At 41.7% G+C, this 72,089-nt stretch overlaps 2 protein-coding genes across 2 annotated transcripts; both read left to right on the top strand.

Moving 5' to 3' along the window:
• Positions 1-39,897: 39,897 nt before the first annotated feature.
• On the top strand, positions 39,898-41,334 carry CGCA056_v014967 (uncharacterized protein; the record flags this gene model as incomplete). Its single annotated transcript, XM_037330209.1, has 3 exons — positions 39,898-40,272; positions 40,459-40,819; positions 41,060-41,334. The coding sequence occupies 3 exons, from the start codon at positions 39,898-39,900 to the stop codon at positions 41,332-41,334; spliced, it is 1,011 nt and encodes a 336-aa protein (XP_037171397.1).
• Positions 41,335-44,869: 3,535 nt separating this feature from the next.
• CGCA056_v014966 (uncharacterized protein) lies at positions 44,870-45,337 on the top strand (the record flags this gene model as incomplete). The annotated part of the gene is made up of 1 exon (XM_037330208.1): positions 44,870-45,337. The coding sequence occupies one exon, from the start codon at positions 44,870-44,872 to the stop codon at positions 45,335-45,337; it is 468 nt and encodes a 155-aa protein (XP_037171420.1).
• Between the last annotated feature and the right edge of the window lie 26,752 nt (positions 45,338-72,089).

The following is a 72,089-nucleotide window of genomic DNA, read 5'->3' as shown; positions in this document are numbered from 1 at the left end:
TTTTTTAGTAATTTTCTAAACTTAATATTCGGATATTTAAAAATACTTTTCTTAGATACATTTTGGAAATTTTAAGTAATAAAAGTTTTAAAATTAATAATATCATCATTATTTAAATTTTTTAAAAACAGCTAGAATCTATTAATAAAATAGAGTTTTTATTAAAAATATATAAAAGGTTTTAAATTAATAGATATAAATAGCTTTTGTAAAATTTTACTTTTTCTTAAAACTTAATTTAACCCTAAAAGTATATAAAAAACCCTTTTAAACTAAAATAAAAATATTTATATATATAAGACCTTATTTTAGACTTATTGTTTTAAAAAAAAGTAATTTCTAAAATATACTAAAAAATATTTTAACTATGTATATTAATAATATTATTAATATAGAAAATAAAAACCTAATATTTAATAAATAGAAATAAAATAACTTCTTTACAGTTTTCATATTATAGAAATAGAAACCTATGGAAGAAAATAAAACATTTTATTACATATTTTATAAAATAATAAAACTAAATTTAATAAACTTTTAAAAAATAATAATTATAAAGAATGAATATTAAAACTTTTTTTTAATTTTGTTTAATAATTCTATAAAATATGTTATATTTAATTATCATTAATTTTTAAAACTTGAAAAAATTAAAAAGCTACTTGAATAGCTTTAGAAGTTATTTTTATTATTTATTATAAAGAACTTAAAAAAACTATTGACTTTAAAATATTAAAAGTTTTAAATTGTTGAAAAATATTTTTAAAACCTCTTTTTCTAAAATAGATACTTATTTATAAATTTAATATAAATAGAAATTTTATAAATATAACAACGCTGCTGCTATTAGCCTCACGCTGCGCAGCTAGCGCTATTACTATTCTGCTAGTCTATTCAGCTAAAGCGTGCGTTCAACTTTATATAGTGATATTTAGAAGGATTACCTGCTAGTAGGAACATATAAAGTTTCTATACTATTTTCCTTAATTAGTAGAAGATATAAGTTAAAATACTTATATAGTATTTCTAGAATTATACCTACATATAGAGTGAATTTTGCTATAGTCTTTTTATAGAGAGGCTGCGTTATAACTATAAACTTAATACATAAAACTTAGAGAAACACTACTTATAAACCTAAAATATCTCTTATAAAACTAGAATTATATAGCTTTTAAGCTAAAATAAACAAGTTACTGAAGCTATTCTTATAAAAAAATTTATATTTTTTAGCATAAAATGTTAAAAATATAAATAGTTTTTATAAAATCCTCCTTAGATAATTAAGTAGTATTTATGAATCTTTTAATATCTTTAATAATTATATTGTATTTATTAGAAATTAAAATATAACTTTTTAAGAGGCTTTCTAATTATTTATAAGTACCTACTGTATTTTATTTAAATAAGTTATCATATTTAAAAATTTAACATAATATATGAATAGATCTCTGGAGAGTAATAACTTTAAAAGTAAATTAAAAATTTATAAAACTAAAAATAATAGAAGTATTATGTTAAAAAACTAAGCATAAAGTATTAACTTAAGAAGTAGTTAAAATAAACTATTAAAACGTAGAGAGAGTATTTCTAGTAACAGAGATTGAAAATATATAAATAAGTTTATAAAAAGCTTAATATTCTTAAAAAGAACTTATGTAAACTTTTTAATAGATATTATAAAAATTAAAATGTATTTTTAAACATATTTAAAAACTTTCCACTGACTAGAAATAAATAATAAGAGAAATATTTATAAACAATAACTCTAAACAAATATTGAATATATTTACTAAAACAAGTTCTACAATATATAATACAAAAGAAATATATTTTATTATTAAATAAATTATTAAAAGAAAAAGTCTTCTAAAAAAGCTAAAAAGTATAATATTTATAAAATAACTTAATATTAAGAAAGTTTAAAAAAAAGGAATAACTCTATTAAATATTAATAAAAAAGACTCTTTATAAATATATAACTTAAAAGATCTATTTTAACTTTTATAAAAAATAGACCTTAAAACTTTATAGATTTAAGAAACTTATAAAAAATAGTAGTTTTAGAAGTTTAATTTTTTTCTTATTAAATAACTTCTTTTTAACCAAATCATTTATAGTATAATACTATATAATAAAATATTTATAAATGATAAAATAAGTTTAGATTTTTTTATTTTTATAACATTTAAAAATAGATAAATAAAACTTATATTCCTATTAAATATGTTCCTAAATATTATAAATACTTAAGAGATATTATTATTTATTAATTAAAATATATTTGTACAAACAAATATGGAAAAATATATCTTAAAGCTTTATTAACCTTAATATTAATATATATAGAACTATATTTTGTAATAATAATATTTAATTTATTTCATTCTTAAGATATCTTAAATAGAATAATTATATATTTAATATAATTAAAAAAGAAATATGAATTATTGTATTCTAAATTAGAAAAAGTATTTATAGAGATAAGAATTATGATTATAAAAATTATGAAAATTATACCTAAAATTTTTCACTTCATTCTTCTCATTAATCTTATTATTATATCTATTATTATTAAAAATAGTAATTTAAATTTCTAAGAGATATTAGTTTATAAAACAAAATAGAGAACTAAAGAGGTATACTTTTTCTTATTATACTAAATTAAGTTTATATTACTATTGTTATTTTAGTAAAACTTATATTTGATAGAAGTATAAAAAATAGATTCTAAAGTAATCTTAATTAAATATCTTAATAGAAATAGAAAAAACTATATTTCTAGTATTTATAAAAAGCTTATTATATTATTTTTTAACACATTATTATTCTATTAACGTTTAATTGGTTTATTTTAGTTTATAAATAAAAGCTTTGGCTTATATGTTTACTTAATAAAAAATAAGATATTAATTCTAGATTATTTATAAACCTTAAAAATCATAGAAATATCTAAATCCTCAGTTATAAAAAATTTAATACTATTAAAAAAATATTCTTTCATTTTTATACTTCTTAATAATAAAAATAGGTTATTTAAAAAGAACTTCTATATATTTTTTCTGTTCATAAATAAAATCTATAATAATAAAATCCTTAGGAATAAAAATACAAATCTTTTAATAAGCTTATTGAAAATAATATTAAAAGTATATTAGTAAGAATACTATCATAAATAAATAGATATAAAATAATTCTTATAAACCTCTTCATTAAGATTAAAAACTATAATAAAACTAATTGGTAATAATTTTAAAAAATAAAAAATAAAATACTTATTAAGCTTATTAAGAGATTTTTAAATATTATTAATAGTATAAATAGCTTAGTCTCTTAAGAAGGTATTTTATTTTATTGATAGTTAGAGATAATACTTATAAATAGAAAAATAAACTACTATAAATAATAACTTTTAAAATATTATTTAATATAAGATATGAGATTATAAAAGTTATTATAGTATTATAAGTAAAAATATAAAATTTTATATAAAGAAACGAAAAATCTTATATATATTTTAAAAAGAATATTCTATTTTATTTATTTTTTAATTAGTTAACAACCTTTACTTATCAACATCAATATATAAGTTAATATAATTTATATATTTATGAAGCTCATTAAATATATTATAAATTAAGAGAGTTTATTAAAATCTTTTTAGTTATATTATAGAAAGTAAATTCTTAAGCCATTTTTTCATAAAAAACATTTCTAGTTTTATATATATAATTAGTCTTTATATAATATATTTAGTTTATAAGCATTTTTTATATATATATGAAATATTTTTAGCTATTCTTATAGTTAAGAGGGTATATAATAGTTTATTTTATAATGTATCTTCTACTTTATATAGCTCCTTTAGTAAGCTTTACTAACAGAGTAAGTTATCTAACTAATATAAGCCTTATAAGCTTATGATTCAAGGATATTTAAGAGGGTAACTTCCTCTTAAGCAATACACGCTTTTTTATAAACTCTTTAGTTTTTTCTAACTGCTAGGTCTTAGCAAATTATTATATCTCTATTTAAACTAGGTATTTATTAGTTTACTAAAAGCTTATTAATAGTTTTATAGTATTTATAAATTACTTTGTAGGTATTATTTTTATTTTATTCTCCTCTACTAAACTTTAAATATCAAAATAAGCTAAGTTAATTATTTACCTCTAGCTATTTCTATTAGTCTCTTTTATTTCCTATATTATATATATTCTATAATTATTTTCTATTAAAGTCTCTTCTACTATTTAAATTTCTATGCTACTCTACTAAATATACAGGCTTTAAAGCTTTTATGTTATTATACTATTAGAATAATATCTTCTACTCTACTATATAGTTCTACTATAAAGCTTTATTACTATTAACTATACTCTAGATATCTTTATTCTTTCTAATTTATTAGTAAAGTTTTAAGTTATTTTAAATATTTTGGAGAAGTTTATAAAGTATATATAGGTATTCAAATTATTCTTAATAGCTTTAATTATCTATATATTAACTTTAAAGCTATGTAACTATAGTATTTTATACTTATTAGCTATTTTAATTAAATATTTCTAAATAGATTTAAATAGAGTTTTCTTATTATTATATAGAACATTACTATATTTAAAGCTTTTAATTTTATTAACTTTATTTTTATAAATTATATTATTTAACATAGCTTTACTTAGTTTATATATAAACATAATAAGAGGGAAAGAAATTATATAAAGTTACTATGTATATAAAACAATATAGAGAATAAGCTTAAAGCTTTATTTAATTAGCAAAGTTATTACGTGAAGAGTTATATTATTAAGTTTATATTTTTAAGTATAGGTTTAAGCTATTATTAAGCATCTATAATATTATAAATAATGCTTCTATAACTAATAGTATTATAAATAACGCTTTTACTAATACATTTTATTATTTGATCACCTATGTATTTATTTTATTCTACATAGCTAGATTTAAGTTAAGTTAAGTGTTAATAACCAGTTATATTAAGATTTATTTGTTTATTTTAATATGATTGAATATAAATTAAAATGCTCTTATTAGGCTAAAATTATTAAGAAAAAACGTATTAAGTAAATTATAATATATATTTATATAAGTTAACTAAAGTACTAAAATATGTATTAGGGTCTTTTAATATTTTACTTCTATATTTGTAAAAGCGTGTATAATAGAGGTAATTATTAAGAGTAGGGGTAGTATTTAATATAATAAAAGGGGGAAACTTTTTGTTTTGTTGATTATTATAATAGAATTCCTCGTATTCAATAATAACCATTTATAACCAGTATAAATAGTTATTACTAATGTAAAAGAAATAATACTAATAATAGAAGTGAATAATAGTAATAGGTAGTAGTAGTTGAATAGATAAAACTGTTGAATTGCTTGCTTCCTCAAAATCTGTTCTAAGTGGAAAAATCCATCGTATATATAATACATTTTTTCCTCGCAAACCTTTACTTAGTTTGGTAATTACTTAATTAAGTAATTACTATAATAGGTAATTAACTGTAAAAACCTTATTATAAAGTTAATTATTACGGCTTTATTTAATCCGATTCGGGTATTCTAGATCCGTAGTATTATTATAGTTATAGTTTATAGATTTGTTACGGATTATTCGTTTCCGTTGTTTTGGTTTCAAATCTTAACTTAATATTAACTTTAGTCAATAATAACTGTATTATTAACTTTTGGGGAATTGTTATTCCGTTGATATGTACTTTTTATGGTAACTAACCTAATATACAGTTTTTATTCGTTTTGGCTAATCGTAGGAATTACTATAATAGGTAATTTATACGAGTGTGCTTTTTGTTTTAATTAGATAACGTTATGGTTACTTTATTCCTTTTCGTTATATTAATATGTGATTAATAGTTATAAGAATGATTGTTTGACTATGAGGTATAGCTTTACTAGTTACGCTAGTATTAGTAATCTTAGGTTTACATCTTTTTTATAGCGCTAGTAATATTTAGTTTTACTTAAATTCTCCTTTTAGGTGGTACTTAGTTAGGTCTTGGTAGTTTCTAGAGTTTTAATAACTATTATATGTTTTTTATTATAAATAGGTAGTTAAGTTTTAGTTTATAAAGTTTATAAAAGAAGAAAGTATAAAAGTATAGCTATCTTTTTAAAAAATTTTTAGAAAATTTATATTTTAAAGGTATAGTTTGAGGAGTTAGGTTTTATTTTAAACTGTTTAACAAGATTTAAGATAATTAGGATTACTTTACTAATAATAAAATCTTTCATCTTTTAAAAAGCTATTTATTATAATTCTTTTTACATAAAAGAGACATCTTTATAGCTAAACTTAATAAAAGCTATATTTTTCTTACTATAGTTTTTAAATGAATTTATAGTATAAATTAATAAAACTGAAAATTCTTTAAACTCCTTTAAGGTTATTAAATATTAGTTTGTTCTTAATAGCTTTAATTTTATTTTTTTCATACATAGACTTTTCTAAAAATAATAATAAACTTAAGGTATTTTATCTCTTATATATAGAAGTTATTTCTTTAAGTTTAAATAAAAGCTTAGTTTCTTATAAAGTTTACAAGATATAATATATATCTTCTTTATATTTTTCTAATATTAATAAAAAATCAAGAGATTATTAAGATTAACTACTATATCGATATCTATATATTTATATAAAACTTAGTTAATTATATTTTAAAATATAGCTAGAATAATAATAAAACTAAAAGGTATAAAAAGATATTTAAAATATCCTTTTTTATATCTAAAAAGTAGCTATTCATTTTTCTCTTTATTTTATTCTAATTAAGTTATATATGCTTTTAATATATAAAGCTATAAACTAATTTACTCTATAGAAAAATTATCTTATTTTATTAATAAGAGGTAATAAATAGTAGTTTTTAATTATTATTTTATTACATATATAGTAGTTAAAATATAATTATGGTTTTCAATTTCTTTAGTGTAAATAAAATTAAGTTTTTTACTAAGAATATTAATAATTTAATATAACTTTTCTTAAAGTTTTTATTGAAATACTTACTCAAGGCTTCCATTTTTATTTAATTAAATCTATAGATCTTATGAAATCATAGTTTTTTCTCTTTTTTAAGGGGGATTTTATAATTAAAACTAATATGTTTAAGCAGTTTAGTTTTTAGTTTAGCTTTAAATAGTTTCTTATTAACTTTATATTTTTCTGATATAAATAGAAATAGATTATTCTTTTAGTAGAGATCTATTATCATTGATAGTTATAATATAGCTTCTTTTTTTTTAAAGTAGTAGAAATACTATTTTACTACTTCTTAATACATTAATTTATTTAAGGTTTAAGTTTAATAGCACTATTTAAAAACTAAATTGTTATAATTCTAATAAAGTTAGTTTTTATTTTGATCTATTTAGAGGTTATTTATTTATAGTTAAAGTAGTTGTAAGATTATATTATATATTTCTATATTAGTAATATTAAATTAGCTTCCTTTTTTCTAATTTTAATAGCTTATTTTAGGAAGTATAGTCTTAGTACAGATAATACCTCTTTTATATTTAAATCCTTCTCTTTTTACTATATATAGCTAATATAATTATTTTCTTTTTCTCTATTATACTTTCAGTTTATTAAAAGCACAAAGGGTAATATAATTAGCCTAAGTTTTATTATTAATTAGTACAAACATTATTTACTAATTAATAATAACTTTAACTATAATATCACTTTTATATTTTTATAATATTTAGTAAATAGATTTTATATTTATTACTTATTATAATCATTTTTTAGTAAATAAGTTTAGTTTTTCTAACTATCTTATTTATTTAAATTAATAAATCTATTTCTTTTATTAATACTTTAGTTAAGCTGTTTTCATAGATTTTAACCTCTAAAAGATTAAATCTATTTTTAGTAATTCTCTAAGTATATACATTTTCTCAGTAGTATATTTAGTATTTATTTCATTAATACTTATCTTATTTTGTATCATTATTGTACTAACATCTCATAAGAAACTATAAGGTAAATCTAAAAACTATAAAGTTATTTTTAATAGTATTATAGTTCATCTAATTATAGTAGAGGTTAAATAGATTTATTATCATATTTTTTAGAGTAAAATTAATAGTTATATTTCTTTTCTTATATATTTTTTATATTTATTATAAAAATATTAAAATTAGGAAAAGGTTTAATAGAGTTGGTGGTTATTTTTTAGTATAAAGTAGTCTTCTATATATAGTTATAAAATATAGTTTTAATTTTTTAAAACTACTAAAATATTATAAAAATATTAAAATTAGGAAAAGGTTTAATAGAGTTGGTGGTTATTTTTTAGTATAAAGTAGTCTTCTATATATAGTTATAAAATATAGTTTTAATTTTTTTAAACTACTAAAATATTATAAAAATATTATTATTATTTGTTTTATAATATATTAATTTCCTAGAGTTCTAAAAGTTATTTAAGTTTATTTTAATTATTAGATTTCTTTTTAGAACTAAAGTTATTTATACTAAAAGCAAGATTATAAATAAGGTCTATTTAAATATATTAGTAAGTAATATTATCAAGCTTATTTAAACTATAAAGTGAATTTTTACTTTTTTAGAAAGTTTAGTTATTAGTTATACTAAAGAGTTATTATTTTAGTAGGAGGTTATATTAATATTCTAGTTCTTTGTTGGAGTTTTATTTTAGTTTGTTTTTAATCTTGAGTTTATTATTAAAGAAGTATTAATAGGTTCTAACTATTAGATCTATAGTATTTTATTAGGTTATTCTCTTAGTTTTTTTATAATCTTATTACTATTAATATATAGTATTAAAATAGTTTTAAAATAAGTATTTAGAGTAGTTGTATTATATCTAAACTTATTAAGGTTATTATTTTTAAAGTAGTATCTTAATATCTTTTTATTAATAAAACAGACGTGATAAAACAGACGTGATAATTATTATTATAATATTTAGTTTATAATAAGGATATATAGGAGGCTTTTAAGATTATATTAACTTATTAGAGTTATTTAGCTATTAGTTTCTAAAGAAGTTTTTTTTAGTTTTTTATAGTTTTTAATAATATAATCTCATTTATTATAGTTATAATATTTAAGGTTTTAAGGTTTTTTATTAGTTAGTTTAGTTATTATATCAAGGTCGATAGGTTTATTATACTACCTTTATATAGTATTTTGGTGGGTATTATTCTAATCATTATAACGTTTATTAGTCTTTTACTAATTATTAAATTTTAACTAAAGCTAGTATTAATATTTATATTTTATATTAAGTTTTTATTATTTTCTCTTTTTTTCTTTTTAGTGTTTACATAGTTAGTTATTAAGTTTAGTAGTAAGGTTAGTATATTATGGGGTTTTACTAGGGTAGTTAATTTCAGTAATTCTATTCTTAATATTATTCTTAAGTTCTCAATAAAGTGTAAAAACTTTGGTTTCTTTAATAAAATTAAGTTAAGTGCTAAATTACCTAAAAGTTAAAATAAAGTTTTTAGTAGATTTAGTTTATCTAAACTATAATAGTTTATATTTAGTTAATTATTTTTTATTAAGGTTCTAAATAAGAGAGTATAAAGTATTTCTAAATCTTTTAAAACTACTATAAATATTACAAATTTTAATAAAATATTTATTTAATGTTTTATATTCTGGGAATTTCTCTTAAATAAATTTAAACTATTCAAGAGTTTATCTATAAAAATAAATAGCTAGATAGATAATTCTTTTAATTTAACTAATAAAGTCTTTATAATAAAAGTTCTAATAGTTTTTAACTTAGATTAAAAAGAATTTAAAAAGTTTCAAAATATTATGATAAGTAATTAAAGTATTAAGTTTAAGTTTCTATTATCTACTTACTAAAGTAGTTAATATATTAATAGTAGTATAAAAAGTTTAAATTTCTTTTTAAAGTTTCTTAATATTTATATTATTACTAATAGGTTATTCTTAAATTTTAAAAACTTTTTTTTTAACATTTACAATACGTTGAGAGCTACTACTAAATTATTATATTATAACTTTAAAGCTTTAAAGGTTAGTAGTTCTTCTATTATATATAGTTTACATTTTAGTAATATTATTATCTCCTTTTTTAACTTTAGATTTAAAGTAGTTATAAGTATTCTTTTTAAAAGTAACCTTATTATTAGAGTTTATAGCTATTAAAGCTCTTTTAAGTTTTTTAGCTAGATTTTTAACTAGCTATTTAGAAGAAAAAGAACTTCTTAGAGTAAATAACTTAATAGAAACGTGAGAAGATATTATTATTTAATACTATTAATAGAAATGAATAGTTAACTTATTAAATAGAAATAATTAAAGTATTATAATTAGCTATCAAATAATAAGGTTTACTTATAAGAACTAAGAATTAATATATTACAATAGTATACTAAGTTATAGTTTTAGTTATAAATTATAAACTTATAGTAAAAACTTATAGTAAATCAAGTTTTTAGAAACTAAAATAGTTAGTTTTAAACTTAATAAGTAATTTATAATAAAAATAAGCTAAACCAATCTTAAGAATAAATAAAGTTAATTACTAAAAAGCTATAAAAGTCTAACTTTAAGTTAAGCTTAAGTTATATTATATATAAGGTTTAAATAGTGTTTCTTATTTACTTCTAAATAATTACTTAGTTATATAAATAATCATAATTAGTTAGTATTACTAACTAATTACTAAATATTCTTTTTTATACTCTATTAATTATTTCTTATTTTACTATTATATAACTTATATTATAGTTCTTTTATTCTAAATAAGTCCTTATTTTCTTTTAGAATCCTATAATATAAATATTCTATCTTAGCTACCTAATATCTAAATAGGTTATAATAATTAGTAGTATAGCTGTAAGAAGCGCCTATATACCTCAGCTAAAAGATATAGCTACGTTTACTACTAATTCTAACTATTACTCTAAAAACTACCAAGACCTAACTAAGTACCACCTAAAAGGAGAATTTAAGTAAAACTAAATATTACTAGCGCTATAAAAAAGATGTAAAGCTAAGATTACTAATACTAGCGTAACTAGTAAAGCTATACCTCATAGTCAAACAATCATTCTTATAACTATTAATCACATATTAATATAACGAAAAGGAATAAAGTAACCATAACGTTATCTAATTAAAACAAAAAGCACACTCGTATAAATTACCTATTATAGTAATTCCTACGATTAGCCAAAACGAATAAAAACTGTATATTAGGTTAGTTACCATAAAAAGTACATATCAACGGAATAACAATTCCCCAAAAGTTAATAATACAGTTATTATTGACTAAAGTTAATATTAAGTTAAGATTTGAAACCAAAACAACGGAAACGAATAATCCGTAACAAATCTATAAACTATAACTATAATAATACTACGGATCTAGAATACCCGAATCGGATTAAATAAAGCCGTAATAATTAACTTTATAATAAGGTTTTTACAGTTAATTACCTATTATAGTAATTACTTAATTAAGTAATTACCAAACTAAGTAAAGGTTTGCGAGGAAAAAATGTATTATATATACGATGGATTTTTCCACTTAGAACAGATTTTGAGGAAGCAAGCAATTCAACAGTTTTATCTATTCAACTACTACTACCTATTACTATTATTCACTTCTATTATTAGTATTATTTCTTTTACATTAGTAATAACTATTTATACTGGTTATAAATGGTTATTATTGAATACGAGGAATTCTATTATAATAATCAACAAAACAAAAAGTTTCCCCCTTTTATTATATTGAATACTACCCCTACTCTTAATAATTACCTCTATTATACACGCTTTTACAAAAAGTCAGAAGATAGATCGAAAAGTCATAAAAAGTCTGTTTCTATAGTAATTAAGTCTAGTTAAAGTTGTGAAGTTGTTATTAAAGTGACGTTAAAGTGATGAGATTGTCTAATAGATAGCGCGCGTGGGGAAAATAAAGCTAAAGCTAGAGATAGTGATCTATAAGACTGTGATCATATACCTAGTAAGCTGTTAGCTAAAGGGGGAAGCTAGAGGTTATTATAGTATAAGTTCTAGATAAAAATTATAGTAGCTAGCTAGAGGCTATAATAGAATTCATTATATATTTAAATAAGAACTTTATAAAACTTAAAGGAGTGCTTATTATGCTGCTTAAACTATAGGGCTACCTTTTAGTAATAATAGTTATATGCTTTATATCTATAGAAGTTCTAAAAATACTTAGTATTATATAAGATATAGAAATCTTATAGTTTTATATTTTTAAACTGAAGTATTGAAGTTTGTTTTTTTATAATAAACTTCTTCTTATTTAATAGAGCTTTAATACTTTAAAAAGCTTATTTATATTTTTCATTTTTTTAAACTTTAAATTCTTATAAGCAGTTATTATAAATTATAAATGTTTATAATAAATTTACTCTTTATAAAGTTAGCTTTAGCTTAATTAAAATATTTCAAATTCTAATTAAACTTTTATATTGAAACTATAGTAAATAATTTATATTCAAGCTTTTTAATATATTGAAAATATCATAAATATAATATATAAATTCTTTAATACTATCAAAGAAATTTAGATTACTAATAAGAATAGTTCTATTATTTTTAAAAACGTTATCTTGATTATACCTTCTTTTTACCTCTTTCTTTATTTAATAGAGAAGTAATTTTATAACTTGTAAACCTATTTTTAAGATCAGTCTATTATACCTAAAAGTTAATAGCTTTAATTACCTTAAATATATTATTATATACTAGCGTTTTTAGATTTAGTTCTTAATTAGTTACTTTACATATAGCTATTTTAGCTATAAAGTGAATAACAAAAAGATAAGAATTAAGAAAGTTTAACTAAAATAAACTCTTTCTAATAAAGTTAAAAGAGAATAAACTATAATTACTAAATAAAGATAAATTCATTTATTAGAAATATAAACAAAAGCTATAAATTATTAAATAGTTGTTAAGTAGTCACTATTACATCATGATGATCGTTAATAAATAAATATTAACTTAATTAGTTTAAAAATTAAAAGTTTTTTTCAAACTAAGAGATATAAATAAATAAAGTATTAATTATTTAATAATAATTGCTAACTATAAAATTAAGATTCTAATAACTATTTAAAAATAACTTTATAATTTAGTAACGTGGTTCATCAGTCAGCCGGCCGGACCAGTCAGCTGGACGTTTTTTTCTAAACACTCTTACGTCCAAATCACTTAAACCTTTGACGCGTAAAATCTCAACAACCATAATGCCAATCTACACCCAAGAAGACAAAGTCATTCTCGCGATTGAAGCAATCCGATCGACACGCGCTGCAGGTAATAACTTAAGCATTTCATATGCTGCAAAGACCTATGGTATCCTAAAGAGCACCTTAGCTGATAGAATGAACAACTAACTGCAATGCAAACAAGCTTAACCCTAATAATATAAACTCAATCTGATTGAAGAGAAAACACTTCTCTAATACGTTATTAAATAGGATTCCAGAGGATTTCCTTTCTGCCTCAATAGTGTAGAAGATATAGCTAATCTCCTGTTGAGAGGGTGTAATAGCAAGCCTATTAGCAAGCAATAGGCTAGGCGGTTTGTGGACTTATAGCCTGCTCTGAAAACTAAGTTTAATCGTCCATCTAATTATCAAAGGGCTCTTTAAGAAGATCCTGAGGTTATATCAAAGTGGTTTGCGCTATTACCTAATGTAATAGCTAAGTATAGCATCTAAGAGGGGGACCTATATAAGTTTGATGAAACTGGCTTCATGATAGGCATGATCACCACGTTAATAGTGGTTACACGCGCCGATTAACGCAGCAAAGCAAAGTCTGTCCAGCCTGGCAATTATGAATAGGCTACAGTTATTAAATATGTTAATTTGGGCGGGTGGTGCATCCCTCCGTTTGTGATCGTCAAAGGCGTATATCACCTTGCCAGTTGGACCATAGAATCAGGTTTTCCGGGCAACTAGGTGATCAAACCTACTGCTAATAGATAGACGGATAATTAGATAGGTCTTAACTGGATTAAACACTTTAATAAACACACTAAGAACCAAACGAAGGGCGTCTACCAGATGCTTATTATCGACAGCCATAAGAGCTATTTATCAGCTGAGTTTGACGATTACTGCAAGCAGAACAATATTATCACCGTCAGTATGCCTGCATATTTATCGCATCTACTACAGCTATTAGATATTGCCCTTTATTCGCCTTTGAAACGCGCATATGGTGATAAAATCAACTAATTCATCAGAGCCTCTATAAATCATATCACTAAGTCTGAGTTCTTTATTGCCTTCCACCAGGCCCACAACAAGGTTTTTAATGAGGAAAACATTAGGTCTGCTTTCTAAGGCGCTGGAATTTCACCATAGGACCTAGACCATATTATCAAAAAGCTTGATATATATTTACAGACGCCTACACCTCCTATACCCAACCCTTCAACACCTCCACCTTAGCAGTTGCAAACGCCCTCTAACCCACAACAAACCGTCTCGCAGTCCAACTTTATCAAAAGTTGCATCTCTGCTTATTAAGGAAGCTTACTGACACTAATTATTGCTGCAGTTAAGCAATTGTCAAAGGGTGCGCAGGCAATAGCGCACTTAATCACTATTTTGACTGATCAGCTTTATACCCTTGAGGATGCAAATATAGCACTTGCTAAGCGCTGGAGGGCTAAAAGAACGCAGGTCCAGCTTAGAGGGGCACTTAGTATAGAGGAATCTCAGGTTTTGCTTAAAGGGAAACAAAAAGGGAAACGTCCAGCACCTCAAGAGGACGACGAGGGGGGTCCATCAAAGAGAGCCCAGCCAGATCAGAGACGCTGTGGTATATGTGGTGAGACTGGGCATAACGCGCAAACCTGTTCCAAAGATGTTGAACCCTCAGGAGATTCTGATAGCGACAACTAATAGTTGATTTAATGCGTTGTGGTTGAGAAATACTAGATGTTGTTATGTATGTGGGAAAAAACGTCCGGCTGACTGGTCTGGCCGGCTGACTGATAAACCACGTTAAGTATATTTAAATATATAGAAAGTTTATAATTTACATAAAGTAGTTTAATTAATTTAGATATAAAGATTAAGTATATTTAGCTATAAAGTAGTATAGCTAATCCTTTATATAAAAGTAGAATTTAAGCTAAGATTTAAGCTTTAAGCTTAAGTTTAGCTAACTATTATCTTATACCTTTTTATATATATAGTATTATTTGTAGCAGCTTATTAAAATAACTAGCTTAAAACCTAGAAATTTCTTCTTAGGTTATTGTATTAACTTTTTTACACATTATTAAGATAATAGCTTCTAATTAAGTAAAGTTTTATTTATTTAAATATATAAAGTATAATCTATTATAGAGCGTTATAATTATAATAAGGGGCTTTTATAGTTTTAAAAGTAGTAAGTATTAAGTATATTATAGATATAAATAAAGTTTCGTAAATAAGTATAAATAGAATATATATAAGTATAAGTAGATTATATATAATTTTATTTCTTAAGAAGTATATTATAAATCTTATAGTTTTAGTAGTAAAAGTACTATATATATATAAAGTAAACTTAAATAGTATAACTATTAACACTTTAAATGTAATCTAATTACTACTTTTAGCTAAAAATAGAAGTTTATATTTTATAAAGTATATTTACTAATTATATAAAGTATATACCTTTTTATTCCTATTAATCTTATCTCTTAAGCTAATTAGAGCCCTTATATACTTATTAAAGTAGGGCGTTCTAGCTCAAAAAGGCAGTTTTATACCCCTCTTACTATTACTCTAACAAAAAAAGGTGTTTTAAGCTAGTCATCCCTACAGGCCGCCGTACCCGCCCTACAGTTTCTTCCTTCTTCACACTTCGCATAATTACACTACGATTTGTATTTGTTGAACGCGAGCTAACCTCACCCACCCTTTGTGATAGCGGGCTTTTGCGCGCAGCTCAACATCCTCGCGCGCGCTATTGAATAGACGACTTTGTGTGCATCCGGCGACTTCACAGAATTGACATCTTTGCGCGCGTAGTCATCTGAACGTTGCGTTATGCATAATTAGCTGTATAATTAACGCTGAAAGATTAATTAGCTATAATCAGTGAAGTTTCGCCTTATTTGCTATATACTACCGCCCAGATAGCAACAGTCTACACTAAACTATACCTCCTATACTTAGCCTCTATAAGCAGGCTGGCCACCACCTTCAGCCGCCCTGGTGATATGTTCTCCCCGACACACCACTTACAGTGCATCCTAGCTGCTGTATCAATCCGAAATCTACGATAAGAGCTATTAAACCCTTCCTAGAAGCTAGTCTTTCCACAATTTGTGTAACTATATTACAGCACCCCTCCTAGTCCTAAGGTTAGGCTTAATTACTCTGTATATATCTTTCCTCGCTCGATCGTTTGCAGTAGGCCTGCTGCTGAGGCTTCCAGATAAGCTGCCTCTAAGGGCAGGATTGCTAGTGTTATGGGGTGCGGTTCCCTCTCCTATAGCATAAGCACTGTTGATGCCTCTTAGAGTGCAGTCCATAATTATAAGCAACGCTTCTTTATTTGCAACCAGAGCAGTCTTTATAGACGCTATATATAGTTCTAGATTGTGAGGAGAGCCTGAAGTCCTCTCTGTGGCGCTAAGCTAAATAACCTGATTAGTAAGTTGAGCGAAGAGTTTAGGGCTGCTTTAATTAGCGTGAGGAGTTTGAGATAGACCTAGTGGGATATCTGGTATCATGGGAAGAGGTGATAGGATTAGATAGTATACTTTCCCAGGTGTTAAGTTCTAGAGGTATTACGTTTTGTCTTATTATTACCTGATCTCAATATAAGCTGATGATATATGCAAGCTTTGCTAAAGACATGGAACCCTAGAGAATCTGCTGTTAGAAGCGTTATTTAAGTCTCTGTCAGCTAGTTTTAAAGTTATCGATAAGATCTCAGTTACTAATAGCTAGTACTATTTTCATTTTATAGGGGGAGGAAGGATAGATGCAGAAGAGGCAAGAGCCTGGAACGTAATATGCCTTCTATTTCTGCTGTACTGCTATAATAAAAGTAGGAAGAGGGAGCCCAGCTTAGAAGGAGGTTTCCAGTAGGGCTGAGGAACCCCCCACTAGGAGCATTTGACGGGGAAGGAAACCCCCACCAGAGTGGTAGCTTTTGAGGATGGTTAGGGTGCAACCCTGCGTTTCTGAGCGAGGACGTTATTGCTTACTGGAGTCTGATCAAGAGTGGCAGAGGTGCAAGAGGCAAGAGGACTTACGCACTTTCAAAGGAGGCTAAAAAGACTTAGAGCTGCTGTAATTCCAGCTAAAGTGTTGTTTTCATAGTCGCAACACTAATTATGCAGAAGAAATTGTTATTCTACGAAGATGAGGTGAGTACCTCGTGTGATGATGATAAGCTGGTGACGTATAGGCATTTTCGTCTAAGTCTAGGCAGGGTCTTTCTGCGTTAGAAGTGGTATAGGCGAGTCAGTGCAAGTAACTGTTAGCAGCACCTTCTAAGAGGATGGCTGCCTTTAGTGGCTTACCTTAAGTTGCACAGGAACCTGTGGGCAGCCTATAGGTACAGTCTGTTGCGTTAACAGCGTCCGCCCCCTAATTTTCAGCCTGAAAAAGGTAAAAAAGGGGCTTTTTACTAGAAAACCACTAAATCGCTCTAAACTTCACATATTAATAACTCTATCTAAAAACTACTAAGTACCCCCTAAAAGGAGAATTTAAGTAAAACTAAATATTACTAGCGCTATAAAAAAGATGCAAAGCTAAGATTACTAATACTAGTATAACTAGTAAAACTACACCTAATAATTAAACAATTATCCTTATAACTATTAATCACATAGCAATATAACTAAAAGGAATAAAGTAACCATAACGTTATCTAATTAAAACAAAAAGCACACTCGTATAAATTACCTATTATAGTAATTCCTACGATTAGCCAAAACGAATAAAAACTATATATTAGGTTAGTTACCAGAAAAAGTATATATTAACGGAATAACAATTCCCTAAAAGTTAATAATACAGTTATTATTGACTAAAGTTAACATTAAGTTAAGATTTGAAACCAAAACAACGGAAACGAATAATCCGTAACAAATCTATAAACTATAACTATAATAATACTACGGATCTAGAATACCTGAATCGGATAAAATAAAGCCATAATAACTAACTTTATAATCAGGTTTTTACAGTTAATTACCTATCATAGTAATTACATAATTAAGTAATTACTAAACTAAGTAAAGGTTTGTGAGGAAAAAATGTATTATATATATGATGGATTTTTCCACTTAGAACAGATTTTGAGGAAGCAAGCAATTCAACAGTTTTATCTATTTGACTACTACTACCTATTACTACTATTCACTATTATTATTAGTATTACTTCTTTGATATTAGTAATAACTATTTATACTGGTTATAAATGGTTATTATTGAATACGAGGAATTCTACTATAATAATCAACAAAACGAAAAGTTTCCCCCTTTTATTATATTAAATACTACCTCTACTCTTAATAACATTACCTCCATTATACACGCTTTTACACTCTATATATATATAATGTGCGTAGCTAAAAGTTTAATTAATTAGTTTATTAGTTAAAAGCTATCTAATAATATAATTTTTATTATTATATTATATATATAACGTACTTTACCAGTCAGCCGCGCATATCATTCAGCCGCGCACTTTTTCCATGACGCGCTTTGTTCCCAGCCACTTAAACCTTTGACGCGTAATATCTTAACAACTGTAATGCCGATTTACACCTAAGAAGATAAGATCATTCTTGCTATTAAGGCGATCCGATCGACACATGCTCTAGGTCATAGACTTAGTACGCGAGGCGCTGCAAAGATATATAGTATCCCCAAAAGTACCTTACGCGACAGAATGAACAATTAACTACGCTGCGACTATATCCAGCCCTAATGATATAAACCTAATCTAATCAAAGAGAAAACACTTCTCTGATATGTTATTAAGCAGGATTGTAGAGGATTTCCCCTGTAACTTGCTAGTGTGGAAGATATGGTGAATCTCCTGCTGTGGACGTGGAATAGGATGCCTATTAGGAAGCATTAAGCTAAGAGGTTTATTGACCTGCAGCTGACTCTAAAGACTATATTTAATTATCTATATGATTATTAAAGGGCACTTCAAGAGGACCTAGAGGTTATTTTGAAGTGGTTTATATTATTAGGCAATATAATGGCTAAATATAGTATTAATAATAAGGATCTATATAACTTTGATAAGACTGGCTTTATAATGGGCGTTATTACTAGTTTAATAGTTATTATATACGCTGATAGATGTAGAAAAGTGAAATATATCCAGCCTAGCAACTATATATAAGCTATAGTTATTAAGTGTATTAATTTAGGGGGATAGTGTATCTTACCTTTGGTAATTATTTGAGGGTTTTATCACCTTACTAATTAGTTAGTAGAATTAGGCTTTCTAGGTGACTAGGTGATTAAACTAACTACTAATAGATAGACTAATAATAAAACTAGCCTGGACTAGATCAAGCATTTCAAAAAGCATATTTAGGCTTATACAAAAGGTGTCTATTAGATGCTTATAATTAATAGATATAAAAGCTATTTATCAGCTGAATTTAATAAATACTATAAGCAGAATAATATTATAACTATTAGTATGCCTCTGCATTCATCTCACTTACTCCAGCTATTAGATATTATGCTATACTCACCTCTAAAACGCGTATATAGGGATAAAATCAACCTATTTATTAAATCCTCCATTAACTATATTATGAAGTCTGAGTTCTTTATTGCCTTCTATAAGGCCTATAATAAGATCTTTATAAATAAAAATATTAAATCTGCTTTCTATAGAGTTAGTATTTTACTATAGGACCTAAATTATATAATTAAGAAACTTAATATATATATATAGATGCCTACACCTCTTGCAACTAATCCCTTAACACTATTAGCCTAGCAGTTATAAACGCCCTCTAACTAATATAAAGCGCTTTCATAGTTAAAGTTTATTAAAACTTAGATCTTAGCCTATTAGGAAAGCTCTCTAACACTAATAATTAAAGCAGTTAACCAGCTAGTAAAAGGTGCATAGGTAATAGCACACTTAATCACAATTTTAATAGATCAGGTGCACACACTTCAGGATGCTAATATAGCGCTTATTAAGCGCTAGAGAGCAAAAAAGACATACGTCCAGCTTAGAGGAGCACTTAGTATAGCAGAATCTCAGGTTATCCTAGAAGAAAAAGGCAAAAGGAAACGTCCAGCGCCTCAAGAAGGTGAAGATAGGGGTCTGTTGAAGAAGGGTCGGTCAGCTCAACAGCGTTGCGGTGTGTGCGGCAAGACAGGCCATAATGTGCGAACGTATTCTAAAGATATAGAATCATCTAGTGAATCAGATGCTAATAAGAGCTAATTGATTTTCTACGTTCTAGTTGTAAAAACTTATATGATGTTTGAAAGATGAGGAAAAGTGTGCGGCTGACTGATATGTGCGGCTGACTGGTAAAGTACGTTATATGAAGTTATTAGTATATAAAGTTAAAAGTGATTTTAAGGAGTTTTTAAAATAAATACTATAGACACTATATATAAAGGGTTTTCTTTTTTCTTTTTAATATTATATTTAGTATCTATTAACTTAAAAACCCTTTAAATGTTATAGGCTACGCCTATTTATTACGTCTAGGTAATACTGCAGACTATTAGGAATTCTGCCCTTAGCGACTGCGTTCGCTTAATAGGCGCTTTATACCTATTTTTCTTCTATATAAGGAGTATGTTAGAAACCTCCTTTTTTTAGCTTAACTAATTATAATTAAAGCACCCCTAAGTTAAATAAACTGAAGGCTAGTCTATTATATATTTAAGTTTATTTAAACACTGATTTTATTAGTTATATAGTATAATAAATAACAAGTAGAAAATAAAGCTAATTAAGCTAGAAGTAGCTAGCTTAAAATTAAGATTAACAAATAAAAAGGTGTTTAAAATAATATACATAGCTATTAATAAGCTTAATAACTAACTTAATAACTTAAGAATTTTATAATAAGTAAATAATAAGCTAGCTATAGATTTAGTATAAATAATAGTAGCTAATAATATTTTAGTATTAATAATATTGAACCTTATAATAACTTTATTAATATTACTATTAATATTATTACTTTTTAAGGTAGATATTACTTAAGATATAGATAGTATTTAGCGTTTAAAGTTTCTTTTTAACTTTTTTAAATTTAAAAGAAGCTATAATAAATATATTACATAAATGTAATAGATATATAATAAGATTAAAATAGATTAAGCTTTCTATTTAAGTAATGAAGAGGTGTAATATCTAATTAACTTCTACTTAAAGCTTAAAATAAAATATAATAAAACTTTTATTTTATTTCTTTTCTATTTGAAATATATTATTAAAAAAATAGGCAGTATAATTTAGCTAAATAGTATCTACATTAATTACTCATATAAAATATTATTATATAAGCTTCTTAATTATTTATTTAAATACTTAACCTTCTATAAATGTAAAAGCGTGTATAATGGAGGTAATGTTATTAAGAGTAGAGGTAGTATTTAATATAATAAAAGGGGGAAACTTTTCGTTTTGTTGATTATTATAGTAGAATTCCTCGTATTCAATAATAACCATTTATAACCAGTATAAATAGTTATTACTAATATCAAAGAAGTAATACTAATAATAATAGTGAATAGTAGGTAGTAGTAATAAGTAGTAGTTAAATAGATAAAACTGTTGAATTGCTTGCTTCCTCAAAATCTGTTCTAAGTGGAAAAATCCATCGTATATATAATACATTTTTTCCTCGCAAACCTTTACTTAGTTAGGTAATTACTTAATTAAGTAATTACTATAATAGGTAATTAACTGTAAAAACCTTATTATAAAGTTAATTATTACGGCTTTGTTTAATCCGATTCGGATATTCTAGATCCGTAGTATTATTATAGTTATAGTTTATTAGTTTGTTACGGATTATTAGTTTCCGTTGTTTCGGTTTCAAATCTTAACTTAATATTAACTTTAGTCAATAATAACTGTATTATTAACTTTTAGGGAATTGTTATTCCGTTGATATATACTTTTTATGGTAACTAACCTAATATATAGTTTTTATTCGTTTTGGCTAATCGTAGGAATTACTATAATAGGTAATTTATACGAGTGCGCTTTTTGTTTTAATTAGATAACGTTATGGTTACTTTATTCCTTTTAGTTATATTAATATGTGATCAATGGTTATAAGGATGATTGTTTGACTATTAGGTATAGCTTTACTAGTTATACTAGTATTAGTAATCTTAGCTTTACATCTTTTTTATAGAGCTAGTAATATTAACTTTTACTTAAATTCTCCTTTTAGGGGGTACTTAGTTAGGTCTTGGTAGTTTTTAGAATGATCACTATGTTAATAGTGGTTATATATGCTAATTAACGCAGCAAAGCAAAGTCTGTCCAGCCTAGCAACTGTGAATAGGCTATAGTTATCAAATGTATTAATTTGGGTGCGCGGTGCATCCCTCTGTTTATGATCATTAAGGGTGTTATCACCTTGCCAGTTGGACTATGGAATCAGGTTTTCTGGGTAACTAGGTGATTAAACCTACTGCTAATAGATAGATGGATAATCAGATAGGTCTTAACTAGATTAAACATTTTGGTAAATATATTAAGAACCAAATAAAGTGTGTCTATTGGATGCTTATTATTAACAGCTATAAGAGCTATTTATCAGCTGAATCTAATAATTACTGCAAGCAGAATAATATTATAACTGTTAGTATGCCTGCATATTTATTGCATCTACTACAACTATTAGATATTACCCTTTATTCGCCTTTGAAACGTATATATAGTGATGAAATTAACTAATTGATTAGAGCCTCCACAAATCACATCACTAAGTCTAAGTTCTTTATTGCCTTCCACTAGGCCTATAACAAGGTTTTTAATGAGGAAAACATCAGGTCTGCTTTCTAAGGCGCTAGAATTTCACCATAGGACCTAGACCATGTTATCAAAAAGCTTAATATGCATTTACAAACGCCTATACCTCCTATAGCAAACCCTTTAACACCTCTACCTTAGCAGTTATAAACACCCTCTAACCTATAATAAACTATCTTATAGTCTAACGTTATTAAAAGTTATATCTCTACTTATTAAGGAAGCTTATTAATACTCATTATTACTGCAGTTAAGTAATTATTAAAGGGTGCGCAAGTAATAGCATATTTAATCACTATTTTGACTGATCAGCTTTATACCCTTAAGGATGCAAATATAGCACTTACTAAGCGCGAGAGGGCTAAAAGAATGTAGATCCAGCTTAGAGGGGCACTTAGTATAGAGGAATCTCAGGTTTTGCTTAAAGGGAAACAAAAAGGGAAACATCCAGCACCTCAAGAGGATAACGAGGGGGGTCTATCAAAGAGAGCCCAGCTAGCTTGGAGACGCTGTGGTATATATGGTGAGACTGGGCATAACGCGCGAACCTGTTCTAAAGATGTCGAACCCTCAGGAGATTCTGATAGCGACAACTAGTAGTTGATTTAATGCGTTATGGTTGAGAAATACTAGATGTTGTTGTGTATGTGGGAAAAAAACGTCCGGCTGACTGGTCTGGCCGGCTGACTGATGAACCATGTTATAGCTTTATAAATAAAAAATAAAAATAACTCCTAATATACAGCGTTATAAATAAATAATAGTATATAAATAAAAGTGGAATAAAAGAAATAGTAATAAAATAAGTTATAATTAGGAAAATAGAGAGAGATAAAGAAAACTCTATTATAATATAAAGCTATAGAAAAGCATAATAAAGCTGAAGTAAACTTAAAATAAATAAATAGTAAATAAAATAAAACCTTTAAAAATAAAACTTTTATTTCTCTTACTTAATATAAATAGTAATAATAATATTAATAAACTAGAAAATAGTTAGAATCAATAAATAGAGGTTAAATAGAAATATTAAAACCTTATAAAAAACCTTAGCTATATCTAAATAAGCTTAAGCGAAACAGCATAACTAAGCTTTATTAAGCTTAACTAAAAGTAGTATTAAAATAGAGGTAATAATAAGAGTATTAAAGATAAAAGTAGCTAGAGAATTAATAAAGAATATAAGAGAGGTATTAGCGCTAATAATAGCCTTAATAGTAACCTTAATAATATATTTCTCTTTAGCTTTAATATAGATCTTATAGCTCTAAATAGAAGTAGCGCAAAAAAGCTCTATATAAGCTTTAAGCTATATAGAGAGCTAGTACAAAAAATTAATATCTATATTAAAGCAGCAGAATAATAGAGACTTACTGAAGCTCACTTATTAACGCTATAATATATAAGATAATTATAGCTAAAAGTAGTAAACTTCTCATAATAATAGATTATAGTTTTATTACTCTAATAGATTATTAGCTTTATAATATTAAAATAATAAAAAAGTAGTATTTATATTAATATAAGCAGATTTAATAGCCTTATTAGAATAGTAGATATACTAAATAATATTACTTAAAGAATAGTTAGCTTCTATAATAACTAGAGAATAGTAAGTTATTTATCTTACTTCAAGATATTATAATAAGCTATAATATTACTAAGCTTTTTAGCTTTAGTTATAGTAAATATATATTTTAGGTAAGAGACTTTATAAACAGATCTTTAGGTTTAATCTAAAAAAATACTACTAAATATAAACTAATATTTATAAAAGCTTTAGTAAAACATTAAAAAAATAATAGATAAATAACTAGAAAATATATAAAATAAGCTTCTATATAATAAAGCGAGCAGAAAAAAACTAAATAAGGTTATAGAGGAAGTTATTCTTAAAGTTAAAGTCTTTAAAAATAAGCTTTTTAATATTAGAGAAGCTAATACACTTAATATAATTAAAAAGTAAGCTTTTATAATTAACTAAAAAAAAGACTTTATATCTTTATTAACCTTAGAGAGAGTAAGCTATACAAAGTTAATTATAGTGACATAATAAAGAAAAAATAAGTAATAATATATAAGAGGTATTATTTATAGAGACTAAATAAATAATAATTAAATCTATATAAGTTAATAATTGATAAAGATGTAAATCTAACTGATAAAATAAATAAACTGAAAATATATTAAAAATATAGCTATAATAACAATAAATCAGTTAAATAATAATATAAAAAATTAAATAACTTATTACTAAATAAATTAATAAACAAAACAAAATAAAATAAATATTAAAAATCATATTAATATATTATTTATTTATGAAATATAATATAATTAGTAATTTAAATTAATAAAATTCTAAGCTTATTTTTAGTTTATACGAACCGCTTTTAGTTGATACTAAACCTACACTTATATAAAAGCTAGAGAGAGATATATATTTTAAGCTATACTTACTTATTATATCTAAGCGATACTATAGACTATTAGGAATTCTGCCCCTAGCGACTGCATTCGCTTAATAGGCGCCCTATACCTATTTTTCTTCTATATAAGGAGTATCCTAGAAACCTCCCTTCTTTAGCTTAGATTACTATAATTAAGGTACCCCTAAGTTAAACAAACTAAGGGCCAGCTTATTATAAAATTACTTTAAACTTCACACTTTAATAACTCTATATATATATAATACGTGAGAATTAAAAACATATTAATTACTAGCTTTAAATTAAGCGGTTATAATAATCCATTTTTTATCTATGCGTATTACGTACGTATAGAGTTATTAAGGTGTGAAGTCTAGGGTAGTTTAGGGGGGTTTTAGGCTAGCAGAAAATTTTCCTTCCGGGTTAAAGTCGGGGGCGGACGCTGTCAACGCAACGGACTGTACCTCAGCCTGGCAACTCCACACCTAGCGTACCTAAGGTACCTCCCACGGGAGCGACGACGCGACGCGACGCCGACGCGTCGTGTCGCGTCTCAATTGACACCTGACATTCCCCACGTTCGTCCCGACGCCTTCGCAAACACTCGATGCCTCCGTACACCGGTCCGTCGTTCTACCCACCAGAGCACACACAGGTTACGACCGAAAGTCTGCCGTCACCATGTCGCATTGCCGTCGTCAAGGCCACACTTACAATCGGTGGCAAGCACAAGCCCGTCCATCAGCCAAACTCAGGCGCCTCTGAACTTCACAGACGTCGCAATCCCCGCTGCATCCTGCACTGAGGTTTCGCATTCACCATCGAACTCTTCGACATGTTGGCGTGCTTGCGCTCCCATCCCTCGTATTCTGTCTGCTGCTGTCGCCAAGCTCTTCTTCCCTCGTCTGTCTTCGTACCCTGCCATGATCGTGCGTACCTGTTGCTGATCGCCCATCCTGCCAGATCACCAGTCCGATCGACCAATCTAAAAGGCACCTCTGGGCCTACCAAGTGCTAATACCACAAGCCCAACATGCAACTCCTGCGATATGTTGGTCCCTCGAAAACATGAACCTCGATTTCGTGGCGAAAGGATGCCGTGTTGCTCGTGGGCGAGCTAAATACTGCATGTCAACCGAAAGTTGAACTCGAAGTGTTGGCGACCATGGTGTATCCTTCATACTGCACGTTGTCCAGGCACCCACGGCCGACGCCAGGGACTCTGGTAAGGTCAGTCCGTCCTCAACCAGTCGATAGACCTGATGCTCCCCTTCTCATGACCGAGACGCGGATTTGATTGTTTCTGAGCCGCGGCTACTGCTCCGAAGATCTTTGCTGCCGCTCCGAAGCCCTCGAGCGCCACAATCACTGATGCAGTTCTCGGGTCATTCGCCTAGCCGCCAGAGACGCGACTTTGTTCTCCTGCAGGTCCCTTGGGGAGGGCTGCTCAGCGTACTCCTTGTTGAGCGCAAGCTTTGGGACATGTAGCTAGGACACGACGTTGGAGGCGCCTTTGAGTGTCATGAACACATTGACGAGCAGTGCTGGGCTTTGGACAGCCGCTTTTTCAGGTAGAGGGTGCGACAAGGGTGGCAGACATCTTCCTGCAGCAAGTCCTTGGTCGCGAGGCACTGAAGGGATGGGAGGACTAGCTGGGTGGGGGGTGCTGGCATCATTTCAGCATCGTCTCCTGGCACTCTACTCACAATGATGTCTTGGGCACGTAAGCTTCGACTCAGACCCGCCTGGTATCACGGTATTCTTGAAGCTCCAGCACAAGATAGGCTGAGACTGTTGTACCAGTGTTGTCCTTGAAGCTCGAATGATCACGTCTCGTCTCGTCCTCTGAATCCTCTACTCATTATCGAGCGACCTACCAAGAGGCCGCCCGCTCGTTCCATCTCCCTGCTCGCTCACTTCAGTTGCTTGCAAACCACATTCATGACCGAAATTGCGTCTTCAAGGCCCGCGACCATACCATCTTCAGGTGATCCTGATCCGGCCATGACGCCTATCGCAAAAACTAGGCCTTGCCGCTCGTCTGTGACTTCCCCCTCAATCTTCCAAATTGCGTTGAAGCTCAGTGGATGGGATGCGTGGTTAGAGCATTGCCACGAGCAAAGGCAAAGACAACTGCATCGTCGGATTCGTTTGCTGGACTGGGGCTCGCACACGGTGAGGAAGGCTTGTGCGCCTGTCCCCTGGCGTCAAGTAGCGATCAACAAAGGACTGCGCTCGAATCGATGGTGTTTGATGCAGCTTTTTGGAGGACGAGAAGCTGCGCAGGTTCACTGCCGGTGGCTCTGGCCGACATTCCTCAACATACATCGAGCCCCAAGCGTTCCCCAACAGCTGGACCGGGATAAGTATGGTTTCTCTTGGACCTCCTGGGAGACGTGCGGTAGCACATCGCTGCTTGCTTCGTCCGTGGAGTTCCTGGCTAAGGCGCCGACCGCGTTGGCTAGAGAGGGCCGAGCCTTGTTTAGGCTTTCTGCGGCCAAGGGTAGTCCAGTGTTCATGAGCGTAGGAACATCGAAATGCGACGGGCCGGCGCGATCCGTGGTCTCCTGAACGGCGGAGCAGGCATCTCTTCAGTGTTCTGGTTGCTACTTTGCAAGAACTGTGCCGCGGCTGTCTGGTCAGCTGCCTTTGGTCTTGAGGCCGTGACTGTGGCTGGCTGTGTGTCGCCGCCGACATCAAAGTCCTCGTAGTAATGATCGTCTTGGCTTTGGCTGTCTCTTCTGCCCTCGTCGTAGCTGAAAGCTGCCCGTCGTCGTCGCTAGTGCAGACGTCTTGGTCTTGCTTGACGTGGTCTTCCTTGTCCAGGTCGTACCCTTCCCTTGTGTTCATGGATTCGACGTATTTGTCACTGGAGATGTTCTGACATTCGACTTGGCTATAGTCGCGCTTGTCGCATGGATTCTTGATGCGAGGACCGAAACCACGCAGAGCCTCTGAAGTTGTTGCCTCACCCAGATCTGTGTGACTGTGGGTACCTGAGCTTGTTGAGGGAGGGAGGAATTCGAGGTTTTGAGCAGTCCCGAACGTGCGATTGTCTGCCAAGCTCGGGTGAAGCGAGCGTCTCTTCACGGATGCGTTCAGGTCTGGCAGTTTCCTTCCCAGGATGCTCGCCAGGGCGCTGTGTTTCGCAGGCGGAAACCTTTTCATGTGGCCGAATCTGCTGCGTCTTTCTGATGCTGTAGTTACCTCTTGAAAGACGGTCTGCTTCATCAGCCGGGGGAGTGGTAAATCTTCCAGACCCCTTCGCGTGTAGTGGGAGCTTCACCCGCCATTGCTTGTCGGAGGTACACTTGAATGCTGGGTCGTTCTCGGTAAAGTCCGAGTCAACGCGCTTGATAGCCCCTTCGACGTAAGCGTTATTCCGACGGCTGCGCGGTGGATTCCGATCTTTCTCAAGGCCTTGGTTCGTTGACGGCGAGCATCCTCAAATTCCAAGAGAATCTTCAGAGATAATTCGAAGTCGGGACTGAACCCTTACAAAATGCCGGATTGACTGAAAAATGGTTCGTCGTGGCTGTTGTAATTGAAGGAAATTGCAAACGGGATGCGGCTCGGGCTGTTTGTTATGGATATCTATGTCTTAGCAACCTTGTCCAGCGTACTGAGATTGCGCGTGGACTTGACGGCGAATGACGATTCACCCGTCATCGGACTTTTGGGGGGACGAGAAGCCGAAGTATAGCGGCCACCACGTCTTCGGGAAGACTCCGGCGGACTGATGAGCGGTCCAGATGACAGGACTCTTGCGCTACCGTTGTTTCGAACGCTCGAAGGCTGGGAGAGACGGTTGGACTAGGGTCAGCCAGAGACTCAAAGGATTCGCAGAATCTGCGAATAAGTTGGGGGGCTGGAAGATTGAGGAGGGATGCCGAGTTTTTGGATGAGGCAGTGCCAGATGGTCTGGTAGCCATGCGGCAGGGAGGTGAGAACTCAACGAACGTGAATTAGAGGATTTCCTTGAATCTTTGCTTGGGGGAAGAGATGCCGTTCTGGGAGAGAGGGGGAATCGTAGGAGAAGAAGTGAGGCTGCAGATGAAGGGAGATCGCTCGGACTGGGAAGGATTGAAGGCAAGGTGCAGACTGGTCGTGATTGACAGCGACTGCCTCGTCATTGAATGCGTCCTTGCCATGAGTGGCTACCTTCCATGTCTCGAGGCAGGTGCATGCTGTCCCCGACAGACATGAATAGAAAGTGCACAGAAGATGCAGGAGAAGATGGCCCAACGCCAGCTCTGTCCCGTCCTCTTTTGCAACGTCGTGATGCATGTCCGGGGACTTTGCCGATATCGTAACAGTGGGAGTGATTTCTCGATAACAAATGCGGTGCAGAGCGGATCGCATCGAGACAGTGTTGCGGGAGGCAGATGCTCCAAATTTGATGCAAAAGAACGGGCTGCCCTTTATGATTGCCCGTCTCGGGGGAGCACTTGGTCAGGTTGGTGTTCTGGAGACATTCGAGAGGTGGTGGTCGTGGCCGAATGGTGGTGTAATCGGGAAGCTTTGAGTTTTTAATGCAGGAAGGCGGTGTCTTTGTGGGCGACAACAGTGGAACCCGACAGAAACCAAGCGGCCGGAACAGTCTGAGGTGGGCAGGTCCTGACGGCCGACGCCAAAGGTTGCACCTGCCATTTTTCGTCATACCTGCCGCATGTTGCCAACAAGATCCAATCAGAAAGCCGCAGGAGACCAGGCAAAGTCGTTGCATTGCTCCAGACGCTGACTGTCGCGAGAGAACGTTGATGAGTCAACCCGATTTAAGCACCCGTGGACAGTTGCCGCGTCGTTGAAATGAGCTGCGTAGAGTTCAGATGAGTCCAGCGAAAGTTGGGCGGGCATGACCAATCATATTTGATCTCGGAGCTGAATGGGGAAGGACGGAGTTCTTCCGCCCCGCTAGACAGTTTGTGCAGCAGATAGCGTGCAACTGTGACATGATCGACGTCCGATCTGCCCACTAAGAATCCGGTCTTCTAAGATTTCCCTATAGCCTGGAAAGTTGAGATGAGAACCTATGTTTGTTCTAAGGAAACGAAAGGCGCCCACTAAGAAGTTGCGGCAGTACGACGAACCGAGAGGTTTCGTCCAACTAATCGGTGCATTCGAGCGCAACGCAGCAGCCGAGATGGGACTCAACATAAGCAGGTGGAGATCAGCGGCCGGCATTTCTTCATGCGGCTATGCGTGGCAGACTTGCGGCCATGATACCACCAGTCGTCATCGTCGTCGTCGTTATTGCCGCTGTCTGGAATGGGACCAGTTGGGTGCTGCCGTAATTTGCGTCATGATCCTTAAGGTAGGCGCTGGTAGTCGCAGGTGCACTGTGAGTCGCCCCGTATGTGCGGGCACTTGGGGCTAGTCCTGGCGGGGTTGCTGGGGAAAATCGCAGCATTCCCCGGTAGTTACAGTGCACTTTAACGGGCAGGGACGGTTCGCCCACTAAATGCGCACGTTTCCTGCGTCACCACTTTGGAGGAAAACAGATTACCAGTCTAATTGCCGCCACAAGATCTTTATTCTTGCTCTAATGTATCCCGAGACTTGATTTTCGCTGTCGATTTATTCTCGAATTTGATCTCAAGGTCACAGGGGTGTCGCAACTCGAAGACGCTTTTCATTCTGGATTAGGATATCGTTGCTCAGGTCACAGCGACTTCACAGGATCTGTACCACGAAGGCATCTCTCTGGAACAGCGCCACGGACGTCGCAGCCCCAGCGCAGGCCGTCGTTGATGTCAACCGGAATGGAGTTGATGGACGGCAGAATGCGGTGGGAAGGTGGCGATTTCCGCCGCGAAGCAGGGTAGGAACCTCGCGACATTCGGCGACCATTATCGACCAACTGCTTAGCTTGGAGGGAGGGACGGCTTGATTCCTTGTAATATCAGCCGTTATAGGACCTGATCTCTGGCGGCATCTCTCCATCTTCTGTGATGCTGAAACATGATGACTGTCCTGGTTACTATCTTTTGTAGCCTTGGCTCTGATGGAATCCTCTGTGTTAATCTTCCAACATTGCGAAGCGGTCACACGGTCAATAGGGACCAACTGCCCAGTGAACATGGCATTCTTGGCCTTCTCAGCCACCCGCACATGCCTCTGATCTCGCCAGCTGCCTCAAGTTGTCTAGGCACACGACCTCAGTTGCAGACTATTCGCGCCGAACCAAGGCGGCTTGAAAGGCTAGCGTCGCCCGCTTTTAGCTGAGATAGAAGTAATTGAAGATAATAGACTCGATGGAGTCGATAGGCTCGGAGACTTGAGGTTTGCCCGCATGGATAATCCAGCCACGACGACACAAACGGCGAGGCGCTCAACAAATCCAGTTAAAATTAACCGCAATTTCTCCTGAATCATCTATCACTACACATACTTGATCCATGGAATAGGGGAACCTTGAGAAGGCTCTGCTCGGCGGCTGTGCATACGACAACGAAGCGCCATCTGCATTGTCATCCCTTGACCATGATTGAATCTCCATACCCTAAGCTCCGACTACTGGATTTGTTGGAGAATAATAACGCAGTAGGCTCTCCGTTCTCGGGTTTTGTTTCGGTGACGCCCGGGGTAAATGGCGAAGATGGCCTGACTTCAGGTGGTGTCAGCTTCTCAGATTATGGCTCGAATCTTGCGCATCGGTGAAGATTTACATGCCTGTCGTACTTTGGGGACTGATGTACTGTGCCGGCAGCTCCAATGCGTCGCCGACGAAGTAGGATCGGAAAAGCTTTGGGCAGGCGTTCGGCTGGGTGACGGGTCCTTGGCATGATGTTTCGGCATGGGCACACACCCAACGTCGTCCTCGACCGCTGTCTAGGGTTTGATGACGAAGAGATCGATGTGGCTCAGAACGATAGCCGCCATGCCATGGTCTCGGTCTTTCTTGTTCCAGGTTTGGACATCGAGGCACGGCGTCTTCATGCCGAAGGCCAGTCGGACCTGACTGCTCGAATTCATCAAGAGCCCTGGGCTCTCGCCAAGCTCCTTCCCGATGTTCGTGTTCGTGTGAGAGACCTCAAAGATGATGCGAGAGACAAGAAACCATTCCTGAGGCGTGGGAGCAAATTGAAAGCCGTAAGGTAGAGCTTCATGACCGCGCGCTAGTCGAGCGAGTAGAGTAGAGCTTGCAATCAGGCAGTATAGCGGAGAACACAGGCTTTGCCTCATTGTATACGAAGAATCCAATCTGTTCTTGTGCGTAGCTGTGGATTCAGCCTTCTGCCATCTTCAATCGCAGGCTCAGGAGATTGTTTTCCGAGAAGAATGTGGAGTTCGGCTTAGATGTTTGTAAGGGCGATCGTCGGTCTTGGAGAGAGAGTAGATATCAATCGCTAGTCTAGCCGAGGCGTGTTGTAGGCTTGACTCCAACACCGATGGGGCTGGAGCTCTGGTGGCGACAAAGGATGCTGACTTCGGGCTGTTGTGCAGAAACCCTAGCTAGGCGGAGTGAAGGGTGTGGAAAACCTACACTGTGCATGTACAGTGGGAAATTGACAGATCATTAGTATGGCCACTAGCAGCATAATGAATGTGGGATAAAGTTGGTTGTCTTCCTTAGTGTAATCTGCTGGTTCTGCAGTAGATCTATATAAACGATTGGCGTATATCCCTTGTAAGGTAATCCTGGCTTGAATATGTAGTTAGCTGAGTGATGACTGTAAGCGGTGAGTTTCATATAAGCGAGGGCATCCTTGGTTCTGTCACACCCCCTCAGAGACTGCAGTGAAGCTGTGTCTCTGGATGATATTGTTCCCATCCTACTTTTCAGTCTTCTTGCTGAATCTGACGAATTTGTTGTTCAATATCAGCTATTCCCAGCTGTGCTAAAAATTAACTATGCCTCTGAGCTAGAAGCGCCTTTATGAATCCGTCTGCAACTATCTGGTTGGTTGGAATCTAATAGTACTATATTAGTCCTTTCTGGAGTTCCTGTTATAACTATAAGTTGTTGATATTAATATGTTGTAGCTTGCTTGTCGCTTAGGGCTTTTCTGCAGTTAAAAGTCTCAAGGTTTGCTGATTATCACACTAAAGGTTGAAGTCTTTGTCCAGTGTTAAGTTGAGTTGTCCTATCAGTCTTATAGCTGATAGGTATTCCTTTGTTGCAGCTGTGAGTGCTATAAGTTCGGCTTCTATGCTTGAAGTGATGACTCTTTATTGTTTGATAGACTTCTAAGTGATTAGTCCTCTAAATAGCATCATAGCATATCCTTATATACTCTTCCTCGTGATAGTGTCGTCAGCAAACGAGGCATCTGATGCATAAAGTAAAACTCCTTTTCCTTCATAGTTAAACTTAATAGCGAGAAAACGATATATCCAGTAATACAAAAGGCAGTCTTAAGCTGCTTTTATATATTCTGCTGATAGATTAGCTGAGAATTTTGACAACCTAGCTGCTGTTCTTACTATATCTGGCCTGCTGAAGATTGACGCCTATAGCAGAGATCTAATGATACTTTGGTATTTATAGATCTCTTGTGGTGTGGCTTGTTGCTTATTTGGTGTGAGGCTGTTGGTGGCTATTAGTGTTCCTGGTGGTCTCCTTCTCTTATCGACCTGGAAGTTATCGCAGATCTTGCTGATGTAGTTGTCGAGGCTGAGCTAGAGCTTACGCTTCTTGCGGTCTCTAATAATCCTAATGCCTAGGAAAACGTTGAGTTCTCCTAACTCTTTCATTTTATATGCTGCTTTGAGGCTGCTGACGATATCTTTTGCTGTGTGTATATATCTCTTCCTGTAGATAATTGCAATATCATCCATAAAGATAAAAACTGTGATGCCTTTTCTAATATAGACATAGTCGTCCTCATCTAGAGGGGCTAGTCTAAGTGACTTAAGGGTGGTGTTGATGCTATTTTGCTATAGCAATAGACTTCTTCTGAGTCTATATAAGGCTTTCTGGAGTATGAGGCAGTATCTAGGTCTGCTGAATCCAGGTGGAAACTAGATGTAGACTATCTTATTAAGTGTTGCGTTAGTGAAGGCGTTCATAGCGTCTAGCTGCAGGGTCTTAAGGTCGAACCTTGTAACTATTGCTATTAGGCTTCAGAACGATCTTCTAGCAAGTGTTAAGGCGTAAGTCTCCATTCTTTTGAGTGGTTGTAGATCGCCTTGAACGCAGATTCTTACCTTAAACTTCAGGAGGTATCTATGTTTGTTGGTCTTATAGGTGAAAACCTATTTAAGCGGTAGAATCCTGAATAGTTCTCTGTTAATATCCTCCAGTTGAGACAGTTTAAATATTCCTTTTCTCTATACAGCTTGATTCTCAATATTTATTGCTGCTAGCCACTTAGGCTAGTATAGATATGATTTTGCCTTGTTCTAGTTGCTTAGTAGCTTTAGTAGATCTTTCTGATAGACTGATCCTAATCCTTATGCTGAACTATCCTACTGGTCTTTGTCTTTAATTAAATCTGTGGACTAAAAGAATAAGGTGGATTTCTAGCTTGACTGCTTAAGCTGGCGAGATGATCTTGTTGCTGACTCTGGTTGATAGTTGATTTAGCTGATAGGGACTTCTCTATTATAGATGTTATTATTCCTTTATCCTGCAGGTCTCCCTCTTCTTCCTAATTAGCTTGATATTGTTATCTTATCTTATGTTGCAACCTCTATTATAGGAAGTATCTCTTCTCCCTCTTTATAAGTCTGGAAGTTGTTTGAATCTGGAGTTAGCTCTTGGTGTATATCTTGGACCGTGGTTTCCTGATCTTCCTCTTGGTCTTCCACCCCCTCAGCTGCTGGCGATGTCTGAGGTAGCAGCTGGTCTGTTCCTGGTTCTATAGACTCTTTAGGGGTGACTATTCCCCTTATATTAATCTCTTTGCGAAGTTGTCTAGTATCAACAGGTACTAGTGGCTGGCGAGGATTATCGCTTTCCCAAAGTGCTGAGTCTATAGGCAGTTCTTCGCTAATAGGGTCTGGAAAAGGGATCTCCAGCTGATTAAACTATTTCTCAAGCTCTAACTTATGAAGCATTAAGGTATCTTCTTCCCTAGGATCATAAAGCTTTAATTCATCAAAGGTGACGTCTCTAGTCCTTATGACCTTATTTAGGGCTGGTATCTAGATCTAATAGATGTTAGTGCTGTTATAGCTATAGAGATACCCAACATAGGCTTTGAGCTCTGTCTTATTAGACTTCTGTTATCTGCTTTTATAAGTAACTGTTAGGGGATAGGCCCTACAGCTGTATCTCCTGAGATATGCTATCTATAGCATTTTGGGTTGCTAGTGAGTGGCGTCTGGCTGGCTGTTTAGCTATAAATTCACCACCCCCTCAGGCGTCTGCTAATTATGGCGTTTCTGAGGCATTCTATTGCTAAGGTATACTGCTGCTCTGATGATGTCAAGGCTAAGCTCTTCAGGGAATCTTAACTGAAACCTGAGTGCCCTGACTATCATAAAGATAATCCCTCCAGCTCTCTCTGCTGGATTCTGAGCGCCTGTGTAGTCTGCGGAGCGTTAGATGAGATAGCCTTCTGTGACTGCCTATAGGTCGAATGCGTTCCACAGGGCTGTATCCCAATTAAGTCTGATGATTAAGACTCTGAAGCTATATTGCCGCTTAAGAAAGGCGACAATTTGTGATAATACTTATAGTCCTTCTTGTTACGACCCGTTATGCATGGATAACAGTTGACCGACCCACTTGGGCGTCGGGCGGCTAGGACAGGACATTTGTACTGCAGGATCACGGGAACAACAGGAACTCACTCGGTAACGGAAGAACTATGGTCCAAGTCACGTGATGATAAGATAACGATCATATTGGATCAATATGATCCAACACGACTTGGGGGCCAAACGATCATTCTGGATCAGAATGATCCAGATCGACCCAAGGTACAAAGGAACATGTTCAGAATTAGACTTGTATATAATGACCCTGAGCCTGGCTCATGGTCAGACTTCCATAGCTCTTCAGCAATCAACTTAGTATTCATCCTCACGGATACTCTCAGCTTACCTTCACTGCGAATCACTTGTTGAGTCTAAGACTGATCACCTTGGCCTCTGAAGAATCGATCTACTACAGCCTACGAACTACGACCTACGACCACGACCCAGTGTACTGTTAGAACGTATCAATCCCCAGCTTCTGTTAGCAGACCCTACTGTCGGATAGCTGACCGTAACACTTCTTTTCTCGCTCAAAGACCTTATATCCAAGTGAACCCACTCCACTCATCTCTAATCAGAATGATAACCTTCTCGTTATTATATGCCTTGCTGATGACGAAGAAATCTATGGAGATATAATCCCCTAGGGCTGTAGGGTTATGGTCAGGCTTTCTCTGAGATACCCTCTGCATTGCTTTGCCCGTTAAGCATGCTACGCACTCATCCTTAGAAATACCTTCTATCTATATACCCCTTATTATTTTCATTATCCTAGTTAAGGCCTAGGCGCTTAGATAACCTAATCGCTCATACTAAAGCATAGCTTCTGCCTTTGAAGGTCTGAGAGGTTCTGTGGTAGAAGGATGACCTGGTTTAGCTTCATGCTGGCTGGGTAACTTAAACCTGACTTATTTATTGCTGACAGGCGTGTTGCTGAATAAGCTAGTAGATTCCTCTGAGGTGATGTAATCCAGTAAATACTGGCTGTGTTGCCAGGGTGTTGCAAAGAGAAGTTCTCCCTTTGAGTTCTTAAGACCTAGATGTCTGACTGTGAAGAATAGACTGATTTTCTTAAGTGGTTCAGTTCCCAGAAGGCTGACAGGATAGTCTGGGATATATAGGACTGATCTAACAATAAAGCCCTTCTTATGGGGTCCTCCTCAGTTTGGTTTGACGACCATAGTGCCTTTAGCAATAGCTGTAACATATCCCCCTCCTATAAGGACCTGTTGCTAGGAGGAGTAGTTAAGGTCTCTCATCCTCTTTAGGTTGTTACAGATATAGTAGGAACTTCCAGAGTTAACGATCATGCTGTTCCTTAAGGGAGATCCAGAGAATAGGCTAGCTGCTGGGATCCTTAGCTCCTCATTAAAGTAGGATGACGAAAGTGATCTATCTGAGTCCTCTCCGTCCAGAGTGAAGTGGGAGGATGTTATGATTGTTATCTGTATGTTGTTCTTTTGGTTGAACTTTTCGATCCTTATCCTAACCCTTAGGTTGTTCTTGAGAAAATTCTAGGCTTTCTCGATTACCCTCTTATTGCTACTGATATTTAGGTTATAGGTTGATTTTCTGACCGCAGGGTTAAAATAGCTATAGGTTTCAGCGAAGTGTTTCTGACCTAGGCAGGCTGGGCATTCTGGTTTCTAATCTGATGTGAATTTCCCTACTTTCTTATCTTCTTCGTTTCTTCCTTGCTAAGTAGCAAAGCTGGTTATTTTCGCCTTTCCCTCTAGCCAGTCTGGGTGTTCAGATTAAATCTAGTTCTTAAACTTGCTTGCAGCGATAGCTCCATGCCACCTTTCCCCTTTCTTTGGTCGTTTGAGAGTTTTCTTAGCTATCTGGTGGGCTTCAGGCGTTGCCTAGTCTGGAGCGACTGTCTTAACTGCTTATAAGAAGTCTCTGACTTATTCTCTTAAATCGCTTATCAATATAATGTCTAAGACTCTGGCTTCCTCTATAATATCCAGGTAGGTATTAAGCTAGTCTATGATGTTTTGTCTCTTGATAGATTTAAGATAGAGGATATACCTCCTTTTGATAAGTTCTTATCTTGCTTAGCTGCTTAGAGCTAGATTTTCCTTCAGAGACTTAACTATATCTCTGAGGCTGCTGTGTCTGCTGACTTAGTTTATATGCTGAGCGTTAACAGTTGAGATTATCTACTTAAGGATATTATTAAGGCTCTGCTGAACCCTTCTGTATTCCCTTTCTTGCAATTCGAACTTAGCCTTTTTAAGGTTAAGAAGATTGCTGAAGTTTGCTAGGGAAACATCATCTGGATAGTTAGGCTGTGGCTTCATGTTTACCACCGCCTGATCTAGGTCGATATAGTCCTAGACGTTATAGACTATAGCTACTATCCTAAGACTGTTAAACTATTTGGTCCAGTTAGAATCATTCTGGAGCTGCTGAATATACTTAGCTGTATCTATTTTGGATGCGAAGCCTTGTGGTCTTGCTCTGCACTCCTTCTTAAGCTTAAGCTGATGTGTCTTTCTGATTCTTCTTATGCGCTGACGGAGAGTCAAAAGCTGGTTAAGACTGTCGTAGTCTCTTAGGCTTATCTGGTCTAGGGCTGGCAATAGCCCTAATCAGGTTCTTTGCTCTTCTTGAGCTACCTTCGTCTCTTGACTAAAGGTTCTGATTGGGACTGAATTGCCTGAGTCTACTGGGCTCATAACTGACAGATCATTAGTATGGCCACTAGCAGCATAATGAATATGGGATAAAGTTGGTTGTCTTCCTTAGTGTAATCTGCTGGTCCTGCAGTAGATCTATATAAACGATTGGCGTATATCCCTTATAAGGTAATCCTGGCTTGAATATGTAGTTAACTGAGTAATGACTGTAAGCGGTGAGTTTCATATAAGCGAGGGCATCCTTGGTTCTGTCAGAAATGCTGTACAATGCGGTGTGGCTTGGCTGATGGGGTGTGGCTTTGTGCAATGCCCCCCAACTGCTGCAACCCAGGGCTGCGCTACCTAAGGTTCCTTAGTAACAGCGGCGTGGCTCCACCGCACAGACCACTTTTGTCTATGCTTCCATTGCCATGCACGGTGCAAGCGAAGCAAACATACCCAAGCCCGGAGCGGCGAACTTGTTAAACACTTTAGTGAGGCGAGGATCCAGGCGGCTCGCAGCTACGCCTTCGGCAGATGGCCTGCCAGATAGGACAGGACCTTTCGAATTCTTGGCATGATTCGGGCTTGAAACACGCTGAGCGAGGGCTCACAAGTAGTTGAGATGGTGTGGTCCCAGGTATTTGGGCTTGTTTGGGCTGATGCGGTCCGGAGGACTCGGGGGCAGTGTGCCTTGAGGCACGAGGCGTATGCAATCGTTCGCCGAGAAATCTGCCAAGAACCTAATCGAACCTTTATGGTAGAAAGTTGGTGAATATGGATTGTGATCTGGACCTGGCCCTATTGCAGCGGATCACGGCCCGTCCCATGTTCTGACTCCAACCGGGGGGCCGTCTCCGACAGCCCCAGAGCCCCATATTTCCGGCTCCGGGCTTTGATCCATAAGGGGGGTTCGGATCCCTGGCCTTCGGCCCTGACTTCCTGCCACTTGCAGACCTGGTTCATTTCATCCATGGACTTCGGGGGCTTGAGGTCCGCCCATAGAGTCTTCCAGAAAGCGGCGTAACTTCCCTCTCGTCTAATTTTTCTTAGCATCCACTGTTAGTGTAATACGTGGGATACCACCAAAATCCTTAACAGCTGAAAATCCTTCACCTCTCGCCTCCAGCGCCGTCCTGCGATGGCTTCACAGCCTCCGGCGGGCCCTGGATCGCCGCCGGCCCCTTCGGCCGGCCCTGATCGAGGCTCCGGAACCCTTCCGGAGCCGTCCCCAACCTCAAGGGCTAAACGCCGCCGCGGTACCGAGGCCCAGCCATCCCAGCCCAGCCTCGTGGGAAGCAAGCCTGACGCCTCTACGACAGCCCCCTTAACGGCTAAGGGGCCTACGACGATAACTGGAACAGCTACTGGAGCTGTCCTTACAGCCCTGGATGAGGAAGCGAAGCACTATGAAGCCCGGAAGGACGTCTTTATAGCTATCGCCAAGTCTGTGGATAATGTGGTCTCCTGCTTTGAGGGGCCTAGGAAGCAGATTGCAAAGGAGGCTACAGCCTATGTGATCTAAGCCTTGAAAAGAATCATGGGTAACGAGGCAGCAGCCCCAGCCCCGCGTTGGGACTGGGCTGATATAGCGGCCTCAGCACCAGCTGCAGCCCCAGCCCCAGCCTGTAACGTTACCTGAAACCCAACCCAGCCTCAAGCCTAGGCCTAGACCTAGCCCTAGGCTCTAACCCAGCTGAAGGAGGACCTCCAGGTCTTTGCCCGCATCCCTGAAGAGGGCCTAGGGGCTGCTAGGAAGCATGCCCCTTTTACCCTACGCTGTACAGTCTGCCAGGCCCTAAGCCTCCAACTAGCAGATATCCCACATATCTACCACATTGCAACTGGCTACTCGCTAAGACCCCTGAATAAGCAGGTCCAGCAAACCCTGCTTGCAAACAGACAGAAACTAGCGGACAGCCTAGGAGCTTATAAGGTTGAAACGCCTACTAAGTGGTTTACTTACGTTATCCTATGCTGCCCTGCTAAACTGTGGTCCCTTGATGGTGAGGCCCTCGACCTAGCCACTCTGGTTGAAGAGGAGGTCTTTGCACAGACAGGATGTAAGCCTATCCAGGCCTGATAATCCCAACTTGGTATAAACCCTATCACAAACGAGGTCTCTTGGATTATCTCCTTCTCTACAGAAGTACTACCCTTCAGGCTCTTCAACCAAAGCAGCAGATCTCAGCTTATTCAGAAGAAAAAGACCCTCATCAGACATAACCCTAGTTGCCAGGGATATCATTAAAACTGGTACTGTAACTGACAGCCACTCTGTAGCAACTGCAGCAGGCCCACAGGCTCCCATAAGACCTGGCCCTACATAGCCAGACCGAAGTGCGCTAACTGCGCCAGCCCCTTCCAAGCCAACCATAAGGACTGCCCAGCAAGGCCCTTAGTGGTTAACAGCTCCCCCACCCTCCCAGGTCGGAAGGAACTCTCCCAGATCCGTAAAGCTGGGCAGAAGGCCTATGAGGCCCTCTATCAGAGCAGTCAGGCCGGCACCCACGCCCGCAGCACCCAGCAACCTAGCAACAGCCTGACAAGCCCTCAGCCTGGCTCTAAGCGACCATGAGCCCCTACCCCTACCTAGGACTCAATCATCATAGCAGACGTTAGCAATACAGCAAGCTCTAGTAGTATGGAGGAGGATGAGACTGAGGCTGAAGTAGACGTCTCTGACAGCAACCCTATCCTACCACCACTACCTACCCAGTATGCCCCAGCTACCTCAAGCAGCAGGGTCCAGCGGGTAGCTCAGAAGCCTGACTACAACGTTATTAATGCCTACACCCACCTCGACCTCGACTTAGAGCAGTAGGCTCAGGATGGCTCCCCCACAGGTACTACGGGTCGCCCAGTGTAACGTAGGGAAGATAAGCCCAGCTTATACAGCTCTCCTAGAGCTCTGCTGGGCAGATCAGATCGATATAGTACTGACCCAGGAGCCCTAGATAGGCTATAGAGATAGGATGCAAATCAACACTCACCCAGGCTATAACTCTTATGTGCCAGTTGACTTCTGGAACAGCAGGGAAACAAGGCCTAGGGTTATATCCTATATACGAAAAGGTCTAAGGCTAGAAGTATAGCAATAAAGACCTACCTAATTAAGGGATATCCTATGGATTAAGGCTGGCAGTATTACTATTATAAACGTCTACAGGCCACCAGGGGAACCTATAAACCATACAACAAACATCCTCCTAAACTATCAACCGCCAGAGAGAGCCCTTATTGCTGGGGATCTTAATGCCCGCCACTCTTCTTGGGAACCTAGCTCCCAAAGCTGGAATCGAGGAGACGATATTGCAGAATAGGCTGAAGGCTGTAATCTTAACTTTATCGGGGAAGTTGGGGCCTCTACCTATACTCACAGGCACACACTCAACCTTACCTTCTCAAATATCCCCTTTGCAGAGGCCTATATCAGCCTGCACCTACATCCAGGGGCTGACCACCAGGCTATTACAACTATCATCCCACTAGGCAACACCTAGGAGCAGAGGCGACAGACTAGTCACCTCTTAGTACCAGACTCAGCCCTACTTCGACTTGCTGACTTAGTAAAGATAGGGCTCCCAGCCCTATCCACCTTAGGGGATATACCTGCTCCAGCAGAAATAGACACCCTAGCTATCTAACTAGTCAGCCTCCTCTCTATAGCTACTCAGGCTATAGGGAAGAGACGGACTAACCAGGGTAGGGGAGCTCCCTGGTGGACAGAGGAGTGTTCAGAGGCCCACCGAGCAGCTATTAAGGCTAGGCAACGACAAGCCTAGGATCCTGGGCTGTTACTACCACCGCCTATCCTCGAGGAGCAGAAGGCCTTTCTAACTACAGTTAGGAAGGCTAAGCAAGCCTATTGGACTACAAAGATTAATGAGGCTGGGTCTAACCAGGAACTATACAAAATCCTAAGCTGGCGTAAGTCTAGCCTAGCTATAAAGGCCCCGCCTCTTATAGTAGATGGACAGGCAATTAACAACCCCTACGATAAAGCCCAGGCTTTACGGAAGGCCCTATTAGAGAGATTTAACGCTACAGACGACCTACCTAGAAACCCTTTCACTGTTCCTATAGTAATAAGGCGTCTAATACCCTGGCAGCAAACAGTCAGCATAGAAGAAGTACGCCAGGCTACTCTCATAAAGGCTACAACCCCTGGGATTAATAGGATTACTACAAAGTTACTACAATCTATTTAGGGCCTTATAGCCACACCTATACAGCAGCTCTTTCAGGCCTGCGTTCAGACAGGTTACTTCCTAAGAACCTTCCGCAAAGCAGAGGTTGTTATGATCCAGAAGCCAGGGAAAACAGACTTCTCTAAGACTGGGTCCTGGCGCCTGATATCCCTGCTATCCTGCTTAGGTAAAGGCTTAGAGCGGCTGATAGCAAAAAGGATGGCCTACCTTACTATCCTAGAAGGGGTTGCCAGCCTACAGCAGGTTGGAGCCCTACCAGGGAGGGCAGCAGTCGACCTAACAACCTGTCTTACCTATGAGATCGAGAAGGCTCTGGATCTAGGGCTTACGGCAACACTAGCCACAATGGACGTCAAAGGGGCGTTTGATTCTGTCCTACGAAATCGACTTATTATTAGGCTACGACAGCAGGGCTGGCCTAGCAGTCTGATCAAGCTGATATACACCTTCACCTCTAGCCGAACTGCCCGGGTTAGGCTAGAGGACATAACTACAGAGGACTTTCCTCTTACCTGCAGGCTGCCACAGGGCTCGCTACTATCCCCTATTCTTTTCCTGCTATATATAGCTGATATCCTAGCTGACGATCAGAAGCTACGGTTTAGGTATGCAGACGATATAGGCCTGCTGGCTTCTAGCCCATCCCTTGAGGGTAATGCTGCAGCCCTCAGCCAGGAGATAACTCAGATCCTCAACTGGGGCACTGATAATAAGGTTGCGTTTAACCCAGCTAAGTGTGAAGCAATCCACTTTAGCAGAAAACATAACCAGTCAAGAGACCTACTAGATATACAGGCAAAGGACCTTACTATTAAGGCCTCAACTAAGCCTATACGATGGCTAGGGGTCTGGTTTGACAGGAAACTCACCTTCCGACACCATGTTGAAACAAAGGCAGCAGCAGCAAAAAAGGCAGTCCAGTTTCTACAGCACCTATCAAACACAAAAGGGGGGCTCCCAGCAGCTGCTGCACGGAAAGCAGTTATTGCCTGCGTCCTCCCAACAGCCCTATATGGGGCTGAGACCTGGTATGCAGGCTTAAATAGACCAGCCAGGAACAGAAGCACTACTACTACTGCTAGCAGCAGTGCTGCCAACCAGGTGGCTACAGTTAGTACAGGGCAGAAGGGCCTGGTCAGAAAGGTTATAACAGCAGCAGCGAGGGCCATTCTACCTGTCTGGAAGACCACGCCAACTTGCAGCCTCCTCTGAGATGCTGGCCTGCCTACAGCAAAAGTAGCCCTTGAGGGAGTACGACTACGCTTCGCCGCACGCCTACAGAAGGTTGACAAACAGCACCCTTTAGTCCCTAGGCTCTCACAGCCAGGACGGCAGCAAACAAGGCTTCAAAGAACAGCAGCCCTCCTACCTAAGTGCCTAAGGCTGCTGCTCCTACAGCCACAGTACCTCCTAGGACTGTATAACCTTACAGCTGGACAAAGTAAGGAGACTGCAGCTAAGTCGTTTCAGGCCTGGCTTAAGACTGTGCCAGATAACTATACAGTTATCTACTCAGACGGCTCAAAAGCCCCTGAAGGGGCTACAGGGTTCGGCTTTATTATCTATCGCAGTAATAGACGGATAGCCTAAGGGTGTGGCCGTCTCAGCATTGCAGAAGTATTTGATGGCGAGGCGGAGGGGGCGAGGGCAGGGCTCCAAAGGGCCCTCCTTACATCCCAAGGCCAGCCTATACACATCTGTATCGATAACACTAGCGTTATCCAGGGGATTCAAAGTAGAGCCCCAGGCTCCTCTCAAGCTGCCTTCTTAGAGATTCAGGCAGCAGCCAGGATATATACTATACAAATCCACTGGTCCCCAGGGCACCAAGGGATAAAAGGAAACGAAGAAGCTGACAGCCTAGCCAAGGAGGGCATAACGCTGCCGATCCCTAGAGGCTTAATGCCAACCCTATCAGGGATTAAACGGCTTGCTAAAGAACGCAAACAGCACCAGCATAGGAAATGGTGGAAGCAAGAGGCATCCCCCCGTTATACCCAGCTAGGGCTGAAGGCCACCCTTGGCTGCCCTCCTGAATTAGCTCTACCAAGAGCTATCCTTCATCATCTCATAGCAGCTCGATCGGGCCATGGGGACTTTGAACAATATCATCAACGCTTCAACCACACAGAAGCACTACTTACCTGCTCCTGCGGGGAGGCTAAGGAGGTGGACCACCTGGTCTACTGCCGAAAGACATTAGTGAGGAGGCAACGGTGGCCTACCCTCCACCCTTATAGTCGGCGGGAGCCTCTAGGACCTGTGGGCTCTCTAGAGCGCTATTTTAAGGGGCTAATCATCGACTCAGAAGGCTTTCAGGCCTTCCTCAGCGTGACAGATTTCTTTCAGAAGATCTGCCCGCGGTACTAAGACATAGGCTGCAGCCTACTCCCTAAGCAACCAGGGAAAAAAAAAAAAAAAGGTTATAACGGAACTAGGGCACCAGTGGGAACTAGGGAAGGATGGAACACGTAGTAGCCTGCGGGCAATACTTGGAGGACGTTAGGAAGCGGCATGTGCTTAGAGTATATAGCTAGAACCTGCGGCCCTCCACGCCATATACCCTTCGGGAGGTCTGCCGCAAGGGCTTTTGCGTCCTTGCCGTCACGGCGTTAAATATAAAACAAAACAAAACAAAACAAAACAGAAAGCGGCGTCTCTTAGGACAATGGAACGGCCCATGGCCAGAACATCCTTCTCCGAACAGATCTCACTTTCTTCACATACACCGAGAATACTCCATCCTTTAAGTAAGTACATCGGGCAAAAGAGCTTATTCTGACGTTTCATGGGTTGGATCTCAAGCACTTGATCGGGGCAGTGCGTTTCTCAAGCTGTAAACATTACATCTGGGTGCTTGGCCAAAAGCAGTCTTCCGCCCGATGCTCCGCCGTATTCTTTCCGAAGCCCTATATCGGACCGTCATCCACATGCGGTTGCATTTTCGTCATGAAATATAACCTTGTTTCATCCGCGAGCAGGACGCGCCCAACATGCCACAACACCTCGATTACCCGCAAGGGAATCTCGTCGCCACACTCGTGCTTGAACCATGCCGGCCTTTCTACCCTCGCGGACGCCTCGAAGACGGCTGCCTGCATGGTCCCGAGCTGCGCCGTCCCTGCGAGCGCCGAGCTTTTAATGAGATGGAATGACAGGGCGTGCGGGTTGAGTTCGAACAGGCTGAAGGGCGTCGGCACGTGGTCCGGCTTGGGGCAAGAGGCCGGAGCCCATATATGCGGTCCTGGGAGGCGTCCGGGGCGGTGGGGATGGAGCTGGAGTCAGGACAGGTATTGAGATGGTGCTTACATTAGAAGAGTGCCAGGCTTGCTTGACCATGAGGCCGAGCATGAGAGGGTAACGACGATCTTGATGCAGTATCTGAGCATCTTGGTTATGGGAGACTGAATGAGCTTCTCTGGGAGAAAGCTGAATGGTATCCTCTGTTGATGCCCCGTATATCTGAAGATTGGAGGCGAGCTATATTTGATGCAAGCCGGTGGAAAGCGGAAGAGACATCCACAGAGACTAAGATAACGTTTTCACTTATCATCATCAGCCTGCAATGCTGGGTCATGGTCGACCGTTCGAACCACCTCTGTCGATGGTTGACAAGTCAGTGAAACACTTGGGAGCAGCCTCGTGAAAGCCCAGACCGTTATATAGACAATGATTTCAAAGATAGCTTCTTTGCTCGCTATCTCTCATACGCAGTTGCGTCTCAGGCCAGTGCCACACACTTTGATGTATCATGAGGGGCCTATTTTAAGAAAGATGTATACTACCTATCCTCCGTCTCTATTAATGTCAGTTCTTCTCTAACAACCAGACTTGACATCTTTATCAGAAATTTCCTTTGTTCACTCATATTTATATCTATTGAAACCTCGCAGCGAAAGGCCTTTAGAACGCCTGAGCGGGTGAGACGCGTGTTTGATGTGTTGACTGTGACTATCTTGTTTGATTCTCCGACATCCCTCGATGAAGTGCCGAAAGTATGTCACTTCTATACCTTTGCAAGTAAGCGCGCGACAAATGGTTTGCTGTGTCACACATGGAAATCATGTCAGCTGAGGTGTTGCTGAGGCCAAAGGCTGACTCTCCAAGCCGGGCGCGATGGAAGTCCTCGAAATGCGCAGTAACTGCCCCCAGATCGCGACCACGACGTTCGAGATTGTGTTGGCCAGTGATGCTATCGTTGGGAAAGACCCTGCTGGAGGGGACGAACCAACACCTCCAGGCCCCTGGCGAGGATGCGGACTGGATGAGCTCGCTTGTGGGAGATTGAGCTGGGGGAGCATCGGCGGCGCTGCCAAGGCCGTGGCGTGACAACGGTCGTCGAGATCATCAATGTCTGCCCAGAGCTCAACGATGTGATGTGTGAAAGCTGTCGCGCCGTCTTTGGCAGGGAGATTAAGAAGCACGATGTCATGACACAAAGGATGTTGGTTATTTGGATGTAACGGCTCACTATCAACCTTTCTGGGGGTGTGACTTGCAAGCTCGTTCCGGTGGGCGATGTGGGCTGCGGGCAAGGTGTGACATCGTGTCGCTTCTTCTCGCAACAAGCCTGGATGAATCGTGGCTCGTGGGCAAAGTGCCATGGGATGGCGTACAGGGATCTGATAGGTGCTGCTCTATCGACCAGAAAGGACTCGCCTCGAATGCGGTAGGTCTTGAAGTTGTCGTTGATGGGCATGTTGGGTTTGGGTACCATACTGAGTCATAGAGCAACGTAGCGCAGACTATGCGTGGCGGAAGGAAACCAGGAATCGAGAACAAGCAACCGGAGCCCTGACTCGAGGATAACATCTGAGCTGGTGCGGCGAAGGAAGAGGTCGCAGGACTAGCTGAATACGGCGGCATCAGCATCGGCGTGCTGCTTTTCCGAGCTTTTCCGAAGTCGAAGAACAGCATTTCGTGGACGCAGGTGTTGCTGACGAGGTCGTGAAGCTGTGCGAGGAGTGTCTTCCAGCTGTGATGTGGGTTTCCAGGCGTGAGAAGAAGCGTAGGTGACTCTGCTGCTTAAGTGATTTGGTGGTAAATAGGAAGAGCGTCTGCGTGCAGTGCAGTCGGCTCCACGGTCATGACATGTCGCAAAACGTAAGAGATACTGAGAGCTACGAGAGCAGGTGGGTAGGAGGGGATGCTGATGGTAGTGGTAGTGCTTTTGGGGCCTGAAGGGAGAAAAATTGTGATCAAGGTCGCGGCCGAGGCAGTCGCGATTGACAATGCTGCGACACGAACGCAATCCTAGAAAAGTTGCATACATCTAGCGGCATCGCGGGTTGCCCGTGGAGAATCGGAAGAAGCTGAGCTCGATTCATCGCTATCATCTTCATATTTTGGCGCTGCTATCTTCATACTTGCTGCCTAGGTTCAGGATACCAAGACCTCCGTGGATGCAGAAAGACGGTGAAAGCCAGGAAAGCAAAAAAAGATAAGCAAATTCTTTGAAGGAGTTGCCGCAGTAGGCGTTGAGATGTAAGGAAATGGGACGTTCCAGGTCGGCAACGAAGGACTGGCGGAAACAAAGCTCGAAAGGCTGCATGTGAAGCAAGGATCCAGGCCAACATACTTCGAGAGGAACGCATGGGAGCATGATCGAGAAGCGCACCATAGTAAAGGTATCCCGAGGATTTGTTTCCGGTTCGGGGCCATGGCTGTCTCTCCTGAAGGACAGCGGCGACGGAGCCGAAAGGGGAGATGCAGAACACCGCAGGAGAGATGGAGATCGGGCGCGCGTTCTGGGCGTCGACATCAAAACAGGTCGGTTGGTCGCCGGGGGGAAAAGAATTATAGATAGTGCCAAACAGCGCTAGAAAGACAGAGACAGATGCAGTATGTTGAGGTCTAAGGTAATGGGAGGTTAGCAGGTGCAACAGGAACAAGAACCTGGATGAAAATGCCCTACGAGGAGCAATCATACATAATGAGACGATTCGAAGGGCAAAATTGGCAAAGATGAAAGCACCAGCGGTTTGTCCGGCCCGTCGCGGTTGAATTTCTATTTCATTGTTGTTTGGTTTTGGTCACTCCAACGGTTCCCTCGCTTACGCCATTCATAGATCGTCCGGGTCTCTCGTCGCTTTCGTGCCCATTAATGCTACTGATCGTGGCCACGACATGGTCCCCAGAGATTCCTGCTGCCGGCAATCGAATCAGTCAAAGTGGTACCCTCCAGGTCCGAGTCGAATGTTTGTTCCATGTGGCTGATTCAGGCAATTAGCCTGTGTCACTTCCGCAGTCATGCTCTGGACTGTAATCATGATGATGGAATGCCGCATGATCGGAGCCATTTCGGCCGGTAGCTCAATGTCTTGTTCCGTGTAGTTTGGAGCCCTTGTGGCTGAGATTATCGGGCTGCGAGCCACCTTGAACAGGCATCTTGCCATAGAATGTACCCAGGTCAAACACCTTGCCCTTGAGGGAGTCTTCACCGGACCCGTCGTGATAAGAGCCCCAGCCCTTCGGAATCCCATGATTGGATGCGTCGTTTTTAGAGCCACCTCCACCGTTTACACCATCGCGATATGCGTCCTCGTCTGTATCGATCACAGAGCCGTCATAACCATCTGGATTGCCTAAACCGTCGACGCTATCGTCTCCATGACCGTCGTTTTTGGACTCCTGTGATACCGGGACTATTGCTCTCAAGGGCCTCACCGTCAGCAGATCGTCGGCCATGTTTTCCTTGGGTAGTATCATTGGCAGCCGGCTTTCTTGGAACCAACTGCGACTGATTGTTAGCCAAAGAATAAAATTCTTGTACGTGAACACAGCCTACGCACCTTCTGAGCCAGCGAACCAAATAAACTGATCATGGCCCCGAGATGGTTGTTTCCTTGTTTTTCTGGTGCTCTACTCGAGCGGCTTCGGCGGCGTGGATGTCTGCCGGTCTGACGTGGGAGCTGATCGCAGGAAGCATAGCCTGAAGACCCTGCCCAGTGGCGCTCGGAGTTGCGTGTGCACTTGTCTAACGAAGTTGTCTAGAGTGACTTCTTTCATCTTGAAGGGGCGGAAAAAAAAAAGAAACAACAGCATTTCCTCACGAGCTGATTGTGCCTGGACCAAAGGCGAGAAGAAGTCATAGTTCGACACTCGCTGGTTCTTTATTGCCCGGTTCAGCGAGTTGAACTGCTATCTCAGTAGTTCTCTCGCGCGATCTGGACTCTTGACCTGGTAGGCGAAGGAGCGTCGCATCCTGCTTCCCGGGGCCAGGTTGTTTGTTGCCGGCTGAGCTGCCCCAGGATTGACGAAGAGCTGCTAGCTGGCTAGCGAGGAAATCCGAAAGAATGTTGTCCAGCAAAGTCGATAGATTCTCCATGAAAGCTGTAGTGGGCCTCTGTTTTGTACGTCGCTGTTGCGGGCGGAGAACGTGCGATGTTGGTTTGGTGATGATCCGACGAGGTTGAAGAAGAAGGAAAGTAAGGCGTCGCCTGAGTAGGCAGGGCAGGCAGGGCAGGATGGATGAGGAAGGAGTGGAAAAGGGCACTTTCCTTGTGAGAAGTCAGCTTGAAATGAGCGACAGGCGCGCCAAGTGATGAACGTTGGGTACGCTTCAAGGTAGATTCAATCAAGGCTTGCACGCTATCGCATGGTAGCAAATAAGGCCAAATGATGAACTTGGACGAACTAAACGCACCGCTGAACCTCGATTGGGCCACTTGCACCGCTGTGTGGTGTGAATTGGAAGCTGGTGGAATATTCAACAAGCTGTGCGAGGGAAGGTAAGTGGTGAATATCCACGACGTCGTGCGTGAGTTGACGGAAAGCCTCTCACCAATATTTAGTATGACAAAGCAAACCATCAGAGGAGCACCATACTCAGGCCTCCCTCCATGCTGAATGTTGGCCGACCTCGGTATCAACCAACGATGTATGTCAGGAACAAAGCAAAGCTTTGATAGAGCCACTAGCATCCGCGCAAAAATCAGTGTTGCAACTCGTTGTGCAGCGAAAGACGACTCGTCAACACATACTTCACTTTTATAGCCCACATTTGGGGGGATTAACAGGACTCTACTGATGACTGATGTTAGTCCGCGGGACGAAAGGTGTAGCTGGTGCAGGCGACAGCATGGTGAATGAAGGGCTGCGACAAAGCCAGTGTTGGTTGGAATTACTTCAGTGTTTTTGCTAATGAGCCGAGGCGAGAACAAATCTAGTACATTCTCCCTCCCATCCACCACTCAGCCAAATAAAGGGCGGCTCTGAGGTAGAGAATCATTGAGATCAATGGGTCACTGAAGAACGAGCGGATAACGTTGACCAGTCCGACTCGAATTTCCCCTTGAATTTCCCTCGCAGCTATGCTTTCATACGAAAGACATACGAGGAGCCGCCTGGACCATGATCCTGAAATATTTCGCGCTTTCTGGAAAACGGTTACCTTTGATTCGCAAGTTCATGCAGAAGTTGGAGCGACAGCGTGTGGACACTCTTGTTTCGGATGGTAGCTTTTCAAAGCGGCGAGAAGAGACTCCAATCAACTAAGTGAACAGAACAAAGACATATGACACAATATGAAGCCAGCACATTAGAACCCGCAAGAGGTTGAGATCATTCTTCACAGACTTGTCTTGGATGTCTTGGTGTATTTGAGTTACCAAAAGAAGTGTCTGTCTCAGATCATCTCAGTGTAAGTTTGCTTTAACTTGGCGTGGTTTCGCAAAAGTCGAAAGTCTAGCTTATGCTAGTATACCTTGAAAGTAGCTAGAGCTACCAAGAGCATCCCAAGCAAGCCTAATAGGTCGCATGTGGTTGCAGATTATGTACAATAGACGAGGTTGGATCTCTTAATTAACGTTTACATGGAAAATTCATGCTATAACACAACGTAAAAGCTCACGCAACACCTAATCTCAGACCTATTTCAGAAACGTAGGTGACAAGAAGACGATGAGATTCTACCCTCGTTCAGCTGTGACTTTACTCACGATATCGAAGCGGCGGATTGTGTCAACCAACATGGTCGTGGCAAAGAGATCAACCCGGTCCGCAAAACAGAAGCGCAAAAATCAGACAGACGTCCCTTGCCCTACATCATCTCGAACACTTATCACGAGACATCAGGAGAGACTCGTTCTGTTCATACATGCGCGTGGCTTGCGGAGGCTCGAACAGAGGGTGGAAGCGGCAGATTGGTTTGCTGAAAGCCCAGCTGATTCCGACTAGATGTTGCAATGAGAGATTGAGAATGATTGTTTTCATCCGAAGGGCTTGAAGGGGTTTCTGCGACCAGCGGGGTCTTCGGGCCGGCAGGTTTTGGGGATGACAAGGAATTTACCATCAGATTCTTTCCGAGCCCATTTACAACAGTAAAAGCCTCGTAATCAAATTCAATTCTAAGAGGTCAAACATTCTAACGCTTCTGCCTGAGTGCCGCTGCTTGGTCTCTTCTTAATCCCGATGTTGAGCAAATGTACCAATGACGGTGCAGAAAGATGACGAAACAGTGGTAATTTCAGGCTCCTCAGCATATGCTACCTCTCCCCAAGACAGGAATTACACCAGAGACAGCCGTGGAAAACGTCGAGACTCCTTGAATGTTAGGTTCTGTGAATTGTGATTTCTCCACAGAACAATTCGCTGCACCTTCTCGGAGGATGTGCTGTAGGTATCTGTTGAAGCATCTGACTGGTGTCAAGGCTGTGTGCATACGGAGCTGGGCCTGGCTTGATATCATGCACACCATCTTGCGGCTACGCAGGTTTCGCTATGCATCGGGAAAATGATATTGTGGATAGTGTGTTGGGAGCTCAGCATCCCAGCCGAATGTAGTGCAAGTCGTGCTTGGATACCACAACACGTGTCATCCGCCAAGACCCTCTGTGTTTAGGCAAATCTACTCACGTCTTCAAGCAATATGTAACAGTTGGGAATCTAAATGTATTTGCTGATCTGCAGACAGGCGGCGTCTTTTCTTGTAACGGACGTTGACCTTTTCCTACCATGCATGCCTTGTAATAACCGCATAACTAACTCTCCTTCCCTGTCTCTGGTGCAATTTTGTAGATAGACGCAGCTGCCATTTTCTCAAGTGCTGTCGTCAGCCATGATCTGTTTGTTGCCAGTGTCGTTGCAATAGACGTCCAGCTCAGCATCACTGACATTGACGACTTGAAGCCTGTCAAATTGTACTTCAAGGTCAGCACACAGCGGACCTTCGTCACCCCTGATGCTCTCTACCCCAGCTCCATGTTTGTCAGCCGTCAAAGCACGTCTGATGGCGCCGATCTGCCACTTTGTGAGGAGAAGCAGCAGCAGCATGCGAAAATCCATTTTGCCGGACTCGGGAAACTTTGCCAGGGACATGTACTCGGCGATTCGCTCTTGGCATCCATATATCTCCTTGCTGATAGCCGAAATTTCGACAGTGCTCTCAAAAGCCGAGGTGAGTCGGTGGTCGATCTTCTTCCAGGCATTCAACATCAGACCGGGAATCAAAGCAGGACCTGTCGATCGCATTGCCGTTAGATGTGTGATGGGAGATCGGGGCTGAGGCAGCTTTCCATACCTTCCTTATTTTTTCGGTCTCTGGCTAGCTGCAGCTCGAGAAGATGCATGTAGAACTCGGCGATCTCGTTGTAAAGTGCGTGGTACTCGGTAGCGGTTGAACCTGAGCTCAGAGTCGTCAGCCTTTGCCAGTCTGCTGTGAGGTACCATGGTTCCTTGCTAGAATCTGCCTACCTCGTGTCTCCTTCTTTGGCAACTCATCAAGCATGGCCTTGCTGCCTGTTGCGGGGCATGTTGGGACGTCGCCTGCCTGTATGGACGGAGGTGCGCTTTTGAGCGGCGTGACGGGCGTCGTGAGGCGTGCCTTTTTCTTCATGGTGCGCGAAGACGGTAGAGGACGATCGGAAGACATTGCGAGGATGTTGAGGTAAGTTGTCGCGTGTTCGTTCTCGGCCGCAGAGATTTTGAGGGCTGGTGTCACCAGAGGGTAGGAAGATGGCGACACAGCATTACGCCGGGCGAAGCAATCATGCAAGACGGTTCGAATTGGATGGGAAGGAGCGTCAGGTCGACTGCATCTTCTAGCGATGAGGTGAGACTGGTGCTGTGGGGCCCATGGGTGCTTTGGGGATGCAGATTTCGATGGAAGGAGCGTGACAAGAGGCCCGGCGCTCTTGCGCTTTGTCTTCCAGAGCAAAGGCTGGTTCCACGACAAATATCGACAGCAAAGCTGGGAAAGCCTTCCAAGGCCATTTCATTGAAAGCATTGTGAAAGATCGACTTCGAAGTTTGGTTCTAGCCGGCTGATTGTTCAACGAGATAGCTTGGGGCTCGGAGTTGAACAGCGAATTTGTCTTGGAGAGAAAGTGCCCTCATACGCCTCGCACAGGATGATGAAAAGTCGAGATGCCAGGCACCCATAATATTCATCGAGCATCGAAATTGCATCTAAGTCTCAGCTTAGATCCGTTCCACGAGATGCGACAGACATCAAACTAGGTTGGTTGAGGTGTAAAAGTGGGCAGCATAGTGTAATCTTGTGTTAGGTCCCACGGATGTTAACCTGGCGGTTGCGAGGTTGGCAGATACCAAAGAGCATGTGCAGAAAATTCGAGAGTTATCAGAGGCGCCGCGAAAAGTGCGGGAAAGGAGGAGGATGGCCCCAAGGTGTGTGCGGTCTGCCTGGTTCCCTCTTCTTAAAGCTCTGTTTGCGGAGGACTTCAGAAAGGGGAATTATCAGGGAACATCGGTATCTACCTGTCCCCTAAGCTTTCCGCATGCTCATTATATGGTTTGGGAAAGAAGAAGATGGCAGCAATCATATCATTAAGAGCCCCTTCCCCCCTCGAGGAAAACAAGTTCAATTTCCTGCTGAGTTTTCGCAGCGTCGTCATCAACACGAGGCAGGGCCAAAGCGACCAGGCAGTGTTGAATTATCCCGAGTTGAAGTGATGTTCGGAGGTTGGCAGCATCTCCGTAAGCTCTCTCTGTTCCACCACTCCACTGCTCAGCTCAGGAAAGTGACAGAGGAACAAAGAAAACAGCCTACCTCCTGTTTTCATATGAAGGCTGAACAGAGATGAGGCGGAGGGTGAAACAAGAGGTTGTAAGACAAAGGGGCGAATGTTGATAGCGAAACATCGCAACAACAAGTCGGGACAAGTCGTTTGTGTGCACAATTGAATAATGATTTTAAACACCTTCGCAGCTGCCATGAAGATGTCCGGAACTCAATTGTTCAAGTAACTAGCAATCAAACACTGCATTTGCAGCGATATCTTGAATAGCCTTGGGTTAATCGCATCAACTGGCGTGAGCGAACGGGTTAACCGCCAAAAATAGTATACACAGCCAATAAACTCCATCACAACATCTGGCCTGTTGCTAATCCCTCTTCAAATTCGGGCGGTAGGTCGCGACTGCCGTCGTAGTCTCTCAACAGATAGGGCAGCGAGGTGCGGCATCTCGCTGAGCCAGATTCTCCCAACACGGCGAACAGAAGACGTGACCTAGACCCCCAGTCAGATCAGTATTGTAGGCTAGGAGAAAACAGCAACTACTCACTGCATCTGAGAACCGTCATTTTCTTTCCTTCCTCGAGGCAACACGCGCACTCGTGTCGAGGTGGGTAGATGATGGCAATCACGGTCTGTTCTAGGCCGCAACAAAATCCTTTGGAGGGGGAGCATCGACTGCAGGAGAACTGTTCGTTTGGTCAGAAATGGAAGCAAGCTCGAGGAGATAGGGCAAGCCGACACGGTGGCAAGACCGAAACCAAAAGCGCTTCTTCGATTGATCGCAGACACATTTGCAGATACTCGACGCCTCGATTAGAAGGCCGTCTGCGCCTACCACGGGGACCCATCGACGCGTCTGGTCCATCGTGGTGAGTTGTGCGGGGTGGCAGGAACAGACTTGGGCTAGGAATCAAGCAGCGATGAAAATGTCGTCCTTGGCTTTGGAGAAGACACCAGTCTTGAGGCCGAGTAGCGCAGTTTGGAGTGGAAAGTTGATTGATTTGCGATGGGTATGGTCTATCTGGTTGAGATGCAAATGGCAGAGAGGAGCGATACTGACGGACCTCTGGCCGCCTGGACAGGTAGGCGCATCCGTGGGCGGATAAAGGGAGGTGACACTGCCTTTAAACGTGGATCGTTGAAGACACAAGCTGACTCGACTGGTGATTACCAGCTTCGGTGTGGTGATGTCGAACAGTTGAAACTAATGCAAGTGGTTGTTAGATCGAGACAGGCCACCGCTGTGCAGCTTCACTCGGCTCCCTGCAATGCCCTACAGCCTGCCATCATCAGGACTACTCAGCCCAGACCAGGCCCGCGTCAATCGACTTAATCTCGAGAATCTCCAGGAATTGCTTGCCTTTAAGTAACTTCCTGAGTCTTCAAAGGAGAGGAAATTGAAATTTCCCTGGTCGCAGCCTCAAACTGTCATTATTATGGCAATTGCTACAGCAACCCATAGGCAGTAAGGTTTTCTTCAAATCTACCACACAAACTTTTGGAGGCGGAAGCTAGTAAGAGAGCGGGATAGGAAGTTTGAAATATCTTCCAGGTAGCTGCCAACAAGGGGTATAACCGTAAGCTAAGTAGGTCCAGCACATTGACAATGCGCAGGAAGGCTTCTGCCAGCGAAGTGCGGCGACGACATCAAACCATCCCTAACCACCGTCCAGAAACTCTGTCGAAAATCATAGTCTCTTGGGAAGTATCCGAATTGAATTATGTTTCTCGCCCCCCTCGGCACTCACCCCGTTGTTTCAAACACCCTTGCTTCTCTCTCTTGTCTGGTATTTTCAATTCGTCATTCTTGGTATACGGGACACGCCTTCGCAGGGAGTGCTTTTGGAACATACCAATCAGTTGAAAAGTGCTCAATCACATGAATGTCATCATGTGGGTTCTGCCTGCCGACTCATGATCACTCGCGTGGGTATAAATATTGGCGTAACCGCACGTCTTCAGCGCCTCCGTCACGGCCTCGATTCGAGCGGCTGTGACCGTCTCACCCTCAACCTGACAGTAGACACCGTTGCCCTGATCCCCGCGTCTGACCTCGTATATGACGTTCGACTCAAACACACCATCTACAGTGTCGGCAATACTCTCGGCTTCATCGGCAGTAACGTCGTCTTTCACCACAACGATCATGACGATATCGGCGGGTTCTGTAGCCGTGAAATCGGACGGCTGATCGGATATCTCCACGGAATCACGAATAGAATCGCTCATGGTGGCTCTTTGTTGTGTTTTGGCGATGGAGGTTTTGCAGAATAGCTGAAAGGAGTTTCTCTGATTGTCTGCAATGGCCTGGATTGGTTTTTGGAAGAAGGGCATCTTGTGAAAATCTTGTCACCCTGGGGCTCAGGAAGGAACGACGCTAACTGGGCCAGGATCCTTCCATTTCTTGCCGGCTTGCATCAGAGTTCGAGCTGATTCGCCTCTTTCTCAAACGAGGACCGACACCGAGCATCACAGAGATCCCCGTCTAAGGAAAGCACGTCCGCCCGCCCGCCTGCTCCACCCCGAAAGTGGGACTATTTCCTGCCGCCGCCGGCCGAGGACCGGGAAAAGAATACTCTCAGGCCTCAACCACCTACACATCCAGCCTGATTCTGGCAGGTTCAGCGCACCATAAACTCATGGAAGCGTGAGTTCGAATCTCTGAAAAAAGCCAAGTCTGAGGTTCGTCACATCCATCGCACGTTCCGTCCACGTTTGCCTAAAACCGTTGCGCATATCCCCAGGAAAGCTGCTGATTGTCTATCTTCAACCAGATTCAAGTCTGTCGCTGGAGTATTTCGCCACTCAACAACGAAACACACCTACTTCTCCTTCCGTGCGCGAGAGATTCACCTCAGCCACAGCGCACTGAATCCCACTGTGCGCCAAGTTCTGCCGACTTCCAGGATCTCAACATCGTCCGGACCGAGGTTGGCGATTCCGCTCGAATATCTTGCCTCCCGCGACATCGGAAGATAATATTCTCCATCGGCGAACAGTTCCTTCCTCCCAGAGGTTTGTCTCAGAAACCCCTCTCCCTCATTCAGCGCCCGAAAACCAGTAACGACGGAAGATGCTGACGTGACATCGTCTGGAAAACCAGTTTCTTCTACCAACCGCCAAGTCCACTAGATTCACCAAGATCATTCCATTCTTCGACACTAACACCGCCGTTCTCGACGACAAACACCATTTGTGGTGGCAGACAGCTCCTTCGAAGACACCGAAAACCATACCCGCACGGTAGCAGCCGTGGTTGGCCACCGGCCTCCGAACCTGCAACAGACAAAGACCCGGATCAGTTAGAATTGAAGGTGCGGCTCCCAGGGTGCTCTGTTGAGTGGATGGCCGAAGCGACCATCCAATTGAACCACAGAGGCGCCCTAGATACCTGCTGGAGGTGACCGGGTTTAGGAAGAGCCAAAAGGTCCATCATAATACTTGGGCATTTCTGCTAGCAGAGGACGCCAGATGATGTGGTCGAAAGGCAGACGGCAGCTGGCATCCCTGGTGCCCGTGCCACGTTGGAGGATAAAGCGCAGAAGGTGATAGAATGAGGAATATGCGTTTGGAGGAGAAGGCAGCAGTTCGAGATCGGCTTCAAAACGGCGTTGAATGGCTTCACACTCTGCTGAACTCGCGAGCAATCCCACTAATATTCCACGCCATTACTTGCCCGTGCTTTGCCACAAGATCTTCTCCTGCCGAGCCTTGTTCCAGACGACCACTCCCTGCGTGGCATATCACTTCAACGCAACTTCAAGTGGCCCTCGTCTACTGATTGCTACGATTCTGACCGGTCACAATTGCAGCTTCCAGTCGCCCCAGGAACCGTCGCCTTGACCCGGCTGACGAACTCTCCAAGACCCTCGTCGCTGCCGATTTATATCGCAAAGCATCTTCGAGGTAAGCATAAAGTCTTCTTCCATAGAGTAGCAAATAACCCTCACGCTCCAAGATCACCATGGCCTTCCCCAACATCACAGACACTGCTCGACGTTCCCCCCGATTGCTACCAATTCTACCAGACTACTGCAAGATGTGGCCTGCCGCTAGCTTTCCCGCATACAGACGACAACTTGGTAATAACTGCACGCGTCTGCTTACGAGATGCTTTGAAGCTACGGGTTGTTGGCGAAGACCCGACCAATAAAGAATACCACGGCGAAGGCATGTTCCAAGGACAGAGCATGGTTGCGAGGGACCTTGAGTGCTGTCGGGCCTCTGACCATCAATCCTAGCTATACAGCTTCCGCGGGAAGGAAGTAGGATATTTCCACCGTCACAAAGTCTGGGCCTTTCTCCGTCGATGTACCGCAGCGGGATACGGCCCCATGAGTCCATCCATCCCAGACTGCATGGTCTTTTACGACTGCGAATAATCTGCCGGCTCGACGATCGCTCGCTCAGAACGCCGGTCGGCCTCCTTCGACGACGAATCAGAGTAGCCGCAGTGCAGTCTATTGCTGCGCGCACTGGGGCTCGAAGCGCGTTGTTTTCTTTGAACCACGGCCTCCTGGCGGAGGGCAGAGACCACGATCGACGAAGTATTCGAGTGCGTTCCATCTGTGGCCCATGGACGCCCGTAAGCTAGATCAGTGGTGGAAGCAGCTAGCTGGGAAACCCAGCCATGCCGCCGGAAGCGCAGTCCTGAAGAGTTAGGAGGTTTGTTTCGGAAGTTCGGAACATCCCTTTTGATTTTGATGCTTTGATCTTGACCTTTCGGTGTGCATGTATTCCCATCGGCAATACGTATCATTTCGCTCTTCCTCCAAATCTTTACTCAAATCAGTCCGCCCTCATCCATGGTGCATGGCCTCCTAACGTGGATCTCGAGACCGGGAACCCCATTGATGCCGTGGCCATCAACAGTTGCAGACCACGCTGGACGAAACCCAAAGGTCCTAAGGCTCAACAAGTACCCAAGCTGCGCTCTCTGCTACCCAGCAGGCCTCGGCTTCGGCCTTCGGCCGAGGATAATCGTCTCGTCCTCCTGTATCCTTGCATTCCGACCTCAATGCTGCATCCTCAGGAGACGTCTGAGAAGGTCAAATGTTTCTTAATGTAAGTGCCGATACTTGGTCTCTCCAACAGCCAATCCTCAGGATGGTCGATTTTCGCGCTGGTCTAGAAACAAGAAGCGGCCCAAACTGACAACCTCGGCTTGCCTCCCGCAGAGGATTCCGTCATAAGCTTGTCCTCCATGCTCAAACGGTTGCTTGGCCTCCAGAAAGACATTATTGTTTTTGAAAATATGCTATTGAGATGCTCAATCACCTTTGAACAGAGCCTATGGGTTTGGTTCCGATTGCACAACAAACCTGAGAGCCTCACCTTGTCTGCTGGGTTGGTGAACGACCTTCGGCGCGAGTTCGTGAGCAAGAGAACAAAACAAAAGCACAAAAAAGCGAAACCACTGTCATCAACCTCTCAAGCTGGTGGGAGCACTTGATCTTGAAGAAGACTCGTTGCCGCTGCCGCTGCCGCTGGCGTTGGTGTCTTTGTCGGTGACTTCGACATTCAGATGAATTTGGTCCTCTTCGCCGTCTTTTACTCATCGTCTAGCGAGACTTAAGACGCGTCTTGAAGTTAAACGTATCGCGTTGAGTATTGAGATGACCAACCGCCATCAAGCACGCGTGCTAATTTGAGTTCGGGTGGACCAGGGACCAAAACGCTTTGCCTTGCTTCTCAGAAAGCGCGGTAGGCTTCTCAAAACGCTGGAAGCACTTGATCTTGAAGAAGGCTTGCTGCCGTCTTCATTCTTGCGGGCAGGGACTTCATCCGAAGAAGGCTCCTTGGACAATTTGTACCAGCGCAGGCCGAATTCAATCACCGCATGCGAGAGCAGGCCCGTTCCTGAGAGAGCTTGCTGTAGTAGACCTTGGGAATGTGTCAAACCATGGAAAAGATCAGAGGTGACATTGGAGAAGGAACAGGAATTCGGAAAGGGGTCGAGTGTATCTTTGGCCTTCGGAATGTTCCTTCCTGATCTCAGCATGGGTATTTTGATGCCTGCCTTGCGACGGTGTCAGCCAGATCATTGCCCCGAGCACGTGGCATGAGGATCGAGGGAAGGATTGGGAGACTCGTACGAACGATTGCCAAGCGCGCTAATGCTGGTAGCGACGGTGACCAGGGTTAACTCTTTGTCTTTGTCCCAATGCCAAGTATGCTGGGCTTGGAGCGAAGAAAATGACTTGTGACTGAAGTGGCGATGCTTCGGGAGACCTCGATGAGCGGAAGAAGAATGCGCTCGCTCGCTGCAGTCAATATTCAGAGCGGGGTCGAGAGGACGTAAGACCCTTAAGAACCCCTGTGCATCGTAGAGCCACACTAACATCCAGGCTGATGGTAGGAAGCGGGATTCCAAAATGTGGCTCGGGCTGGGACCGAGACTCTTCGTGCTCAGCTACGGCGGGTTGGATGACTGCGTCTGTTGCGCCGTGGGGGAATTGGTGGTGAGAAGGCTGTGGTAGAGGAGGCCCTGAGCAATAGAGTCGCGGGAGGAAGACCTGGAATCGTCTTTGTTCTCGGGGAGCCGCGCGAATAGATCGGATAGGGTCGTCGTATTTATTGGGACCGGGGAGAACGCAGGGGCGCCGTTGGCGTCCCTCGCAGGATTTAATGGATAGATATGCTTGCTCTGCCGGACCTTGCTGCGCGCAACGACTGACCTCACACAAAGTGGTTCTGTGCTAGATGCTGATTTGTTGCAGTGAATCCTTGCTGATTACATGTTGATTCTCCTGGGCTCGCAGGATGAACGAGATGCTTCTCTTTGGATTCGGACGTCAAGGTCCGCGTCGGAGGCGGGTGTGCGGTCTCAGGTCGAACCGGCTCACAGTAGTGTCAGAGTAGGCACGCACGACAAACACCGGTGACCATTCCTCAAAGGCCCAAGCCGAGAACAGCAAGGTACAGAAATGGAAAAGGACCAATGTCTCGTTGCACAATCGGAGCTTCCTCCGGCGGGGCAGCTCTGGGTGGTGAGTTGCCTACCTAGGAGTTGGTGTGTGGCTGGGATGTGGCTCGTGCCTGGACAACGTCACATGATATCGCGTTTTAACGCGTGGAGATAGTTCAGTGGACGCTTGTGCTTGCAGCCCGTGGCGTGGACTCGTGGCAGGGACGTGCATGCAGACTGAGATGAGATGGTTCGTGGCGTCCGCTCGGGCGTGATACCGCACAATATGACCGGCACAGCTACAGCCACACAGGCACTGGGCCACGGGTTGCGGGCGCGGAATTCTCAGGGTTTAGGTACATCATACGCTAGCCACCGAGGTGACCGTGAAGTGAGGCGGGATTGCTTTAATGATGGATACGCGCAACGATCGGCAGCCTTTCATCCGTAGAAGGAGGGATTGTGCAGACCTGAAAGCAAGGGATTTGCTTCACGATAGGTAGAACAGACCAGACAGGCATATGGCTATGGCAGGCAGACGACTTCGTGAGGATGCGTTCCGTGTAGATGGGTGGGGCTGAGGTCTGATGCACCGGTTCCTCCGGTCCACGCCCTTCTTGCTGGGCTGGTTTCCCAAGGAACTACATGCCATCGGGGCAATGCTGTCTAGCTTGTTTGATATGCAGTTCATGAGGCGCCCTGGATCCCTTGCATTGCTTTCCAGGCTAACTGCATGCCCGACAACACGTTACTCAACCACAAGTCACCCAGCAGAGAGGCGAGAAAGTCGATCGCCATTGGCAACATCTTGAAGACCCTGCAATGATGTCTGTGAGTGGATGCCGGAATATCGGAGCCCAAGATCTTGGCCCACGCCCGCTGCGGTGTCACGGCCATCAAACAATGTAAGGCGGGTCGAAGCCTTGAGCCGGCGATGGGGAATGTCCCGACTTGGGCAGTGCAGATGGCAACTGCTGTCGTTGAGGTGGGTGGATTGATCACGCTGCGGGCGGGGGAGACATTGCACGGCGAATGCAGCGTCCGAAGCGAATTGAATGAGTGCGGAGCGGCACTGGCCAGGCCGTCTTGAAAAGCCGATCTAAGACCAATAGCCCAGGCCCGCCGAAGAGTGCGGGCAGATGCGACGGTGGAGTACGGTGTTCCAAATCCAGCATTGCAGGAGCGCAAGGAGTGATGCGTAGACACACCGCTAGGACAACCGAGATCTTGTGCAGCCCCCTTGTGATCGACTGCTAGAGACGGACTCCGACGTGTATCTTTCGCGCATCGGCACAGCTGACCTGGGCCGTATGGCAACCCATGATCCAAGGGGGTTTCTCGATTCAAGCCCTCCTTCTGACTGCTGGTCGAAAGTTGCAATCTTATGCATCGCGTTTGTCCATGGCTGTGCTCTCTTGAGCGCGATACAATTTCTCGTAGGAGGATAGTAATCGCTGGATTGAGCCGGATGATCGCCGCCGCTTTTTCAGTTTCCGTTAGAATTTGACCCCACCGCCCGCCTCTTATTCTCTCGCCTGCTGTACGTCTTCGGCGTCGCCTAGCGGTTCCGCAAGCCTATCGAAACCAATGCGCAGCGTCGTGTCTGATGCGATGGTAAGCGAATCAGTAGCGAAGTCGTCCAACGTCAATCGAAGCTCCCGTGCCCCATTCACAGGCATGATATCTGACAATCGCAATGCCTGTTTACGTGTAAGCCATGCTCTCCGAAATCAGATGATTATGCTCACTTGATGAGCAATGTCGGCGCGAACGCCAAGCATATCAAACTCATCTCCCTCTTCATGTGTGTATTCGGGCCGTCAAAATGATACTGTCGATGGTTTGACATCGTGGTTCATGTCAAGACCGATAACGGCTTTGATGTCTCCGTTGAAATGCGTATATTCTCCCAGATCAAATGCTCGAGATCTTTCCCGTTTTCGGAGTAGAAAGCCTCCACTTCCACGCCTGGGAATGCGGCCTTCCGGTATTGAAACTGGATATCTGGATGTCGCTGGAGTGTAATCGTACAAGGCACGGACTCTTGGCTAGTTGGTTCTCCGTCCGCGGACTCTTCCGCCGCATGTTCTGGGACGATGCGGGAAGAACCTCCATTGACGATCTGGGCTGCGAATGCACCGTCTCTGTCATGCTGGCGGGCGATGTGCTGAATCTCCTTTTCGATTTCGTTCACCAAAGAGATAGAGAAGATCTAGTGGACTGGAGCGGGCATTCGAATGTCGAAGAGTCGCGACGCGGGATCGTAGTTTCACCTGTACTGTCGTCAGACATGGCTGTGGCATTCCGCGTTACGTCAAGCATCAAACCTACTGCAATTTCCTGAACATATCGGTACAAAGATGGTCGACGTTGCAATTCGCGTAATGCCTTGTCGTAGTGTTGAGGGGGCAGCTCGACCTGCGCCGTGGTGGGTCGAGAAGCCGCCGGGTCTCGACAAGCTTCGAGAGCCTGGATGAAGTTGTTAACGTAGCGGTCCGGCGTCGGATGTCGATCGCAAGATGTCGGAGGCGTCTGAGGGAAAGCATCCTTCTTGGGGGGCGGACCAGATTCGAGGTGACTCTGCATTCGGTGCGCGACGTTCGCAAGGGTGGGCGAAGGGCCTGGCCATGGGGCAGCCGCGGACAGCGAATGCGCCAAGACCCCACTGGATGGGAGTTCGATGGAGAAAGCGGGCTGTACCTGGAGGCGCATGCTCTGGGTGTTTCTGTGGCTGGCTGTGTGCGGCGGTGAGTGCTTGTGGCTGGCGTGGACACATGCCGCGGCCATCGCAGAAGCATCATTATATCACCAACCACATTGAGCACGATGGGATGGACGAGCGGACGTCGAGGGCGTGTCTGAATGTCGAGAATGACCAATGTCGCCTGCGGTCTTTGTAACGGACGCAGTGCTGCCTCGAGATGTTGTTGTGCCGCTGTCGGGTCGTCCAGTGGTGTGTGCAGTTCCAATGACGTAGCGTTCTGGCTTTTTTTTGGCCAGAACACTACGTCATTGCGACAGCTCTCTGGAAATCGGCAGGTCATCTCGGGGCCACCTGCCGTTTGCGGGCTGGCCTGAATTCGGCAGGTGGGGTATGTGGTAGTCTGTGTCGGTTGAACGTGAGGACCTGGAGGGAGGGCAGTGCTGTGATTTCTCCTCAGGTACCTAGGTACCTAGGTAGGCCCGGGGTACACTGGGCACCCTGCTGAAAGCGCAGGTTGCAGCGCTCTTAGCGGAGGTAGCGGGGGACAGACAACTACCCACGCACCGCCACCACCCATCATCTCATTATCAGGTGAACTTTCGACGGGCTGAAGTTATCTCATTACCTACCTAGGAGAGCAAGGCAGACCACCAAATTGGCAGAAGGCAGCTCGACAGTTGGTATACCTTGGAGCCTTTACCGTTCGCATTGGCTTTGTTGGTCTTCTCGAGAAGCCGTTCAGTGCAATTCGTCCTTTGCCCTTTCGTCGTTAACCCACAGTTTGGCCTCGACGGAGCCCATCTTCAGGCGGCGCATTTCAATTCAGGTCTTGAATCTCACACAGGGAGGAAGACGACGGAGTTCATCGACGCCAGGAGCTCCCAAGGCAGACCTGAAGCTGCGTTTCGGACGGACATAGTCGATGAATCTCCTGGATGATTTGGGATGCACATCGCAATTAGGGGTATCATCACTCCCCATTTCCTCCTTATTGTCTCGCCAATGCCTCTATCCTTGATGTTAGAGACGGGCGCGATCTTGGTGGGCAAGAAGAAGCGAGCACATGCACCCCTCGTCATCACCACGATCGCTATTGATTTGATAATGTTGCAAGAACTTTGTTGCAAGCAAAGTTGCTCAAGCCCGCGTCCGCAGACTCTACCCAGAGCTGATGGTCGCCTTCCACGCAGTCTGCGCTGAAAAGTCCAAAAGTGAGAGGCACATGAGACATGCCACGGTGAGAGGAACAGGCGCGAGGAGGACGCGAAACATCTGAAAGTGGACTTGAGCGCGTAAGACAGGAGCTATTGGCGATGTCCCACAAGCATGACACTCCAGTACTGGTCACGGCCATGTTCGTGACGACGTGAAATGTCACTCGACGTCAAGACCGAGGCAGAAGCGCAGCGTGCTCGAGTCGTCGCGGGATGGGGCGGCGGAGTTGAGGGCGTTGATGCAAGGGACGAAGGCACCACGGCGGAAATGAATAAACCGTGTAGGCGATGTAGAGGACTCGAGTGCGACCAATAATTAATCGTCGATAGAACAAACAGCAACCACCGCAGATGAGACGACAGAGTTGGACCCCAGCTAGCAACACAGCATGAATGGGCGAGTGCATGCAGCGAAAATGAAGAGGAGACAGAAGTGAAAGACAGCAGCTGTTTGAGCAGGTGCTCAAGGGATGTGGGTGAGAGGGAGAGGCCATGGTCAGGTGACAGGTCAACAACGAGCCGAGCCAAACCGTCATCAGATGCAGATATGGTCCGCCGCTCTAATCTCCGATATCCCATCGGCGTCACTCGGTCACAAGCCAAGCAGACCTCCTAGAACGGAGGCTTTTTCGGTCTCGATGCTCCCGAAGGGGCGGGCTCGGCTAGAAGAGATGTGGCCGGTCTCGGTGTTCCAATGATTTGGTGGATGGAATGATAGGTTGCCGGGCACTGCACGAGACACTTCTTGGTGTATTCTGGATGATCATTATGGTGGGTGGGCTTCAAAGCATTCGTGCTGGGTGGGTTCTTGGGCAAGAGGATCTCGCCCTGTCGCTCGCAATTTACACGTGATATCAACTTCGTGAACCCTCCAAGAAATCAAATCCCAGCCAAGACACAGAGCGATCCAACGAACCTAGTGTGTGTGCAGACTGCACGTCTTCGAGGCTGATTTTGGGGCCCAAGGCCGAGCGGGGTTGGGATCCCTCGAGAATTGGCTCGTCCTCGTGGATGTCGCGTCGAGATTGCTGAACTTGAGCGCGATGCGCATTGCTTATTTGGGGAGAAACATCTGGATGCGACAAGACATGGATGTCCCAAAAGGTAGAGTCAAACCTTCAGCGACGTGGAATAACTTGGCGAAAGATCAAGCTCGCATCATCCCTACCATGTGGGCGGATGGCAGGCACCAAGCAGCTGGCCCCAGGCGTCGAAAGCTCTCTTCCTCCTGGTAATCTTGTGTTGGTGTTATCGGTAGACGACAAGGTATCGCAAAAGGTTTCGAGCGTGGTTGCCGCCATGGCGAACAACAAAAAAGTTGAAAGACTCGTCCTGCTCCATTGGGGACGGGCTTTAGGACCTTCAGCGTTGTCGCCTGATCCTCATCCTCCATGTCGGCAACCATAACCAAACGATGGGATCCTGCTGGGCCGACAGCTGATTCGGTGAATGCGACGGGTGTCCACCTCCGGCCAACTCTTCGCCCGGACTTACCTCGGTCCTTGTCCGCCCAACAGAGAACGGACCAAGGTCGAGCGCCCTTGTGGTGGTCATGGCCCTGCTCCATCTTCCTCCTGAAGTCGTACCCATGATTGTGTAGCGCTGAGATCTTCCGTCTGGCGATTGCCGAAGGCACTTCTCATCGAGGGATTGGCAAAGCATGTCGCAGAAAGGTATCGTGCGGCTGTCTGGCTTGCCGATGCTGCCTCACAGCCTTCAGCGCTTGGAGACGGCTTGTTGCTGGATGTTGATGACCAACCGGCCAAGCTGCATCCGCGTGCTATGGATGTGACGTACAAGCGCCAGTTTCGTTGGATTCCTTGCTCGAGTTGTGGAAGGTAATTCCTGGAGGAATGGTCGAAATAACGGACTGATGGAACAACTCTAGACACATGATAAAACTCGGTCAGCATTGCTACGTTTGCAACGGAGCAGCAGACACGGCGAGGAGGAATCGAACTTACTTGCTCACCAACGATGAGGGGGCAACGCTTGCGTAGCTATCGTCTCGTCCGTCCTCGTAGCGCAGACGATGCATCTCATGGCATCATTCCCTGATGATGCGTGTTACTGCAACCATATCGGAGGTCCTCGAGTTACCTCGTCGTCCATCGTATCAACCGGGCTTATTTCAGCAGGAAACAACCTATCCTTTTCGCAATAATATCGGCGTGAGGGTATATCGATCTGCTAGCAAGCATTCGAGATCTTGGATTGTGTTCTTGGTATGAAGTACTAGCGGGCCAAGGCCTCGGGGCTGGCAGCTGAGAGCATCGTCATTGTTGTCGGCAAGAAGTGTCAATTGGGGGCAAAGACTGGAACTCGCAGGAGATGCTCTGCTGAGTGGCAGGAGGGAGAAAGACGCTCGCGTTGGTTAGAAGGTGAAGTTTCCCGCGAAGAATTGACAACGCAAGGGCTGTGGCGAGGGGCGCGATGCAAAAGTTGGTGCGCCATCATGATTGCGTTGAAGATGCCGCGGTTGCATTGACGATCCTGCAACAGCAGCAAACGTGGCGCGTCCGTCTCTCCAGATGTGGCGTTGAGGAAGTGTGATGTGGCTGGGGAGATGGCGGCGAAAAGCGGCAGAATGAATTGAAATTGATTGTGACAGCGCCGCAAAGCACTTGACCTGGGCCTAAAATGTCTCGGACAGTCTCCATACCTCTCTTGCCAGCCAGCATCTTTGCACCAAGCGGATCGGCTGAAGGTGCCGGTAGGCGATGTCACAGATTGAGCCATCAATCAGCTTCAGCCCAGGGTAACCGCTTCTTGGGCAGACCCGACAGCGACCGTCAGTGGTCACCGTATCTGGCAGCTAAGGTAAGGCACAGGGGCCGCCTACTGATTTCAGGCCTGGATTCGGCATGTGGCACATTCCCGTCATGACGTAAGCTCTGGCGTCCCGGTCGTGGCGCGTCCAGTCGCGTCCACCGAAGCCTCTCCTGTCCTCTCCACACACCACCATTTGGCCGCATCTTCTCCAAGCTGGCCTGGGTCGCCTGACAAGCTTCCAGCCGTTTTTGTTACTGTACAGGACTTGCCTCTCGCTATCGGCCATTCGGAAGGCCGCCCTTGAACTCGATCCGAACCCGAGTCTATCCCCACCGCCAGCGCGACAGCCGCCTGCTCCAAAGGCTACCGAGCCCAACGAAATCACCGGCTTCAAAGCTTCGATTTCTGCCAGGGCAAACCCCCCAAATGAACCGAATCTCGAGAGAATAATGATGCTCGAAAACCATCGCCTGCAATGATGTCTGATGCTTCACACTCTACGAGCCCTCCAAGACCATCCACCGCAGCCGCCCCTCTCCACACCAGCTCGTCGCGTCAATCACGTAAGGAAATCGCGGCAACGCTCACCCCGAAAACCATGTGTTTCGAGTTATCGCAGAAGAATATCACTAGCACGACTCTGCCCTTTTTTCTGTCCCGGCCTGATGGCGCCCCGAATTACCAGGTCCATGACTAAGCATATTTCGACCTGCAAATACGGTGGCTCGTGCGCCCACGTGTGGCGCTTCTGATTTCCAACACCTGCCAGCAGCTAAGGGGTGCGCACTGGCGCTCATGTTGAACAACGAGGACACTCAGCGTGCCCAGCGTCGTGCCCGCGTGTAAGAATAACTTCCTGTTCGGAAAATATGACATTGCTCCTCAATCTGAATCCAATGCACCTCATGTGACTTGTACACCGCACCTTGGAACAGTCTCTCGACTGAATTTGACTGGACATGTTCACCGAGGCGTGCTCCACTTCCGCCTCCGCCAGACACTGGGAGACAAGCCCGACCGGTCCGCCGGCAAAATCTGTGCGCTGCGAGCAGCATGAATGCACTCATCAACCTGCGCACCACCCACAAATTTGGGAAGCCAGGCGAAAAGAAGATGGCAGTCACCCTTGTCTTGCTCAACGCAGCCGGCATCAGTCTTGACATTTGTTGCCAACTTTATGGGAGTGCTGGCGGGAACACCCTTGTCGCGGGCTGGTCCGTGCTGCTGCCACCGCATCCTTCGCATTCTGCATGCATTCGATCATCGGCCAGGTAATCAATCAAACCAAGACTTCTGATATGGCCGCCAACTGAGATAGATGCCCTTGAACGGTTCCGAAGCGCATTTATCGCACAAAAGTATTAGGGGAGTGCCTCGGAAAAGATACCCATCTGGATGCTCTCGCAGGCATGACTTTTGCACATGGTGACTTTTGCACAGGATGACCTTTGCACGAAGTTTGATGTCACAAGAAACCTCAACAGTGAGTTTGAATCGTCACTCATATATAGAAGTCTTTTTCACGAGACGCCTCTAACCTGCTAGATTTCATTGCGCAATCATGCTTGCCATTGCTGCATTCTGATTCAACAAGGAATGATACAATCACAGCGATGCGAAAGTCTTCACTGCTTGACGATTGACGAATCTAGGGCGGCGGGCACAGATTTAGGGGAGGTATGTCATCAAGCATGTCAGCGGTCTCAATGCGACATTCCTTCTCGCAGAAGTTGTCCAGGATTTGGAACTTACGGTCATGGCGCCGTTCAAACCGACTTGGTCAAGGGTCATTGAGACACTCCTTCCTTCAGGTCCCTGCTGAAAAGCGCCAGCACTTGATGATTATCTAATAGTGGGGCGTTCTGGCGTTTTTACCGCCAGAACACTACGCCACTGGAGCGTTCTGGCTTTTCTTTCGCCAGCTCAGCTCCATGGTATGGGCGACAGTCTTCCGGCTTCCATAGCGATTGCAGCCGCGCTGAAGCCATCCAGTAATGGCAGTCCCAGCAGTTGAAGATCAGCCATCCGCCATCTCCCATCACTTTGAGACACCTAGTAATTCAGGAGGCTGGATATTGCATGTTTGAAGAGGGTTTGAGTTCGTTTTGGTTATGAAGAGCTTCTCCGTAGGTTCTCACAGACACAGTCTTGGAAACTCTTCATGCTCCGAACTCCTCCACCGTCCTGCCTGTCACTACTGCTGATACTGTTCTTTTAAATGGGGATAGTTCCAAAGCCTAACCTCAAACTTGCACAACTTTTGTTTCAGAGGCGCGATCTGAGAAACTCATGATGGCGTCACCATGAGTCTATTCGAGGTCAAGTTGCCCTCCATCGGCGTCAAGACTCTGAGCTAACAGTCCACGGGAAAAGGCAACGCCAAAGCTTAAGTTTCAGTCAGTATCTGATTAAAAGCCGACCATGCTCTCTACCATGGTGCTCGACGAAGCGTCTGACAAGCCACCTTTTCAAGATGTCGTCACTAGCCGAAGTCGCCCCCCTTCACCAGTAGCCAATCTTGTGAAATTGAAAAATCCGTAGCGATCATATTGATCACTGTGTGTAGACGGCGCTGACTTCATTCAGCAGGTAGATGCCCTATCGAGGTGAGAAGCAATCTGGCAAAACCAAGTTTCTTGCTGCCCTATATCTTCTTCGGGATATCGCCCTTCCAAATGTCCAAGTTGTCCAATGGAAGCCCGACCATGTAACCCGGTCATGGCGTCGGATAAGAGAATCCTTTATTCTAACCCTGATGTTCTTTGTAATCATTTCATGAGACTGGGGGGCTCATAGCATGACAAGCAAGCTATGCGACTGGGGCTACTCAGGAACGAGATTGTAAAGGTCCCATTAAATCTCCATAAACTGGGTTTCTGGGCCTTTGGCCATGCACCGTGACTTTTGCCTAGAAGCTGAACTGCAACGATCTCCAGGTTGCACCTCAGCCGGCAACATGCTGATCGCTCGTCTTCCAAAAAAAAGAAAAAAAAAAAGAGAGAGACATCTCAGGCCAACAGAGCTCAAAGTAGCGTCGTTCCTGGCCGCTCTGATGAATTACAGGTTACCATTATCACCATACCATTTCATCAGCTTGCCGGGAGGTAGACCAAGGGTGTTCCAGAAGAGCCGCGAAAGTTCACATGCTGGATGAAATTATTGGGCCAAGGTCTTAGGCCTCTGGGGTCGAGTGGTTCATGTTGAACAGGAAGTTCTGCAATGTCGCAACAATTAAACGTTTCTGTTGAGATAAGCACGGATAGATCCTAAACTACACAGTTATAGAATAGGTTGTCCTAGTCAGGTTGACCTGAAACGTTGTGAATGTCAGAAGTTCCACGCTCACGACGGTGGATTGGAACGCGACTTCTTCGCAGTACCACGTACACGCGCACTTTTGACAGCTTCTCACCGCTGAATTTCATCCCTTCTCTAAACAGCAGTTTCCCTCATATCACATTTATTACGCGGTCTTCAAAAGTGATGATGACGGCGACAGCGAGAGACGACTCAATTATATAACATGGCCTTTGATGTGTCAAGGCCAATC

The sequence above is a fragment of the Colletotrichum aenigma genome, assembly GCF_013390185.1.
Source record: "Colletotrichum aenigma strain Cg56 chromosome Unknown KSG_Cg56_contig11, whole genome shotgun sequence".
Classification (NCBI taxonomy): Eukaryota; Fungi; Ascomycota; class Sordariomycetes; order Glomerellales; family Glomerellaceae; genus Colletotrichum; species Colletotrichum aenigma.
The sequence above is the reverse complement of the archived record's forward strand: the minus strand, read 5'-3'. Positions and strand labels throughout refer to the sequence as shown.